The sequence below is a fragment of the Pelodiscus sinensis genome, chromosome 9 (genome assembly GCF_049634645.1).
Source record: "Pelodiscus sinensis isolate JC-2024 chromosome 9, ASM4963464v1, whole genome shotgun sequence".
Classification (NCBI taxonomy): Eukaryota; Metazoa; Chordata; order Testudines; family Trionychidae; genus Pelodiscus; species Pelodiscus sinensis.
Window position 1 is genome coordinate 26,682,122 of NC_134719.1, and position 72,089 is coordinate 26,754,210.

The window sequence follows — 72,089 nt, forward strand, 5'->3', positions numbered from 1 at the left end:
TTTATGTCCCAGAAGATTAAAATCAGACAAACCTTATGACAGTATATTTCAGTGCATAAAAAACTTGGTACCTCTCATTACTACCATTATGTACATTGACAGCTTATTTTCGTATTGCTGCCTGTATGTAAAAATGAAGATTGTTTCATTGTCCTTAACACACTTCAAATTATCAATCAATAAAGGTTTTCATTTTTATTTATCCTCTCAGAAAAAGTCATAAGAACATAAGAATGGCTATACAGGGTCAGACCAACAGTCTGTATCCTGTCTGTCGACAGTGTCCAATACCAGATGCCCAGAGGGAGGGAACACAACAGATAATCCTCATGTGATCCCTCCTCTGTCACCCACCTCCAGAGCAACAGAGGCTAGGGACACCATTCCTACCCATCCTGGCTAATAGTCATTGATGGACCTAACCTCCATGAATCTATCTAGCTCTTTTTTGACCACTGTTAAAGTCCTAGCCTACACCACATCGTCTGGCAAGGAATTCCAGAGATTGTGCATTGAGTGAAGAAAAACTTGCTTTTGTTTGTTTTAAACCTTCTGCCTATTAATTTCATTTAGTGACCCCTAGTTCTTATATTGTGGGAATAAGTAAATAACTTTTCCCTTATTCACTTTTTCCACACTAGTAATGATTTTATAGATCTCTATCCTATCCTTCCTTAGTCTCCTGTTTTTGTCTAAGCTGAAAAGTCCAAGTCTTCTTAATCTCTCTTCTTATGGGACCCATTCCAAACCCCTAATAAATTTTGTTGCCCTTTTCTGAACCTTTTCCAGATGAGGCGACCACATCTGTACGTAATATTCAAGATGTGTGCGTACCATGGTTTTATATAGAGGCAATAAGATATTTTCTCTTTTATTCTCTATCCCTTTTTTAATGACCGCTAACATTCTATTTGCTTTTTTGACTGCTGCTGTGCACGGAGTAGATGTTTTCAGAGAACTATCCACAGTGACTCCAAGATCTTTCTCTTGAGTAGTTGTAGCTAAATTAGGGTATGTCTACACTACCCTCCTAGTTCGAACTAGGAGGGTAATGTATGCATACCGCACTTGCTAATGAAGCCCGGGATTTGAATTTCCCGGGCTTCATTAGCATAAGCAGGGAGACGCCATTTTTAAATCCCCACTGCTTCGAACCCCGTGCAGCGCGGCTACACGGGGCTCGAACTAGGTAGTTCGGACTAGGGTGCCTATTCCGAACTACCGGTACACCTCATTTCACAAGGAGTAACGGTAGTTCGGAGTAGGCACCTAGTCCGAACTACCTAATTCGAGCCCCGTGTAGCCGCGCTGCACGGGGTTCGAAGCAGCGGGGATTTAAAAATGGCGTCTCCCTGCTTATGCTAATGAAGCCCGGGAAATTCAAATCCCGGGCTTCATTAGCAAGTGCGGTATGCATACATTACCCCGCTAGTTCGAACTAGCGGGGTAGTGTAGACATACCCTCTGTTCCCATAATATTGTATATATAGGTGAGATTATTTTTCCAATGTGCATTACTTTACATTTATCAACATTAAATTTTATTTGCCATTTTGTTGCCCAATCACTTAGTTTGGTGAGATCTTTTTGAAGCTCTTCACAGTCTTCACCAGTAAAACAGTATATCTAGTCATTCAAGACATATTGAAGGATGAGCATATATCTGACATCAACCCAAAGTTCATTGGAAATGTTGCAAAACATATGCTCTCTTTAGATTAACAAACATATAATTTACAACAGAATCTGTATCATCAGATTTTCTTTCTGGCTGTGTTGTCTTTACTTTATTTCTAATCTTTGAGTTCAGGGATGAACAGACTTAACTGAGATTTAACTGAGACATTACTCATCTTGTCCATTTTTGAGCAGGGTGTTGGACTAGATTATCTCCTGAGATCTCTTCCAATCCTGATCTTCTATGACTCTATGAAAATAGAGCTGCAGCATTTAAAAATTAAAAAAAGACTTACTGCTGTGTATTTTCTTTGGATAAGAGACAGTTTTTTTCAAATAAGCTATAAAAATACCTCTATAGCAGGGGTGGATATTAAACAGTCCATGGGCCGGATACGATTTACCAGGGTTAGACCTTGGTGGGCTGCCCAACACTTTATTTACTTGCATGTCTACAGGTATGGCCTCTCATAGCTGCCATTGGCCCTGGATCACCATTCTCTGCAAATGGGAAATGCAGGAAGCATTGTCCCAGTCTGTTCTCAGTATGCTACTAGGCAAAGATATGGAACCCGCTGCTCTTGATTCTTAAGGCCTGGAGTCAGGTCAGGTCAGGAATGTTCACTGTGATAAATTGTAAAGTGAGTTATGTACAGATTGACTAGTCAAACAAGGATTTATTTATTTGTTGGGGGTATTCTAAATCTTTTTTCTTTAGTTTTTTTTCTTCAATATTTTAAACATAGCTAAACAAAGCCCCAAAGTGCCTGTTACTTTACTTTCTGTGAGGCAAGATGGGTGAGGTAATATCTTTTATTGGACCAACTTCTGAGAGTGAGCGAGAGCTGGGCTTTCAAATTTAAACAGAGTTCTTCACATATTCCTTTGTGTGCATAATTCTGATCAGAAATTCCTATCTGCTGATGCTAAGCAGAATCTCTTGAACTACATATACTCATGATTAGGGAGGGGAAACATAAATGCAGCTAAGCAGTTACTCTGTTGAACAAGTAATTAAAACATGCTCCCCTTCAAAATTCTTTTTAAAATAGTATCTAGAGATAGACTACAATAATTATAGCCCATTAGGGTTTTTTATTATTTAAATCTTTCCTAAATCTTTGGTATGATAGAAGGATAGAATCATTAAATGTAATTATGACATTTAGACAAAGACATTGTTTTAGAGATTCTCTGTTTTGGGGGACTGAAATAGTCACTTATTCATGTATTTTGTAAGTAACAGGAAACATTCATAATAATATTTAATAGTTTTTTAATTTCATGTCTCCTGTGTATGTCATACAGCCAGTGTTGACAGAGCATATTTTAAAAGGATGATGAGTTAAGAAAGCTAACTTCTAAAACATAAAGTTTCAATTCAAAATGTCTGGAGGCTTAAATTTTCCATTTTAGGGTGGCAGATGCAGTCAGTCAGAAATGGGATCTCCTTTTCTGAGCTGAACCATGGCCAACCTCCATATCATCCCAGCTACACAGGGTTGTGGGAAGTAACCAAAGCAGTTACCGTCCACTGGAAGGGGCGAGATCTGACACGGTAACTCTGTGCCCAGTACTTTGTTCCCAGAACCTCAGCTGGAGTAATGTGTCCAGTTCTGCCACATTTCAGGGAAGATTTGGACAAATTGGAGAAGGTCCAAAGAAAAGCAATGAAATTGACTAAAGGTCTAGAAAATATGACCTGTGAGGGAAGATTGAAAGACTTGGGTTTGTTTATTCTGGGTGAAAAAAAGAATGAGAAGGAACACAACAACAGCTTTGAAGTATCTAGAAGGTTGTTACAAGGTGGAGGGAGAAAATTATTCTCCTCAGCCTCTGATGATAGGACAAGAAGTAATGAGCTTAAAATGTGTCAAAGAAGGATAAGGTTGGACATGGAGCAGTCATAGCTCAGCATTTTGGTATGAATTGCAGTTCACACCCGTCCAGGGCTCAAGCTTAAAAACCATACAGAGAAGTCCTAAGTCAGCTTTGAAAATTAGACTAAGACTCCTAAGATTCTTAGGTACTTTTGAGAAATTATCTTAAACCTTTTATGAGTAACAAAAATGAAAAATATATAATTCATGGAGACTACGTTGAAAAACTTTGGAACGCACCTCGGGCTACATTTTTGTGCCCTTGAAGTTCATGGCAAAACTCCTATTGATTATTAAATGGTACCAGGGCTTTGATGAAAGTCTGGTGAATATCAAGCAAATCTATAAATTGCTAGTTTAGAAACTGTGTAGATGTTAGACAATAACAATAGGAAGTCATCCTCTTTTCCCCTTCTCATAATTTGTCTTTAAGAGTAAAGTAATTTTACTTGTAGTAAAACATATAAATACACATAAAATACAGCTATTTTGGAGAATTGGTTCCATCCATGAATGCCGTTATCAACACTTCTTGTGGAGTGCCAACAGTGGAATATTTTAAAAGATTGTTTTGAAAGGACAATATACACACATGACTTTCGCAAAACATTTATAACATTTTACACATTGCTATTACTAAAGATCCAAATGGAAAAAATATGACCCTAAAAATATTCCATTTCCTAGAGCTTTGATACTGTATGAGGCCTTTTCAAAATCAATACAGAGAACACCTTGTGAGTTTTGCACATTTTTTTTCCTAACCATTAAAATCATCTTGGATTTTCTTATACTCTGTTTTTCTCCCTTTTTGTTTCTTCCATCAAGTCTGCTTAAAGGGTGGGGTCTTTTTTTTAAATCTCTGCCCCATTCTCTTCATCTTTTTTACTATTTTTTTTCTTTTTTCCCTTTTTTTTAATTTTCTTGTGGACCCACTTGTTCAAAAATATGATGAACCAGAATTACCATAGAAGAAGCGTAAAGCTGCAATTGATCCTGATAAAGGCAAATGCAACTTCATTAAAGTCAACAGAGTTTTACTCACAATAGCTCTGCATTTGGCCTGTGTTTTACCACAATAACATCATCACTATCGCTATGTTTACTCTTGAGGCTTCTTGTGCAAGTACAGCCGTTCTTGCATAAGAATCTGCAGAGCGTCCACACTGCCCGCCCGCTCTTGCGCAAGGAAATTTACAATATGGCGTGGTAAGAGAGGGCTTCTTGAGCAAGAGCTATGCTCTTTTTTTGACAGGTGTAAGCCCTCTTGCGCAAGAGCTCTTGCGCAAGAGGGCAGTGTGGACGCTCAGCAGGGATTTCTTGCGCAAGAAAGCCCTATGGCTAAAATGGCCACCAGAGCTTTCTTGCACAAGAAAGCATCCACAGTGCCATGGGCGCTCTTGCGCAAAAGCACAGCTCGCACATGGCAGTGTGGATGTTTTCTTGCGCAAGGGTTCTTGAACAACAATACTTGCGCAAGATGTTCTTGCGCAGGAAGCCACGAGTGTAGACATAGTCTATAGGTGTCTCATTGTCAAGTAGATCAAAACCATCAGGGTGCACAAGAATAAATGAAAAGTGGTTTGGGAAAATGGTGTTTGCTGGTCATTCCAGAGATTATGGAAACGAGTCATTTCCAGATTTCAGACCAGGCCAAAAGTCCAGGTGTGTAGTGTACCTTTCAATGAACCGCAATGAAGCTGTGTGGGTTTGATTCATTTTCTATATTGTTTTTGGCTTAAGGTAGATCCTTCCAGTATATAGCAGGGTATGGTGAGATTTGCACAAGGAAAACTGATTCTGTCTGAGTTCTTCTTGACTCTCTCTCACTCACAACCATGGCCAGCTCTACACCCCTCTTGCCCCCACACCTTTAGGAAGAATAACAATTCTGGCTTCATACATTGCCTGAGCTTCCCTCCCTAACTGTGTCTGGCTTCTCTGCAGGGTCACAATACAGAATAAAAGGCTCCTACCATATTTTTCCCTCTTCTTTGTGCACATATGCAAGCTGAAAGAGAAAATGATAAATGCCACAGTTCTGATATATGTAGCACCTTCTCAGGCACATGACAACCTTTCTTATGGCACTGTATCTGTGTCATGCTTTAGTCAATGCAACACTTCCACTGGTTTTGAGAGGATATGTAATGTTGTAATCTCTACATGAGATATACCCCTCCAATCAAAATCAATCCTCAACCCATCTAATTACTATAAGCAAATGAGAAATTCCTTCTTTAGCTTCAATTTTACTTCATGGCTACATCTACACTGCAGGCTTCTTGTGCAAGAACTGTTTTGCGCAAGAGTTTCTGCGCAAAAATTATTGCGCAAGAGTACGTCCACACTACCATGTGCTTTTGTGCAAGAGCATCCATGGCAGTGTGGATGCTCTCTTGCGCAAGAAGGCTCTGATGACCATGTTAGCCCCGTCCACACTGCCTTCTTGCACAAGAGCAAGATCTCTTGTGCAAGAGGTCTTATTCCTCATGGAGAGAGGAATAACTCTTGTGAAAGAAGCTCTCTTTTCCAATGCTTTGCTGTACATTTATTTTCACAAGAACGCACGTACAGTGTAGACGCTTTGGAAGTTTTTGTGCAAAAGCCTGCAGTGTAGACGTAGCCCATTAGCATTATCCATAAGCTTAAAAGTAAAGCAAGGTTTTACTGGATCAAAGCTTCAACAAACACTGCTCTTAGTGAGCACCAAGCACACCATAAGTGCATATACCAGATCCTGCTTCCTCTCAAACTCCTGTAAATCAGGAGTAAATAAGCTTAAATCAATGAAATAATACTGGTATAAAAGCTAGAGATCAGACCCATTGCTTTCATATCTTACTGGCCAAGTTAGTACAAGGACTAAATCCTACTTCCCATATTAAAAGGGATATTTTCTCTGAAATCATAGAAATCACTTGCGTGTGTATGGCAAGCAATAGTAACCTTTAGGTGTAGACACCAACTTTGGAATCTCTCAGTGAGACTGTGTTGGCTTTCTTGAAATGCTGCTTTGATTATGAGTATGATTGCTTCATTAAAAATCAGTGTTTTTTAAGTCAGTAGCATTTACATGATTATTTAAATTATCCCTATTTTTGCAGTTAATAAAAATGTATTGTGGCAAGGGTCCCTCTTTCCCTGGCCAGTGTTTGGGCTGGCAGCCTTCCCCCCTTTGCCAGGAGCTGGGCTTGCAGCTGGTTTCTGGGATCGAGAGCCCAGCCACTCCTTCTAGACCTCCCTCTCCTGTTACCTCTCATTCTATAACTGTGGGGTACTCCCCCTCTACCTACCACCTCCTAACTGTGTAAGCTTTTAAAGGCCTCCAGCAGGCCTGAAGTGGAGTCAGCTGGCCCCAGTCTGCCTGGGCCAGCTCCCTGCCAGCTGCTCCTAATTGCCCTGCAGTCCTCCACCCCTAATTTGTAGGCATTTTACCCATTTTGGGCTGCCTTTTCCACATTCTGTAGCAGCTCTTTGGCCTGACTTTATCACAGTGTATGCTTCATATTGTTTGAACATTGTGCTCGTTCAAATGGTGAGTCTCTTAGCATCTTTGTAATTACAGGATCCTTCTCCCGTGACTGGTTCAGTTTGTCTTACTCAGACACTACAGAAATAAATATATGTTGAAGGGATTGGTGGTAATTTTGCTGAAAATGTGTTTCCTGGGTATCCCGCAGACTATGGAAACCAGGCATTTCCAGAGCTCAGGCCAGGCCAATAAGCCCAGATGTGGACTGTACCTTCCAACTAAACACAATGAAGCTATATGGGTTTGATTCATTTTCTCATTCATTTCATAATCCTGATGCAAGGGCTTGTGCCAAATTGACTTAGTTTCAGGACTAGATGAAAGTGCCCATATAATGATATAAAAATGTGAGTGTAAATATTATGATGGTGGTAGTTTCATTACTATAGTCACCATATTAAGCACAGTTTAACTTACCCTGCTGAGCAAAAATGAAACTAGAATAAGATAAGATGAACCCACTGTAGTTAGGTTGTTAAAGTATATTACAGCCTTGAATCTGATAAAATACTTTCATTGATCACCAGAGATGTAGAAAAGCACACATAGGAATACAGTTGGTATACTCTAAATTATTAGATTTTTTTCTTTAAATATATTAGATTTCAGAGGTTAAGTGGTAGATGGAAAAAATGCAGTGAATTTTCACCTTTGAGAGTTGATAGCAAATTTGGTTCTTAATATAATCATGACCAGCAATCAGCCTGTTTTCACAGCTGTGCTGAGGCATGCTACTGCACACCATTTCAAAACTATGCCATTTTTGGCACAAGGAAGAAGCTGGAGATCAGCATGTGTGAAACAGAATCTCACTCCCCTCCTTGCCAGCACTGGAGTTGACAGCTTTACAATGGGGCTTTGCTAAACCCTATATCATGACTGACTGTGTACCCAAAGAAGGGGGTAAAAGGAAGTAGTCTCTCCTTACCTTCAGATGTAGGCTATGTGGACTTTGGGTCCAGGTCCACATGAGTAAGAGAAACCAATGCCTGCTTGCTTACTTCCCAGAGCAAATTGATGGTGTAGCATGAGTAATTGGGAGAGAATGGACAAAACATTAGTTTATTCCTGCTATTTGCTGGCCAGAGCATCCAAACCAGCACAGGGAGACAAATAGTAATTTCCTGTTGGTGTATTCTAGCAGTAAGTTATTATATCCCATAAGCAAAGAGGAAGTAGAGGTGACTTAGTCCAAGTCTAAACTAGGGGCAAAGTCAAACTAAGATATTCAGCTCCAGCTACATGAATAGCATAGTTAGTGTTGATGTACCTTAGTTCAATTTACTGCAGCATGCTCAGTGCAGGGAGTTGATGGGAGAAATTCTCCCACTGACTTCCCTTACTGCTTGCAACTTGACAGAGTACTGGAGTTGATGGGAGCACAATCAGCAGTCCATTTAATGGGTCCTTACTAGATTCGCTAAATTGATCCCTGGGAGATCAATCTCCACAACATTGATCTCCCAGTAAGTGGAAACAGGGCCTCAGAGGCATGACTCTTATCCGCAATGCCGTCAGGACTACTCCAGCTATGATGCAGCTTAGCCATCTCCCTATACTCAGGGCTGTGCTGAAAGTCATAATCTAACCACAGAGCATTATCAATAAAGTAAAGCAGGGAGTGTTTCCCAGACCAGATACTGTGCTTTAGAAGGACTTCTCATGCCTTTACAAAAGATTAGAGTACAAATCTGTCACAGAAATCAGTTTATTTTCCACTGTTCAACAGTCCAGCTGACAAAACACTCAATTCTTTTCAATTTAACTTCCAACAATATTTTCTGAGTCAACTTGACCATTTCCTTTTTTGATGTGAGAGTAATTTTGTGAAGGAAAATTATTGATCCGGAAAACATATATTGTCTTAGCATTCAAGACCTGATCTAAGCCCACAGGAACCAAAGGCTCCCATTGATTCAAGGGGTGTTAGAGCAAGTCCTTGTTTCCTATGTTTTACAATGTAGCTTGTGTTGAGTAGTGCCTTCCAGTGCTCTGTGGACATATCAAGTTCTGGTTGCCAGGGATATCTATATAAAAAATGACAAGTATTTTTGCAAACTTTTCTCAAAAATGATGACTTTGATAAATGGAAAGCCCAGCTTTTTTTGTATCAGAATGAAGGAAATTAACTCATGTTATAAATAGTATGCAACGTGTTCTTCACAATGAGCAGCAGCTCTACTTTTTCCATAAATTGTGTTTTGAAACAAAGATCTCCTGTGTAAAACATTTGTCTTTGGTAGATATTACATCTGTTTGAGGTACTGTTTCACATAACTGCATAACAGATTGCTAACACTGACATATGGGGAAACTGATTTGCTCAGAATGCATGGCACTTTAAGGAATCAATTTTCCTCTCTGAGTGACAGAGATCTTTTCAAAGCAAGTCTGATCTCCCTCCATGCACATGACCAGTTTAAAGCTAAATTCAGTGGTTTCAAGGGAGTTGGACAGATCTGTGAAGGGAAGAACTGGCCATTCAGATTGATTTTTCTTTTTGCATGCACAGATGTCTGTCTGGGCTGCTTGTGGAGAGAGAGCAGAATACTTTTGAAGAAAACAATAATAATGATGTGAGCCAGAGAGGACACACTAGCTCTGAAAGTTTCAGGCATTTAAAATAAATTAACTTTGTGACCCACTAAAGGTGCAGTGGCAAATTACTGTCCCTAATTCTGACTCTGCAGGGTCTGGTTTGGTGCTGTACATAGAGGCTATGTCTACACTGGAATGATTTTCCAGAAATGCTTTTAATGGAAAAGTTTTCCGTTAAAAGCATTTTCGGAAAAGCGCGTCTAGATTGGCAGGATGCTTTTCCGGAAAATCACTTTTCCCGGAAAAGCGTCCATGGCCAATCTAGACGTGCTTTTCTGCAAAAAAGCCCTGATCATCATTTTCGCGATCGGGGCTTTTTTGCGGAAAACACTACTGTGCTGTCTATACTGGCCCTTTTCCAGAACAGTTTTCCGGAAAAAGACTTTTGCCCAAATGGGAGCAGCATAGTTTTTCCGGAAAAGCACTGATGATTTTACATTAGATCGTCAGTGCTTTTCCGGAAATTCAAACGACCAGTGTAGACAGCTGGCAAGTTTTTCCAGAAAAGCGGTTGATTTTCCGGAATAACTTGCCAGTGTAGACGCAGCCAGAGAGTTTCCCTCTGCTATAGTCTCTCCCACTCCTGACCTCTCCACCACCGACAATTCAAGAAAGCTTTCATATTAGGAGCCTGTGGGAACTTTGATGCAGAACTTGCAGAAACACTTCTCCACTTGGAATAGACACACCTGTGCCAGGGTACTCACTGGAGTACCAGTGGCAAGGGCCATGTGCCATTTAGGAATCTGTCCTGAAGCGTCGACTAAATAAATGTTTATTCAAGAGATCTTTGCATCAGAATGGTGATTTATAGTCAAAGTAACAGAGATGTCTATGGTGATGATCACGAGGAACATATTTCAGATCAGTCATGATCTTATTTATGCCTTGTTTTTGACTGAGATTTACAGGTTCATGTCCGTCATTTGGATTATTTTGTTGTTTTTCTACTGGTTTTGTTGTGAGTTATGTAGCTGTTTAGGTAATTGTGCCTATCATATGATTTTTTGCTTTTCTTCACGTTTTTCTAGCAATTACAGAATACCCATAATGTGTTTATTAGAAACCAAGACACTGGAACATATTTTAGGGAGTTGGCAGTAATGATAGTGGTAAGCCACAAAATAAAATATTGAAACAAATCTGAATTAGAGCTGTGAGAACTTGGAAACCCAGCCTCACAAGCTAACACTTAACTTTCCAAGCTTATGAATTCAACCCAAGCTTAATTAAAATACCAACCTTGGGTTTTTGTAATTTTACTTTTATTCTTTATTTTTGATACAGTCTCTAAAAGATTAAGCATGCTTGGCCCACCATTAGGACGTCAATAGAATTACATGAATATAAACCACCTGAGGATCTGACTCACTCTACTAACTGTAGGAACAGTATTAGTGAATTAAGTACCAAATAAAACAGGAGAATAGTAGGGCAAGTCAGTTTAGTGTGTGTCTTTCTAAGAGGCAAAACTTTTGCACTTTCAATCATAAAGTCTGAGTGTGGAAAAGAAACTTTTAAGAACAGGAGGGAAGTCAGCTGACAATGATTAGGGAAAATGCTGCAAGCAGGATTCATTAACATAGAACTGTGAGCAGCACATCCACCTCAGAATGCATGGGACAGCATCTTCTGCCTCATGGTCTTGAGTTCTAAAACTGAAAATTTCTTTACTAGGCCCCATTCTATTCTCTCTAATCACAGTGATTGTCCTCGATAACTGAAGAGCAAGAGTTCAGAGGTGCATCAGTGTAAGTTCACCTCCCACACAGGGCAGAAGACACTTTGGTTTGACTGTCCATCCTGTCAGCCACTGTTCTGCTCCAGTGGCTTTGTCGCCTGTCATTGATTACTAGGCTGGCTGTCCTGCCAGCCTCTGGGTGTACACAGTCACCTTGCACTACCACCTGCTACTCTACCGTGACCTTTGCAGGACACTCTCTTCAGATTCCCCCCAAGCTCTTAGTGATTTTCAGCTGTCAGTGATTGTCAGCTAAAGCAAGCAGGGCAGAAAGCTTGTCCTACAACCAGTGATTTTGTTCAAGTGAGAATTTAACAAAACAAATTACTCCTAATCGAGCCTACTTAGATCTGTTTTTGAATAGTGGGGCGGGGCAGTTTAATCCAGGCCTGGGGTTCCAGAACAGCACCCCTACTTCCTAGCAGGGACATCTGTCTCTACCTCTTCTTAATTTCACTGTGGTCTACCTCTAAGCCCCTGGTTTAACAAGTTCATTTCAGTAGAGGGTGACCCCCTAAATCAGGACATGCTAAGCACAGTTCAGCTCCCCTTAACCCATGCATTACAAATAACTATACTGACAACAAGAGTTTACTACCCTTGGATTCAGCTCCCTCTGGGGAGGGGGAGCGACAGGGCTTCCGCGGGCTGGATCAACCTGCTTGACTGGCTGGATCCAGCCTGCAGAGGCCATTTTGCTCACCCCTGGTCAAAGGTGTCATTAATTTTTGAGAGTATAACCTGAATAAGAATGAAGAACACAAAGCTGGAATTAGTGAGTTCTCCAAGCTTTGTTCCTGTGGAATTTCCAAATCAAACAAGTTAAGGATCGTGAAAAAAAATCTCAGACCCATTTCAGGTCCAATATTGCCAAGTAGACTTACACATGCATAGTTTAATTCCAGATGGCTGCCTCTCATAATCATCTATTTGCCATGCTGGAACCTCTACTGTTTTCCAAACATCCTTTCCTGCTTTGGCACTGTAATGTTCTTATATTTCAACAATACTGCACTGCTGTTCACAGGAAAATAAGATTCTATAGGCTAATGAGTAAACATTGCTTACTAAGACCTTTTGTGTGGGCAACCAGTCAAGGTTCACATTCATTACAGGAAGAACTGAGACAGGAAACCTTTCAAGAAAGCAAGAATAAAAATGTGAATCGTAAAAATGTAACCGAATTTAGAACAAAATCATGGGGCAGATCTTCCTGTTACATCCTAGACCAATCTAAAGTTAACTCTGCACTGCCACTTTATGGCACTGCAACCTTTTGACTCAGGGGAGTGCAAAATCATCCTCTACCCCAACTGCAACAAGTTATAGCACTGTAAAGTGCCAGTGTAAATGAACTCCCAGAACAGGTTAGTACTTCCCTTATGGAGATGGTTTACATGGTGCACTGGGAGAGCTCTCGCTCCATATTTGGCCACACTTTCATTTTAAAGCACTGCCGCAGTTGCAGTTCAATGTTATAAGTGTAGACAAAGCCTAATTCACATTGCAGTACAAAAGGTGGGTGTGTGGGAAATGCAGCTGACTTTGGACATCTTGATCATATGCTCTTCCCTCTCAGTGCCCCCTTTTCTTGTTATATTAACAGCAGGAATTGGTGTAGACTCCCCAACAAAAGTTCTGTGCCACCAGAAAAAAAATAGAAGTGCTCTTTCCTGGGCTGGTTAAGCTAGGTTTAATATCTAAGGGTATGTCTACAGTGCCATCTTTGCAGGAGGAATAATGGTAATTCGAATTAGGAGTTTTAATTCGAACTACCTAGTCCATGCCGCGTGTAGCCACGGGCAGGTAGTTCAAACTATGGGCATTTAAAAATGGCGCCCGCCCGGGAACATGCAAATGAAGCCCAGGATATTTAAATCCCTAGTTCAAACTAGGGTGGCAGTATAGACATACACTGGGTCTGCCAGAGGCATAGCAGAAAGGAAAGCACTTTATTGAAGGAGATACTGAGCTAGACGAGCCATTGTTCTGACCCGGTATGGCTGTTCTTAGGTCCAGGTGCAGTATTTGTTAGGGTTTGATTACTTTTTTAAAATTTTCCCTTGAGTTTAATGTTTCTAAACCAGCAATTCCTGACTGGTTTATTAAAGCAAAATTAATTAATGCTTCTCTTCAATATTTCAGATCATTTAAAAACCTGTTGCATGAAGGAGTACTAAGTACTCAGATTCTTCTTATTCTCTTTTTCTTTCAGAAGCTATAATTTTGCATACTCGTTAGTAGTGTTGCCAGATTTATTGGTTGGTCATTGGTCGCATTGGCTATATTGATTATTTAAATCCTCAATTAGCAACATAACCTGAGGTCTGAAAGGTTTTAGCCGCAGAAACAGGCAGGACAGAATCACACTTACTATCTGGTGGGGAATCTCAGTGCACGCAGCAGTGACCATGCTGGAGGCAAAGCTGAGTTTGTAATATTTGCATTAATGCTGTTAGTAGAAACCCAAATGTTCCAGACCAGAAGAGAAGGTAACTATCTAGTACAATATCAGTTTGATGTCTTGAGTCATCCCATGTATATACTCACAAAATTCTCGAAGGTTATGTCTATACTGGCGGGTTATTGTGAAAGAACGGCTGTTCTTTCGCAGAGCATCCACACTGCCCACCCACTCTTGTGCAAGAAGATTTACAGTAAACTGTGATAAGAGAGGGCTTCTTGTGCAAGAGCTATGCTCTTTTTTAACAGGTGTAAGCTCTCTTGCGCAAGAGCTCCTGCGAAAGAGGGCAGCGTGGACACGCGGTAGGGGTTTCTTGCACAAGATAGCCCTATGGCTAAAATGGCCATCACAGGTTTCTTGTGCAAGAGAGAATCCACACTGCCATGGATACTCTTGCGCAAAAGCACATCTCACACATGGCAGTGTGGATGTGTTCTTGCGCAAGAGTTCTTGCACAAGAACCCTTGCGCAAGGTGATCTTGAGCAAGAAGCCGTCAGTGTAGACATAGCCATAGAGACCTGAGTATTCAAAGGGAGGTGGTGGCCCACAGGGGGTCCTATTCTGTTTCCTTGGTATGCCAAGCAAGTCCAATGGTTAAGATCTGCCTACACCATAGCTGGGCCTATTATGAGTTCTGGTGGCTGACATGAGCATTCTACTTTATTTTCTATATCTAATTTTCTCATCATAAGAATGTTGGTGTATTGTTATTCTGTAGGGTATATTAATTATCCCACATTCACATCATCTATGTCTCTTAGTCAGTATAACAATCTTGCAGTTGTACATATGTTAATGTTCCCATTTCAAAATAACCCTAACTATTATCAGCTGACTTGTTGTGGTTACCAGTCAGCATTTAATGGACAATCTAGCCAAAACTACATGTTGCATATGATGCTGGTCAGCTTATTTATGCTAAGGCTCAAAGACCTAGCTGCCTTAAGATAACTGCTTAAGCTTATGTTTTACAGGTTGGGGCCCATAAGTTTCTTTGTTACTGCTGGTTATAATATTCCTAAAATTTAGCAATGCACTCTATAGGCTAAAGTAGTTATTTTATTATAATATCATGTCAATCATCATCTGAATGGCGTCAGGAAAAATCTTCCCCCATGGGCAGTTATTTGGTATTGCCTACTATTGCAAGTATGACACAAGGGAAGATGGATGCTTGTTCTGATCTGATATAGCATTTCCTCTGACTCTAATTGACTCCCATTGACATCAATGGGAGTTTTCATACTGATTAAGTGCTATATTCCTAAGTGGATATATGGCTTATCTTACTCTACTAGCTAAGGTTCATCCTCTCTTCTTCCTCCAAAAGTTGCTCTTATTTCAGTGAAAAGAGGGATACCTCTTTGTCCTTTAATTGCTGAGCCATTATTGTTTGCTTTAAGATAAAACCTTATTTTAACAATGAGCTGCCAATTATATTAAGAAAATATCTACAAAGCTTTCTTTTCTTTTTAAACATATTGTATAAAAATCTACCTATCGCTTTCCTAGCAAATTTGAAAACAAGAAGAAAGAGTGAAGTTCTGTCAAAAGGTATGTTTGCCAAACATTCAATTTTATTTGACTCTTCTAGTATCCCCACAAAGATTTTATAATGATAGCCCATAAAACCTATTCTGGTAGTGCATATACAATAAAAAATAACAGCTAAAGCATGAAAACTACACTCTTTGGTAGCTGCAATGAGTGCAGAAGTTCCTGAAAGCATTCAAAGTCAGTAGATGAAATATGATAACCTTCACTTCACCTTTGTAGAACTCCCACATTGCAGTGTGTTTTATTTGCAACTTTCCACAATAGAGAGAAATGAAACTAATTTAACAGGCATGTTTAATTCTCTCTGGCACTCTAATACAAAAGTGTCATGGTGGTGAAATCACAAAATATTTGCTTTTTGCTGTATAAGTTTATGATACTATAAGATTTTGTTTCTAAAATTAATGAGATAAATATTTCCAAGTGATAACCTTCTAGACTTTTATCTCATCATCTAATGATGTCTCTGTGGCCTACATGTGATCTTTTTTAGTTAGTCAGACTTTATTCAGTAAGATAAGCATGATGAGACATCATGATGAGACATCAGTGGATCACACATCTAAAGCTTGAATACACTGTGGGACAGTTGTTTGTAACTGCTGGCTGTAAATATGAATTCTTTGCACTTGAATTGGCCAATTAGCCATATAAGTAAACTGTTCTGTAGTAACTGGATAAAATTGCCTCTTTCAGTAGACTGAACATTTACTAAAATGAGATACAGGGAAAAAAACTTTTGCATCTTCAATAATTTTGTTCCTCTGACAGATTTCCTTTAGGACAACTCAATTGTTTTATGATTTTGAGAGCTGGTTGACACAGAAAATGCATTTATTTTAGAAGCATATTTCTTTTAGTAGATCAATTTTCTAATATTGTATACATTTCACTATATACTGTGCTGTAAATACTCAACACAAATATTTCTTTGGCAAGTCTTCTTTGAAAAGAGTTTGATTGGATTTCAATATGCATTTAAGTTTGATTTCTTAAAATTAGATTCTTTCAGCTGTTCTATTCCTATTACAAGTTGTACTGTAAGTGGTTACCTGTGTATAGGTTTCACATAGAGTAGTACTAGATTATCTTTATAATAATCAATAGTAAAATCATATGCTGCTTGTTAAATATACAATGCTGCCTGTGAAATAATGCAATATAAAATGGCAAAACCTCATGGAATTTTGCAGCAATATAAGCACCTTAACACAACAAAATACCAATAATGAAAACCACATATATTGTACTTTAGATTTGATCACCAGTGTTTACAATATGCTGGTCCCAGAGGAAGATTGCAGTCAGAAAATAATGTACTAATATAGGGATGTTTTTGAGATATCTATGATATTGTCTGGCAACAGTATACCATCTACCAAATTACTTTTATGTAATTTGGAATATATCTAGTATTTGCAATGTGAACTCTTTCCTGAAATTATATTCACATTTTGATTGAGTTATACTGGGCTTTTTATTTTGTGATCTTTATTATCTGGTTCCTTCATAAAAAACAAAAACAAAAACACACAGTGACCTGACTGAGCATCTTTCCTTTTCTTTCTGGATCAAAAGAATTGTGTGAACTTAGCGTACGTCTAGACTACAGGCTTTTGTTGACAGAAGTTTTGTCGGCAGATACTGTCGACAAAGCTTCTGTCGACAAAGAGCATCTAGACTACATCCAGTTCTGTCGACAAAGCAAGCCGCTCTGTCAACATGGCAGAGTAGACACAAAGGACAGTTTAGATTCAATAACGCTTTCTGTCGACAGAACTCTGTCAACAGAAGGCGTTATTCCTCATAAAATGAGGTTTACAGCCGTCGACAAAACTGCTGAGTTCTGTCGACGTTATGTCGACAGAACTCGGAGGTAGTGTAGACGCAGGTATAGTTTTGTCGACAAAAGTCCACTTTTGTCAACAAAACCCTGTAGTCTAGACACACCCTTAGTCTAGAAAAGAGTTTTTGTCCTTCCTGAGCATTTCTTTAACTTCTTGCCAGTCTGCAAATATAAAAGCTACTGCCTTCTTAGAAAAAAGTTTATTTTATGGAAGACATAGTTTATTCTCTAATTGCCATATTGTCTCCTGACCTGCACACAGGCCAATCAGTTAGACTGTTTCCAGAGGAGTTGTTTATGGGGATTAAACTCCCAGCCTCAGTGCAGAAGGAGATCAACTACACCAGTTTTAAGCCAGTGCATATGTAAAGATACAGCTGTATGAAAATGCAGACTTGCAGAAGAAAGTGTTTGTCTAGTAGAGTTCTCACCTTGGCTGGAAGACATCTGCCTTAACTGTTAAAAAGTATGAAGTTCCTCTCCTGAGTTCCTTAGACTTGCCACAACTATGGTGTCTCTAGGTACAATTATGTGAGGGGGCCTCAGGAGCTGGGCAAGATCTAGTGTATACTATAAGATATTCCTCTCATCCAAACATTTGACCATTCAACTGTCTTACCTAAACATTTGTGCTATTGAATATCTTAACTATTGTGCAGTAGAAAATATGAACAGCTCTAAAGTTCACAAAAGATGTAAAGAGGACAAGATTTTGGGTTGTTATGTACAATATTTGACACATTCTTTAAAAATGCTATACAGTAGAATACCTGGGTGGGGGGAGGAAGTTTTCTTTGTTTTTCTTCCATTACCTTCAAAGAGATATCAGGGAATTGAATGATAAAGTTGTACCACTATGTCCCGCTCTGTAATTAAATGAATAACGTATCAACTAAGCTTCCTTATCTCTGTGTTTGTAAGTCAGTCACAATATATGAAAAAGTGTTTTTTTTTAATGAATTTTCAGAATTGCACAGAATTATTATATCATCCCTAAAACTGCTGAAGTGCATAAAAATAGGCAATTGCAGTATCAATACATGGTAGTTTGTGAAGTAAACACATGCTCCTCACAGCCTTATCTAAATTCCTCAGATCAATAAGTGATTTGTGGCTCTTCAAATACTCTATTATCTCAGGTTTTGAAGCTCTTGCCTGAAGATAGCAGAAATGGTATTGATTTGTTTTTAATATAATACTTTTTGAAAGAGGTGATTGAAAAAAGTCTACTTTAAATGTCATGTTTTCCCATAATTATTTTGATCAAATAAGTATGGCACTTGATCATTATGGGAATGGGTAATTTTGCCAATTTTGACAGAAAACATTGCAGGATCCTTGAAGTAAATACTTGTTTAATCTCTTTCATTTTCTAACTTTCCAACAGAAAAAGACTAGTGACAGTTTCAGTACTGTGACCTAACATACTGAAACACTGTTGCTTTTCAATTATATGTTTTAACTGTGGTAGAGATTTGCGAGATGGAACAGTACAGATCAGATATTAAATGAGAGGTATTAAAAACTAGATGTTCATCACCTACAGTAGCTAAATGTATGGTAACATTTGATATTTTCCCTATATGGGAATTTGAAATACCACAATAAAGGGAAACATACATGGTTCAGTAAATATCCATTTTTAGTGTCACTCACTCTACTACAACTGTTGAAAAGACTTTTAAGAGAGTTGCATCCAAGTGTGGGTTGACCTGGTTTAAAAGGAAAAATAGAACTTAGTTATTACTTCTAATAGTAATCCGTACAATTTTCATTTCTCTTTAAATGATCACACTTTAAGAATGAACATGTTTGTAATCACTGCTGTTCCTTCATAAAACAATTTCTATCTTCCAACCTTCTTCATGCTATGCATTGCAAAAAGGGAAAACTGACTCCAAATTTGTCTGGAAGAAAACTAATCTTCCCTTTTTAGAGTGAAGATATTTTTTTTAACCTCCTTATTCTGTTCCAGGTTTTGTGTGTCACTGACCCACTTTTCCAGCCTAATTCCAGTACTTGGGAGCCAATCAATCTCAGTCAGGAAATGGGAAAAGCAGGACAGCTTACTGGGAAAAGCAGGAAATGGGAAAAGCAGGACAGCATGTCTACGCTGTAGGCTTTTTGCACAAGAACAGCTGTTCTTGCGCAAAAACTTGCAGAGCATCTATACTGTATGCGGTTTCTTGCGCAAGTAAATGTACTGTAAAGCATCAGAAAACAGGGCTTCTTGCACAAGAGTTATTCCTCTTCACATGAGGAATAAGCCCTCTTGCACAAGAACTCTTTCACAAGAAGGCAGTGTGGACAGGCAACAGGGGTTTCTTGCGCAAGAAAGCCCTATGGCTAAAATGGCCATCAGAGCTTTCTTGAGCAAGAGAACATCCACACTGCCATGGGTGCTCTTGTGCAAAAGCACTTCTCTTATGCAAAAGCACATGGCAGTGTGAATGTGCTCTTGCACAAGACTTTTTGCACAAGAACTCTTGCACAAAACAGTTTTTGCGCAAGAAACCTGCAGTGTAGACATAGCCTAAACATGTTGCTACTGACCCTCACAGACACCCATTTTTGTAGTATTTTGATCTCTCCTAGGCTATGTCTACACTGGCAGGTTCTTGTGCAAGAATGGCCGTTCTTCCGCAGAGCAGCTACACTGTCCACCCGCTCTTGCACAAGAGGATTTAAAGTAAGAGGGCTTCTTGCACAAGAGCTACACTGTTTTCTAACAAGTGTAAGCTCTCTTGTGCAAGAGCTCTTCTGCAAGAGGGCAGTGTGGATGCGCAGCAAGGATTTCTTGCCGGGCGCCGCCATTTTTAAATCCCCGGTATTTCGGACTCTGTGCCCACGGCTACACGCGGCACGGAGTAGGTAGTTCGAATTAGGCTTTCTACGAATTAGGCGTTCCATGAGGAGTAACGGTAGTTCGAATTAGCCTAATTTGAACTACCTACTCTGTGCCACGTGTAGCCACGGGCACGGAGTCCGAACTACCGGGGATTTAAAAATGGCGGCGCCCGGCAAGATGCAAATGAAGCCCAGGATATTTAAATCCCGGGCTTCATTTGCAACTTCGATTGACTACATTAACCACCCTAGTTCGAACTAGGGTGGTAGTGTAGACATACTCTTAGAGTGGTTCTCTCTAGTATGTGTTTTGGCTGGGTTTTTGGTCAAGCTCCCCTCTTTAGTGTTTCAGAGGAAAGTAATTAGAACTGGTAGCATTCAATTTAACTAAGTGGGAAAGGCACCTGAAACAATATACTACAATAAGAAGCTTCATACATATTTTCACTTAGGTGCTAACTATACAGAGAAACTACTTTAACAATTGACTTGAAAAGGCAGCCTTATCTAAGGAGCAGGAAAAGGAAAATATTTCACCTATACACTATCAAGTTTTTGGGCTCAATTCAGGAAAGCACTTAAGCACTTGCTTACATCAATCCCCCTTGAGCACACACATTTAGCATGTGTTTAAGTCCCATTAGAACTTCAAGTTGTCTTTCAGTGAATAAGGATGCTTTCTTGAATCCGGGCTGCTGAGAAACAGACATGCCTCTCTCCTCACTCCATCAGCACAGCTGCAATGATAGAGTTCATCTAAACATGAATTACTTGCACCTGAGGATCACCAAAGCAGTCAACAACCCCAAACTATCTTTCCCACAGTTTTGCTTAAGAGCTCTGCAGTCTGCTCAGGGCTTAATGAGGTAAAAAAGAAAAGCCACTGGGAGCTTCTGAGTATTTTAAATCAACAATTAACTTCCATGGTGCTTGATCAATGGGAAAAGGTTGAATCTTACTGGCTTAAAGGTGTCCTCATTTGGCAGTAATGATTGAAATTTCACGGATGCTATTAGATTATTTTCACGCTGAACAGAGGTTATTTGCAAACACACTCCCTTCCATTCTGCTTGCCTTGTACCAAGAGCCTGAACTGAATGCATATTGAGCTAGGATGATGTATTCCACATTGCACACAATGAGGCTGAGAAAGTTTGATAATTATATGAGGCGAGGAAAGCTGCATGGGTAATAGTGAGAAATTATGGCTTGAAAGGCTTGTTGCATTGGAGGAGTTAAAATGATTTAACTACTATACTCACAGTTCATACAAGGGTGTCTAATGGTCAAAAATGTGTATAAATGAGAGGGACTGGAAAATAGGGTGTGTAGGTTGGGAGGGAGAGAAATAGAGTTGATGTGCAGTGTACTTAGTGACTGTCTTTCTCTATACAAGTCTATTTCCATCTTTTTTTTCCTGGAGGCCACAATGGCATAGAAAAATTATAAAATCATAGAAATAAGATTATAGGAGGAAGTTTACAATCAAAATACAATGCCTTTTCTTCATAATAATATCTTTAATACAAGATTTAAAAATAGCAAGCTTTAAACACACTGCTAACAATAATCACTAAGTATAGTACTGTATTAAGTATATATCATAAAAGCAATAATGGGTCAGAGACCTATATCATTTACACCATGAGTATGCTTTATACAGTCAATACAAAAGGTACCCATAGGCCCATTAAATGGAACATAGTAAGGAATAGCGACTAAAATATAATTGAAAGCGGTTTAAACTAATAGTGTTGTTTGTATAAGAAGCAAGACTTGTTAAGATTTTCCTCCTGAAAGTGAATTTTTCTATGGCATATTTACTACTGTTTACTTGAGACTACATTCTGTTTCTTAAGCCTCATCTCAAATAAGGAGCTACACCACCTCAGCGTGGGTGTTGAGGGCATTCTGTCTCAGATAAAAAGAATGTTTCAAGGAGCATCTTAACTGCATGAAAGGAGAGGGCGGGGCAATATGTGATACCCCTTCAGGGCTGTGACATTCTTCCTTCTGGACATTTGGAAAAAAATCTGATGGGCATGCAGAGGACAGAGACATGATTCCAACTACTCCCCATTGCTCCATTCCTGCACTGAATTCATCACATAGGAGGAAATAATTAAGCAGCAACATCTGAACGCCCCATAGCAAAGCAGCTTCATTTCTGCATGTCCTTATGCAGGTCGATCAACAGGGAAAGTATCCTTTATCTTTCCCAACTGTGCAGTGATATGAAGGCTGGCCATTAACTTGTCCATAGCAAAGTAAGTACTGGAATGAATTGTAGGGATACCTTTTTGCATAGCAACCAGGGTTGCATATTTCAGATGATACCCATTCAAACCAATGAAAAATAATCCTATTTAGTGATCCAGAATGATTCAGAAAGAGGGGGAGGAAACTAATAAACACATGCTGCCGTATACACAAAAATGGCTAATCTATTTCAGTGGATGGTTGGTCTCCAATTACATGAGCCACTATTGAAGTTTACCAATTTTAGCTGCTCTGTGCACATGCCCCAGTGCCTGAAGGAAGAAGCGCATGGTGGCGGCTCCAGAACCTAGGCATTGGGTTAGAGTCGGGGGGAGAGGAGCTGGGCGTGCCTGGCTCTAGAAGAGGTGAGGGGGTTGGGGGTTCTAGGTTCTTGGGGAGGGGACGGAGATTGGGTTAGAACGGGAGTGGGGGGGGATGGGAGTGGCTGGCTCTAGGGGAGTGGGGGCATTGGGTTAGAGCAGGGGGGCTATGGGTGCCTGGTTCTGGCGGAGGGAAAGGGGATTGGGTTAGAGCGAGGTCGGGAGGGTGAAGCACCTCAAAGTCTTCATGGATGCAGACTAAGGCAGTCAACACAGATGTCATATTTAAATTCCAGGGCAAAAAAAATAATCAACATGTACCTGATTTACACTGTGTTTCTTTAAAGAAAATTCAAATGCTATTATTTGCCAGGCTAAAGCAAGTATTCTGAGATATAAGTCTCTCCTTTATAGTTTGTGAACCTCTCATATTTGTAGTCTGGGACAGACCTGAATTTTTAGAACTATAAAAAAGCCATAATCTTCATTAAAAAAAAATGAAGAAACTATACCAGACATCAATAAGCTGGAGTGAAACAGGCACTTCAAATTGTGCTAATTTGCTTCTTAGTTCAGTTTAATTTTTAAAAACTCACAGAACATAGTAGGCCAGTAGTGTTAAATTTAAAATACATGGGGGAGGAGGGAAATGTTTTTTTTAGTGTGAGAATATTACTGTATTTTTAAAGATTTTTTTTTTTATTTGATGTTTGATCCTTCTCAAGTTCTCTGAAAATTTATGGACCGGCTATGAATTTAAGTGACTAGAGATTTTTTTATTGGTTTTTGTCCAAAATGTCCTGTAATATTGTTTTTATCACTACATTTTGTGTAATCTATCTATCAATCTAAAAATAAATATATAATACGTGGCTCTTCGCACTCTATCCACAGCTATCTTGGCTCTTCGTCTCTAACTAGTTGGCCACCCCGGTATAGGGAATAGGCATGGAAGCATTATGCCATATATTTCCTGTGTGATGTTAAGCAAATGAGCTAAATTCTCTGTAACAGAGGTTGCTCATCTGAAAAATGAGAATATTAATGTCTATTCCCCAGGTAATCTGAGAGGCTTTATTAATATTTGAAAATTGTATTGAGATCCTTGTACATGTCTGGAGGTGCTAGGTGCAAACAAATTGTTATATGATCATTACGCTCCTATGTTTCCACATCTCACAACCTATTATTGCTCAATCTTACATATTCTATTACTGTCAATTAATAATTTGTGTAAAAGATTTTCATAGAATTCACCAACCTGATTAGAATTGTATCAATTTTTAAAACTTAAAGTCTTTGCAAAATTCCATACATTTTATACATTGTGTCAGTTTTGTAGTAAAAAATGGCATAAATCAGTGCAAAATTATTCTTTAATAGAAAACCTACTGCAGTATTCTAAAGTGGTTGTCCAAAACCTGAAGTTAATAGAAAGATACAGTAATGCAGGCTGTACCTATCTGGTCTGGCACCCTCAGGACCTGAGCAGTCCCAAACCAGGGAATTTGCTGAACCAGGGAGGTCAATTGACCTTCTGTCCAATGGGCCCCCAATTTTCAAAAATGACACCAATAATATATTCAAATCCTATGTTAGTGTGGTCAAACCAGTCTACAGATTAATAAAATATTCATATATGAAATCTAGATGATGTGTTAAGGATCCTTTTTTTAGTGTGTAACGTCTAGGAAATGAAGGCTCATTTTAAATGCACTGCAGAGACTTGCATTTTCTTTTCAGAACTATATAACACATTTAAAAGAAGAAAATAGAAAAATCCTGGCAGATAAGATAATATTTTAGGGCACAGTTGTAACCCCCAATGAAATATGGTTTATAATACAAGTGTGTGTCACTGTTATAAGTGAAGGACCTTGAAATATAATCACAAACTGTAGAATTACATCATCTGGAACAGTTCAAAATAGCAAATACAGATCCAAAAGTTTAGGTTCCTTGTACTAATAACTTAAATATGATACATGTATTACTGCAGAGGAAAGTATAATAATAGTGTTTGTGATTTGCTAGGAATTTGAGATGAAAGGCTTCCTGCATTATTTTTACATTTATGAACTGATTAACAACAATGCTCATAATGTTGTTTCATTGAACTCTGACTAAGAGCTGACCCAATGATCTTTGTGCCTACACAAATAAGTGCCTAATGTAAACTAATGATGACTCTGTTCAACTAGTGGTCTTAGGGTATGTCTACACTAGCTCATTAATTTGAACTAGGTAGACAAATCAGGCAACCGGAGTTGCAGATGAAGCCAGGGATTTAAATATCCCAGACTTTATTTGCATGTTCCCATCCAGCCGCCATTTTTAAATCCTCCTTAGTTTGAACTAACTGCCCGGGGCAGTTTAAAGTTAATCCAAACTAAGTCCTTAGTACGGATTAACTGTTACACCTCATTCCACGAGGAGTAACAGTTAAACCGAACTAAGGACTTAGTTCGGATTAACTTTAAACTGCCACGTGTAGCCGCAGGCAGTTCATTCGAACTAAGGGGGATTTAAAAATGGCGGTCAGACAGGAACATGCAAATAAAGCCCGTGATATTTAAATCCCAGGCTTCATTTGCAACTCTGGTTGCCTGATTTGCTTACCTAGCTCAAATTAACGAGCTAGTGTAGGCATATCCTTACAGACTTCTGTATAGCAAAGGCTCCTACCAAACTTGTAATATGTGCAGCAAAGCCGCCTGTAGCAGAGGGGAGAAAGATGAGAAGAAAGTTAACTGCAAAAGAGGTAAATTCTCCTCTGTGCAAAAGGGTGGCTCTCAAGTAGAGTTGAAGGGTCTTATTCATGGTGAAAGACAAGTGCTCTGCATTAATCAGATCTGATACAGGGATGCCTAACAAACAGATAATCTGGAATAGTGACAGCAGAGTGTGTTCCAGAAACAAATGGGAGGCAGGCTGATCTTTGGCCTATTTCTTGACAGTGGATTACGCTTAGGACAGAATTGCTCTTCTGAAGAAAAGGGCTGTGTCCCTGGAAAAAATAATGAGAGTTCACACAGTACAAACCTTTCGATGTCAGCAAGAATGAGATATAGATTTTAACAGTAGATATAGCAGCTGCTGCACTGAGATCTGGTGCCTATGTCAGAGGCCAGGTGCAGAACCTTTTTTTAGAAAAAAGAAGAAGAATTAAACAATAAATACAGACCATAATCCTTAGTTCCTCAGTTATCTTAGAAAGATTGGACTTGTCTCTTTACCTAGACTCACTTTCCCTCACATAATTTTTTTATGGCATATTTAACATGCATGGTTTTAAAAATCCAGATTTTAAGAGCCCACACTTCAATGTAAACTTGAATGGGAAGGCATAAATAGAGATTTTAAAAATCACAGAGCAGTAAAAATTATTTCCATTCTGAAATACACAGTACTTTTTGCCATCACATTTTTTTCATATCCCCAAACTTCTTCTCTACCATTCTCTGACAGACATCATAGACCGCACTCAAAAAGAATAAAGTTTTCAACAAATATTAAATTCCTGTGTTAACACTTCAACCAACATTTGAGAAGGAAAAAAATACTTCCTCAGACATTAAATGAGAGCCATGACAGTGCTTTCTCTTGAAAAATATCAGAGCTGCTAGCTAATAGAGCTATCTCTATACAGTAAATATAATGGTATTAGAAGGGCTCAAAAGTTTCAAAACAAATGTTTCGCAAATACTTTTCAAATACCAGCCTAAGTAGAGATTGAAATTTTTTTTAAAAGCTCAGAGAAAAAGTTTTCAGCCATCTCAAACCTCCACCTATAGCTCTAAAGACATATTTTTAGTGATAGAAAATAATAGTGTCAAAACATTCCTTCATTGCAGTCAAAGTACAATATTCCTCTAAGGCATCATTTCTCTGCTGTTGAATCTATTAGACCTTACAATTTTGAGTAGTGTAGACCCTCATAGAGACTGAGGGGAAAGATATGCATTTCACCAATGACATGTGGAAAAGCAATCAGACACTGAATTACATGGCTGTCACTGTCCATTTACCTTCTTTATCGCTACTCACTGTAAGCTCTCACAAGGCACCACTGAAAATGACACTGCTATACAGAGTGGGACAAATATTTGAAAAATAATTTATTAAGTTTATTGAGACCCCTTTTCTATTTGCAATTTATCTGCATGGAGGTTGCAATTTTTTCTTACAGATAATGCTCATTGTTTGTAGGGTTTTGTTGTTGTTCTTTTTTTGTGTGGGGGGGAGGAGAGGGGAGGGAAGGTGAGGAGCAGGAATATTTTCCAGCCTGAGGACAGCCCTCAAATAATTTAAGAGTATTTGGTATTCATGATTCACTATTTGTTCTGTGATTGGTCACCTCTGTCACATGGTATTTTGTTGGCTCCCTAATCAAATTATCGAAGATTTATAGAAGTCTTTGTGGTTTTTGAATCCCTCTGGAGGAGTTTGAGTAGGGAAGGCAATACACTTTAGAGAAACAAAACAGAGATTTAGAGAATTTTAGTTCATTTAAAATGTTTCATGACCTCATTTGCACAAGAAAACAGCATTATGTTTGGATATATATGTGGCTATTCAATTTAACAATACCTGCTGTACTGAAAGAGAGGAAAAGATATTAGCCATATTTATTGTCTTTCTAATATACTTCACATTCACTTATCCTTTTCACAGTCACATCAACTAATCATTTATGTGTGCATGTGCACCTGTGTGTAGTTCTAGTTGTGATTGCTGCAGACATATTATCTGAATTTCATTGCTTCTGTGACAAAGTTCTGACAGGGGGATCGAGCAAGTCCATTTCTGTAGAAAAGCAGTAGCAGGTGCCATTTTCCCTGAAGCTCTCAAAACATTCAGTATTCTTTCTTCTTTACAAATTCATATATATGTATATTATCTTTAAGGAGCCCCATTTTACTCTCTAAAAAGGCTGATGTTTATCCTTATCACTTTAATCATGAGTAGGTTTCATTTTTATCCAAGGCAAATCCGAAATACATTAAAATTAATGTAAAATCACCCCTGGGACAACAAATGAGTTACTTTGTTGTATATAAAGACACTAATGCACACTCCTGAGGAACCTTCAGTGGTTAAAAAAAGAAAGAAAGACCAGTCAGAAAATGTTATGAAAAGAATTAAAAGCTTGAAATGGAACCTTGGCTGTTTTAAAGAAGAAACTAACAATGGATCTATAATTTCCATTCAGTATGTTTCCCTTATTGGTCCCATAAAATGTCTCACTTTAACAACATGTATTTAAAATAACATTTACAGACATGTAAGTTATCTTCACAAGTAAGGTAATTACAGAAATCACTAGCAGTGTTTATCAATCTTTTATTTAGAAAATAGCATGTGTTATAAATACAGCATGAGCAAATATTAAAGCTATAGAGTGAAATAAGTGACCATAAGTCATGTTCAAAAATGAGCAAAGGACAATCACTTTCTGTAGACATAAGCACTTAGTGTCCTCTGCAGCTGATGAGCTACCCCCAAAACTATATGGTACTCTAGAGACTGTAAAAAGAGACAGGATTACCTGTTTCATCCTCTTTCCTTGTCCTTTTTTACTGACCCTTAACCACGAAGGACCTTTGATTGCAAAATAGAAAGTAGCTTGGCAATGTATCTTGCAGAACCAAATCTGCTGCTCTGATTATTTTTATTTTCCACTTCACAAGTTCAAGGTAATGGTTTCTCCCAAAGAACCCAAATCTAACAACCCATTTGAGGGATGGGCATTATTTTTTAAATCTATTGAAGAAAAACATCCTGTAATTAAAAATCTGATTTCTTTCAATTGTTTCTTTAAAACATAGTGCACTTCTAAAACTGTCCAGTGAAAAGTTGCTTACCAAAGAAAAGTAACAAAGAAATACTGGTGAAAATGAGGTTGTACGGATTGTTAACAAGAGAGTGGTATATTGTCTATCATATTAACTTTGTTGATTCTGCTTCTATGCATGTTTTCAAGAATGGATCATATAAGTCAAAGAAGGAAAGGATCTATAAAACAATCAATCCTCTCAGCACCATAAAGTTTTTAATGCTCATTTAATCTACTGTTCAGTATCTTAAGTGAGTGTTTTTTTGCATTTCCCTGGGAAGATTCTTTCACAGTGTAATTAATCGCTCAACTCAGAAGATATTGTCTCTTCTATTTACTTAGTTTACATTGTTTTAATTTCATCACATTGTTTATAGTCATAGTCCCAATCTAGCTCCCATTGAAATTATTGGAAAGCCTCCTATTGATTGCAATAAAAGATGGATCAGATCCGTATTCGCTATACCTTATTACATAATTAATATCTCTCTTTGGTATATGTGTCCTCCTCACCCTCATGGGTCCCTTCCTTAGTCATCCTTTGGCCAAGCAAACACCTTTATGTGAAAGCATCAGCTTTCATTATAAACATAGAAGACGTTTGTGTCAACAAATTAAATACCAAGAAATTAGTTTTGGCCACATACACTTTTGGTCTCATCTAAGTAACTCATTCTGTAGTGCACATAATTAGAAGACTTGTTTAAAAATAAATATAATTGTCTTCTGTAATTACATAGAAGTACATGAACTCAGGAAAATTTCAAACTAGTTTCTGATACCAACATTAGCAACACAGTGATGAAAGAGAAATCTTTCATAACCACATATTACCCCATCAGTCACCTTGCATTCAGGAGAAAAACTGACTTTGTCATGATATGGTTCTTAAAGCAAAAGTAATATATTCTATACAAACAGCAAGGCTGCAGCATGGCTAATTTATTCATTATCCACCCCTGAAAAATAATTAAGTCATGCTTTCTTTCCTGGTGCTTCATTACAGTTTAGCCTTTCTCTGCAGCAGTCAGTGACTGAATGCTTATTAAAATAAATTAGCTGCAAAACTTTTAACTCTGTCTTAAAGAAAAACTAATCCATTTTTCTAGTGGGAACAACATTGATTAAATAAACCAAGTTTCATGCAGAGCAGGCTAATTCCTTTAGCCACTGTTTCCAATCTTAAATCATGTTGTATCTGTATTAGTTTGGGCAGTATATAATGAGCTGTGAGTTTATAACTAGCCTTTCTGCATGCATTTCGTTCTTTGTAGCCTGGGTGAGTTCAGTGAAACACCCAAATTACTCCAAAGCACATGTTTCAAAACTGCATTGTATATGTATTATAAACAACTATACTTTTTCATATATATTACTGGATTGTAACTCTAATTCTTATTTTATGCAGTCTGACCTGACATGAACTTGTTTTCTGTTATATGCATATACCCTCTTGTGTCCTTAATTACAAAGAGAACTTTTGGAAACTCAGACCCATGCAAACATGGTGTTGTACCATATTAGATATGTTCAGTGATGGTTGTAAAAAATGCTACCAGAACCTGATTCATAGGCCTGTGAAGTTAATGAAAAAAATTCCCAGTTGAATTCAGTGGTCTTTGGATCCAGCCTTTTATGCTGTATCAGACCAAAGCCTGCATAATGACTGAATTAGCAATGCAAGATTGAGCCCTATATGATTAATGCCATTATTATTTTATTTTAACCTACTGGTTTATATTTTGGTATTAAAAAAATAAGACATTTAATGTCACCATCTAAAAAACAGTCAGCCAACAAATTTGTAATTGAGGCAATCTACTGACAGGTCAATCACATTACACACTTGTCTTTGCCCACAGCAAAAACATAGTAGACTATATCTCATGTTCTTATAAAAATTAAGTAATTTCATAATGAATTTCGAAAGAAATCCATAGCGATCCCTCCTTCAAAACCAAACCTCACTATCCAAGTTTGGTGCCAAGCCACCACTTAGCACCTACTGCAGCCTTAGGGCTTCACATTCTCTGCTTTATGTTCCCCTTGTGTGGTGGTGCATGGACAGTTGCTTTGTAGGCTTCTAGATTCTCTGGTCTTAGTCCCAAAGCTCCCTTCTCAGTCATTCACTTCCTTGCTCCCTAACCCACAATGCACAAGTAGGGGAAGCATTATAGCAGAAGGTCTGGAGAAGGATTAGAAGGGAATATAATTAATGCATCTTAGTCCCTTTATCTCTTTGTTACCAGCTGCTACAGCTTCAGAGGAAAGTGTAAGAATATTTGTTATACAGGCAGTCCCCGGGTTACATGGATCCGACTTACATCGGATCCCTACTTACAAACGGGGTGAGACAACCCGCACTAGCTGCTTCCCGCCAGCAGACCAGGGAGACGCGAAGCTAGCGCCCCCCACAGCAGACCAGGGAGACGCGGAGCGGCTTTTCTCAGCAGACACCTCAGCTTGAGAATAAAGGACTGAGGGAAGTGAGGTGTGGGAGAATAAAACTGAGCTCTGGAGAAATGTTTGGCTAGAGTTTCCCCTACAATATGTACCAGTTCCGACTTGCATACAAAATCAACTTAAGAACAAACCTACAGTCCCTATCTTGTACGTAACCCGGGGACTGCCTGTATACAGTTACAACCTTCTGTTCGTGGCTGGCTTATGTCCTAAAGCTTATAGGCAATTTTGGTGAAGCTGAAGTGAATCTCATCTGCTCTGAAGTAGTTGATCCAATCACATTAGGAGGAGGGAAATCCTGGAAATACTGACTTTCTCAGAATATGAACTGTATTCATCATCTAGGGCAACCTTCCTAGTGGGTATCCTGAGGTGTGTTACCTGGCCTTTCTGCCAGCCTCTCACTTTGTGGGAAAGTTTCCTCCTCTGGGTTCTCTGAGACCCATGGCAACAGGAGACAGGAAATGTAGGACTGTTCATGGCAAAGCTTAGCATGAGATTTTTTGGTTTTGCCCTGTTTGTTTTCAGGCACCATTTGTCTGGCCTCTGAATTGCCCAGTGGCCTTTCTAAGTGCCATAGAAACTTCAGTCGACAACATTCCATCTGACAACCCCTCAAACATCAGCTGTCTTTTCAGAAATCCTCAGGTGCTGTTAAACTGGCAGGATAGAGGAAAACAATATTATCCATATTGTCAGTCTTTTTTTCCTTCTTTCAGTCACTTCCCCTCTCTTTGTCTCTCTTACTCATTTGATTTTGGGCTGCATAGGGGAGGGAGTGTGAATATGTCTATTTTGACAGAAAATTCCTCACCTGTAGACAGGAGCCCACATAGGGGCTATAGCTAAGAGAATGTGTTACCTCTTATATTGATAATGCTTTTGTTTTCTTCTTTTCACTGTATCTGTACCAAATAAATAACATACATCTGTATACCTATCTTTACACTTAAAAAATAACAAGTAAAGGATAAAATCAGCAGTCAATATTTCATTGATGGGAGTCTTTCCAACAAGTTACTTACTATTAGCCTGAATAAAATTTTAGAGTGTTTAATATCTTTGATTTAAGAGTTTCTCCCTCTAGGCAATGCATATGAATTAGGAATGAAGAATTATAGATTTTAGAAAAAGTTTGATTATGTCATTTATCTTGTTAATCACTCTGTCCTAGTATAAATGGGCTAAAGGTCAGTAAAATACCATATGTCATAAAGAGAGCCCAGCTTCCTTATTATTGGGGAGGAGGGGAGAAGATTATGAAAAAGATGAAAGATAAATAACAATTGCTTCAAACGTTATTTTGTGATGGGGGGATATATATTTTGGATAAGAAAGTATCTGGGAAAAACTCATTATTACTAGAAATATGTGATAAATTCAGCATAAATCATTTGTTCAAAAAATTTTGCTTCTTTTTATATAGTTGAATTGCATAAGGGACATTTTAAAATTTCCAGTGAACAATTCTTAGTCTGCAGATTTCATGCCAACATTTCCATAGAAGTATTCACCATTTGTGGGTAGGTCATATCCACCTCTATTAGATACCTGAAGTCTGTCTCTTTTTTACACTTTGACAATAGCTTCTAATGCTAATAAAGTTTAATTGAATTTATTACTTTTGATTGGATATATGAGTTACTTAGTATGTTTCTTTTTCCAGATTAGATGAATGTCAATTTTAAAAACAGGTCATTATATATCTTCATTTTCACTATTTTAGTAATTAAAATGCTAAAGTAAAAGTGACTGGAGATATGAAAGGCATTTGGTTTATGTGAAGCATCCCATCTTTCAAGAAGTATAATTTAAAAACAGCTAGATTTCCCCCATGGCATTACCTTGCCAAGGATATCTCTGATAATCTCTTTCAGGCATATTTCAATCCAAATTTTGGAATATTCATGTTATTTTCCTTGCATTAATACATTATCCAAATGAGAATCATTTTTTAAAAAGCTATTATATATTTTGAAGAGTTTGTTTGTGGATTTGTTTGTACAAAATAAAGTCATAATTTGGGATTACCTACAGAGACCAAATTTTGCATAAAGAATCCTGCCACTTAAATTAGTGAATGCACTACTTTTTACACTGGAATATTCTGGGTAAGAGCTTTAAATAATAATTTTTTATTTTTCATTGTTAAAAAATCATGACTTTTATGATTAGAATTAATAAATATTTCCTAACAAAATTAAAATCAAGTCACTAATACACTGCACAGCTATTTTGGGATACCAAGATATCCTGAAATAGTTCACCCTCATCGAAGGAACATGCCCATTATTTCAAAATATTTTTTGAAATAACGGACATGCTTTTTTGCCATCCCTGTAAATATCCCCGAGAGATAAGGGATGGCTTGAAATAGCACTTTATTTCAAAATTTGGAGGCCAAATAGCCTATTTCAAAATCAAATCCAAATAAGTGTAGCCCTTCTGCCAGGCAGAGTAAATAGCAGCAAGGGCCGGGATCAGTATCTAGGGGTCTCCTCCCAACAAGGTAATACAACACCGGCTTGAGCCCCCACCCAGCGACCTGGGAAATCTTACATACCCCTCTGGGTGCCTCAAAAGAGGCAATTCTTCCCCTCTCGCAAGCACAGAGCCTCAGTATAGTAGCAAACCTTTAATAACATGAGGTAACCAACATCAGCATTAAATTGGGGAAACACCACAACTCGGATTTACAGACCAAACATGAGCAAAGGCCCTCCCCCCAGTCACAAATCCCCCCGAAGTCCCAAAAGTCCAACACCCCAAAGTCTCTGCCCCGGGTTCGTGCCGCCCCAGGGTTCAAAAGTTCACCCAGCAGGGTTTCACCATCCCAACCTGGAGGGGCGGGGATCGATACACCTTACGTGGTCTGCTGCTGGCTCCACTGATGGCTCCGCCTCTCCGTGGGGTTCTGCCGCCCCGTCGACGTGAGTCACTCCTCCACACTCCACCTGCCGTCCAGTGAGCCACCTCCACCACACTCTATCTGCCGTCCAGTGAGCCGCCTCCACTGTCCGGCTCTGCCAGCCGTCTCAGTCCACGCCCCCTGGCTGCCAGCTGGTTGCTCCTGCCGCTGCTCCACTGGCTGTCTGCTGCTGCTCCTACCAGCCGCAGGTCATCCCCATCAGCCACTCTGCTGTCTGCTCACACCCACAGGTCGCCCCCGCCAGCTGCATCTGCTGTCCGCCTGCACTCACCAGTTGTCCCAGCAAACCGCTCTGCTGTCCTCCTGCACTTGCTGGTTTGCCCCTTGCAAGCTGCTCTGCTAGTAGCCCAGTAGCTTAGCACCAGGCTCCCCTCAGCAACAGTGATTTCAGCTCTCGTCTGCCACACAGCACCAGCCTCCCCACAGCGATTTCAGCTCTCGTCCACAGCACAGCACACAGTGATTTCAGCTCATAACAGAGGAGCCTTAGCACTAGTGCTCCACTGGTCCACAGTGAAGTTAACTCCACAGCTCACAACTAGACTCCTAATAGAATCCAAATTAACTCTGATATTCCACAGTGGACAGAGCAGGGGGGTGCAATCAGTGTTGTTTAGGTCCTCAGACAGTGCCTCACCACCAGGTACAAAGACCTGTCCCCAGCCTCTCTCAATTTGACTTGGTTTGGAACCCATGCCCCTTGTCTAGCGAGTGCTACTTAGTTTATGGCAAATCCCTCTTTCATAAACAGTTCCACCATTCCATTGTCCTTGATTCGCATAATCAGGGTAACAACACTTTTATCTCCCCTGCCTCAATAACAGAGAGACTGGGGGTCCCACAGTGGCCAAAGTGACCATTTGGGCTACTGTGAGCACATACTAGACAGGGTGGGTATATCTATGCAAATTGGGCTCAGCCTCTGAAGTCTCTTTGCATCACTTGCCACAGTTCACCACCAGATGTCAGGATAGAGTTTACCCTGACCCCTCTTACATAAGATAGTACTATTTGCGTAGAACAAATTGTGTATCTCATTTTGAGTTTAGAATGCAGTGTAGACACACCCTAGCTATTAAACTATTTTAGTGCAAAGAATAGTCTTACTGTTAAAAATCACAAAATAATTCACATTTGTTATGGAAAGAGTAATGGGAGCTTTACGAGTTTCTGATGCAAATTTACTATGGTAATTATTCAATAAAATGAGTAATATTTGAAGCTGAAATCCTACACAATTAAAACTGTTCTTTTACTTCCCTTTTGCAAGTACAATAACAAAAAATTCTATTACATATGTTTAATTTCTTGAACTTTCCTATAAATTATAATCTAAGCAAAATGACTTTCCCTGTTCTGTGATGGGCCTCACCTGCTAGTTTACAATAATTGCTAAATTAAAGTTAAAAATAAAGTTGAGGCAGAAAAAGCAATCTATATTTAGCCCTTACCCATGCCCAATATTTCTTAGGCTTCAGTACATCAGGTATTACTAAAATAATGCAGAACAAAGAAAGGGTCTAATAAAGTGTGTTTAATTTGCAGTTTTATACTGGTACTCCATTATTAATCTCTAAGTACCATGAAGCTCTTTATGTTTTTGAAAAGAAAGTCACTGATTTTAAGAGTTATGCTAAAAAAATATTTAATTAATAATATATTTGAGTGTGTCTTCATGGGGTTATGTATGTTCATAAACATAGACACACACTTAACTTGAGTACTCCTCATTAAACATTATGGCTGAAATGTTCACACCAGGAAATTCAATCTTATGATTTCCAAAACCAGGGTAATGGCCACATTCCATATAGATTTTTAACCAACAGTCAAGGTTTATAGTAGAGACCAGTGATATGGGGTGCTTCAGTTTTGGAGTGTCTAATTCAATATGCCCTAAATGTCCTGATTTTCAGTGACTGATGTGTTACTGATTGGATGCACACTTTTTTCTCCCTTGAGTACCCTTTTATTTGTGTTCACACTTTCCTCTGATCTAAGTTGCCCTACTTGGCCAGGGAAACTGAAGGAAGGGGTGAGGGAAATCAAAATCAGAAGTCTCCCTTTTTGGTCCCAAAGGTGTGTACTACCCAGCCACCTTGGTACTAAGATATTATCTTAAAATTATAACTCTTAGCCTCATTCAGTAGAACATGAGTCATCGGTTTTATGACTCAGTAAGTTGGATAATCAAAATACTTGTGCAGTTAGTTAAAATTCTAAATACTTCCACAATTAAGTTGTACAGTATAATTTAGTGAATTAATTTTCAATATGTAAAAAAATGAAATTTCACATGAACATTATATTGCAGTGATCTATATCCAATTAGCCTCAATGAATGCTATATGGCTATAGATTGTGAATTATTTTAATTAAAGTTGGAAATAACATGCAATTATTGACCAAGTTTGTCAGAGACATTTTATGTTATTTACTGTTGTTACATAATGTTATCTGCTTTAGTCTGTGTGGGTGAAAATGAATAGCAAATCAAATAGGCGGTTTGAAAAGTAGACTATATGTTGACCATCTTGAACTACAATTCGGGCAAAAATCTCTAAAATAAAAGTCTCTTCTTAAAAGAAAAGAAACCACAACTATTATCATATAGATATGTGTTTGAACCATTAGTTAATCAAAATAGATTAGTTAAGAGTCCAGATATTAAGAAGTAGTAGTTGCTGTTTCTAATTTTGAAAATGTTTGCTACTAATCTCTTGAGTCTACTTAAAATTCTTCAGTCACACAAAGCCTTAAGCTTTCCTACAGCTAGGCAGCAAAGAACATCTGAAGTATTTGTGGTATTTATTGGGGTAACAGGATAGGGTGCAAAGAAGTCCTTACAACCATATTCTCAGTGCATTCATGCAGGGAAATGTTAGAGTACAATGGCTTGCACACTTATAAAGAAATGTTTCATATTTTTTGCCACTTAAACATTCAAACTTGCTATCAATGTAGTCCTGAGTGGGGATATGTGGGATATAATAATAATAATTATATTAAATGAGAGAATGGTGTTGACATTTAAACTAAAAGAAATCAACATAACTGTCATTTTCTACAGAGAGAATAATTTTCTTCTCTGTTTTTATAAAATACTGTGTATTCATTTCCTGTTTAATCTATGTCTATTGCACTTTTGTTATCAACAGTTATTGACATTGTGTTTGGAGTAGTAAACCAGATTCTGGAGCCCCCACAAAGATTTGGGTAGGCATTATACAAACATATAGAAGACGGCCCTCGCCTCAGATGGATTACAGTCTAAATGAGAAAGTCAGACAAAGAGTAGGAGAGAGGAATTATTCCCATTTTACCAAAGGAGAGCTGAAGCACAGGGAGCTGAACAGTTCAGGGTCACATGGGCCGATGGCACTCATTATAATAACAATCTACAAACAGCAAAAATACTTACACTGATTTTATATTACCTACAACTCTCATAACACTGTGCAAGGTCTGATGATATGTATGATGTATTCTGTTGTGAATCAGATTTCCTAAAACACAAAAGGCTCAACAGCTCTCTAAAGCAAAGAAACCTAATATAATTTTATCTTAGTTTATACATCAGTTATATAGGCATTGCTTTTATATGAGACACAGCTAAATAAGAAACAGCACAAAAAGCTCAAAAGCCAGGAGGCAATTGTTTGGGCAATAGATACTATTTATTTATTTGTTCATAATCCTCTAGTACCCAGAGGCCACCAATTAAGTTTTAGGACCATATTATGGTTGGCACCACACACATACACCATCGAGTGACAACATGGTCTCTTGCCCCAAAAATTTTACAAGCTAAATAAACCCTTGGAGTAACCTTTAGAAAAACTGAATGTTAAAATACTCTAGACAGAGAATGGATCTTTATCTGTAAAGGCTTTGCTAGGATGGAAAAATTAAACAAAAATTGTGCCCTAATGAACAGAAACATATTCAGATTACTGAGCTTTATACATTCAATATACCTAGTAATCTCTTCTCATACTTATAGAAAGAGGAAACAACATTTAAAAGTGTCAGTTTATCAATTACAGCTTATGCCCTAAGTTATTGAAAGTGTTAGAGGGGTGTCTGAAGTACACTTATAGTTTCTATAAATCTGTGCTGAAACCATGCAGGAGAAGATGGGGAAAATCCTAGGCAGAAGTTTTTCAATGGAACAGAGAATGACAGAGCATCATTAGGGATATTACTCATTCCCTCATTCTAATAGAGTTCTTTGCTGCTATGATTCTTTACTATTGTCACAAAAGTGTGATTAGTTTCCAGTATTGCATGACACTTTCCTGATGTCTCTATACTGTAGCCATTCAGTGCTCTCCTATATGAAGCTCTAAGGAACTCTTGTGATTTGGCCAATTTGTCTCTATAAAATGTATGCATTGTGATTGATTTTATGAAATGCTGATTCACTGAGTGCTTTAGTGTGTACTGAATCAGATATTTGCAAACAGTTCTTTACAGGCCAAAACACAGGAGGAGCAACAGACACAATTAAAGGTTCTCACTTGAAGACCTTGTTCACATGAATGCACCCTAGTACAATGAGATGGCTGCCGTCAACTGTACACCAGTTCCCCAAGTTGTCTTCAGGTGGTAAGGATGGAGTAATGGAAAATCTCCAACAGAAAACAAGAAACAAAGACAAAGATTGTTAGCAGATGCTGTTAAAGAGGGATACACTTTCCCTACAGGACAACCTATGGACTATAAGACCTAAACAAGCCAAGGGTAGCTTATTGAAGGAAGACAAACGCTAACCAGTACCTGAAAGCTGAATAAGCAGAGTGGGATGCAATAAGGGGAGGGGTTAGGTTGGCGGGGGCTGGGAGTGCCTGGGTCTGGGGGAAGGGGAAGGCATTGGGTTGGGGGGGCCTGGCTCTGGGGAAGGGAGGAGGCATTATGTTGGTGTTGCCTGGCTCTGGGGGACTGGAGAGGGATTGGATTAGAAAGGGGGTATGGGAATGCCTGGTTCTGGGGAAGAGGAGGGGGGTTATTTTGTTAATATTTTGTTTTTTATTTATTTATTCCCAAATAAAATCATAAAACGTATATTAATTTTATATTAATAAATGTCATTGTTTTGCAATTGCATTAATAATTATATGTTTATGCAAAATCTCAAATGTACAAAGTATCTGAAATTTTCACAGAAGCGTGTTCTATTTGATTAACCCCCGTCCATACTTGGTTTTATTTCAACAAAATAAGTTATCATATAAAACATTAAAAAGTACCTTAAATTTATATTTAAATTAAAAATTATTTTCTATGAGCAAATAACAATTTTACACAAGACCTGAAAAAATATTATAAAATATACCTAAAACATAATCTATAATAATAAATACTTACAACTTTCTGATAAAGTACATTTTCTTTGGTGTCCCTGAAAGCTATCAGTTTTCATTTGTGCGGCCCTCAGTAGGCTTCGAGTTTTATCTATAGCCCCTTCTTGTTGGCACATCCCATTGTGAGTAGTAGAACTTTTTTTATGCGGTTTTTCACATTCCTTATTTTACAGTAGATTACATCCTGGGTAACTAAAGACTTTTTCATCACGTATATTCACCTTTTCCATCCCTGATGTGGCTGAACTAGCTTGCATCATTTGCTAATATTCCCCTTAGAGGGTAGAATTTAGAACCTTATTTGAGTTTGACAGATCAGCTAACATTTTACTTTGGTGCAAAAAATATGAACTGTATGAATATTATAATAAAGTAACCTTGAAGAGACAACTTAATTAGTATTTAAGTGATTCTGAATTACAATGAATTTCCTATGGAAATATGAACACCCACCTGCATATCAAATAAAGTCACCAAGTTCATTGCTTTTACTGTAAATATCACTTGAGTTCATAATAAATGGATTTCTTAAAAGAATATCTCATCAAAAATAATACATAATTTCAAAGGGTTATTCACATAGGAGTGCATACGTGATGTGCAGACTGGTGGGAAGGACTGGGAACTTGGTGATTCTCAGGTGAGCTGAGAACACACATAATGACCTTGCACAAGTCATTTTGACCTGCTTGTGCCTCAGTACGCCCAGGTGGAAAAAATGCATAAAAAGCAAAAGCTCATTACTAACCAGATGCTACATCTACACTGTGTTTACTTGGCCAATAAAGGACATATTCAAATATCTGTTCGGTTAATTTCACACTTAGCACAAAAAAGGTCTTTCTGCCATGGTGAAAATGTGGTCTAGGGTGCATTTTTATCTCTTTTCTGCTTTCTGAAAAGTACATACACTAAATAGCTTATTCTATGTGTTCAATCACTGTGAAAGGGGCATTAGCATACAGTGATCTGTTTCAATGTCTCTGTCTCCTTAATACACTGCTTTGCTAACAAGAGTGGAACAGACCTTTCTCACCATCAGTCCGAGATTAAACCATAATTCTTGCCAAACACAAAGCTAATGATTCATGTTTTAGCTGAAGCTTTGCAGCCCAAGGGAAGCTGACTCCTTTTCCTAAGGTACCTCAGTGATTATAGTGCAATGAAGTCTGACGTGCAACTTTGTGACAAGAAATGCCCTCAACCACACACCCCAAAAGCTGGCAGAGACACAAAACTCCAACCATTTGCTTTTTAGGCTGTTGCTATGCCGCTCTGCAGCTGAGCTGAAGGACGTCTCTGCCTCACAGTCTGTGCATGTCTCACTGCTTCTCTGCTCCTGTACTTCCGTAACTGTAGAGTGAAGAGAATCTTAATGTGTTGGACTGAAACTGCAAGGCACACACAAGAAGGAAAGCATGTATTTTGATTTTCTAACATTTTGGTCAGACTTATGCTATCATCTGAAATCCTTCACTTCTCTTGGGAGAGTACTAGTTAAGGGCCTACTGCAACAACAGGCTGGAGTTAGTGAAAGCAGTACAGAACTTTGGCCATCCAGACTGGAAGAAAGACAGGAGACAATGATTGAGATGTAGCCGTGTTAGTCTGGGGTAGCTGAAGCAAAATGCAGGACAATGTAGCACTTTAAAGACTAACAAGATGGTTTATTAGATGATGAGCTTTCGTGGGTCAGACCCACTTTTTGATCTGAGGAAGTGGGTCTGGCCCACGAAAGCTCATCATCTAATAAACCATCTTGTTAGTCTTTAAAGTGCTACATTGTCCTGCATTTTGCAGGAGACAATGAGTAGTTTTAATTACGCCTCAACTTCATTTACTTAAAATATCTGAGAATACTGGCAATAAATTGTGCAGTTCAGATCATCATCATTTCCTTCATCATTTCCACATCATCAACCTAGTCCTAGCCATCCTGAAGCTTCAATCTCATCTCATATGAAGCAAAAGGGAGGGCTATAAAAGGATGGAGGGTCAGCTTCCCACTGTATCAGACTGAGGAGTGGATTTTCCCCCTCCCCCGCCCGCCTCCTCTGCTTCCTTGGTAGATGCTTTCTTCAGATCCTTTTCCAATCTATTTTCTCTGATAAGTGTATCCTCTCCGTATTGATCACCTGCACTGGAAATCTGTCACAAGGAGATGCCAATAATTGTGGTTGGCTGCCTCCCCCCCCCCCCCCAGGTTAGTGGGGCTCCTAGGTACTCACCTAATATTGAACAAAAATATATCCACTCCTGTCGATCCTCCCTGAATAACTCAGGTGCCCAGTAAGATACGTGCTGATGACAAATTACCAAACTCTTCATTAGGTACGGATTTAGCCACCACATTATTTTTATAGCTCCCAGTCATACCAATGGTGAGGATTTGTATATTTATATCAGGAATAGGGAACTCTTTCTGGGTCGGGGGCTGCTGAGCCACAGAAAAATACGTTGGGGGCCACACAGGTGAGAAGCAAAAAAAAAAAAAAGTCTTCATGGACATGCCTCCAACTGAAAAGGAGAAAGACACTCCCCACATTCCCTTGCACACCAGAGCCTAGTGCAAGCCCAGGCTAGTAGATTTTGTTAGCTCAGCTGTGCGGAGATAGGGGAGAAGGAAGTAGCAGGGGACTGGAGTAGGAGTGTGAACTCACCAATGCTGGGGGGCCCTGAGTCTTGGTGGCCGGATCAGGCAAGCCAAAGGCTGCTTGTGGCCCCTGGCCCTTAGACATAAAGCAGGGGTGGGAAACCTTTCTCCTCCCTACAATGTCCTGCACTGTATGTCAGAACAAATAATATGACCCCAGGGAACAATTCCTGGACTCAGCTCAAATCCTTTTTTTCTCTGATCATTAATTAGAGCCACTTTTGGCTTCCCAAATCATTTTCACTGAAGTGAACAATACTACTGCATGCTCCTGGGCCGTTACCATGTGCACACGGGGTGTCACTTCATCCTATGATATGCTCCTACTTTCATGCCAGATCAGGAACGCTTCACCACGTACGCCCAGCTGTGAACTGCTAATGACCCAGAAACCCACTTGTGCAGCGAGTATATAATAGTGTGCTCACAAATCCACTCTACACTGTGCTTTGTCTGTTTGCATGCTTCTGAAACTGGAAACACATGATCATTAGCTCTGATTCTCTACCAGATGTCTCTCATATGCCTGCAGACTTTTGAATGTCATTGCCCAAGTGCCTAAACCACCGCTGCTTTTAGCTCTAGGTTAGGACCCAATTGCTGCAGCTCTGAGCAAGAATGAGTGGAAACCAAATTTCTGTGCCAATAGCCTCAGCTCCTTAAGACCCATTGCGAAAACATTAAAAATATGGTATTTGTGAGAGGTTGTCTATTGCTGTGAGTACAGAGGAGATTCTTTCCAACTTATTGCTATTTAATTAATTGATTGATTGATTAATAAATATTAAGTATTAATGTTCCTAGTGAGAAAATTCATACGTCATTCCTCCTGCTATAGCGCTATGTGCTCACTTCCAATTGTTGGGGTTTTTTTAGATTATCAGAGTTCATATAGCTCCTCTCATTATGCATATCTCCACACCAAAGTCCTTCCATATTTTCCCTTGCTGACTCAGGAACTAGTTCACTGTCTCTAAAAGTGCCAAAACATGTTAGCAAGAAAGAAGCCTTGAACAAGGCTGCCTCATATCTGCTTCTCTGTGTTTGGCTGAGAACTTTCCCTAAATCCCTTAGTGTGCGCCTACATAGCAGTGTTATTTTGGAATAATGGCCGTTATTCCAAAATAACAATGTGAGTGTCTATACAGTGTTTCTCAATTTTATTTGGCCAAGGAATCCTTTTCAGCTTTCCGGAATTTCAAGGAACCCCTTAGTTTGTCAAACAAAAAAAAGGGGGGGGGGGAGAGAGGGACCCACCAATTCATGAAAATCACATTCCTTCCCCAAGACCCCCCCCCCCCCATCTCCCTTCTGTGAGGCCTCATCCGCTCTGTTCCCTCCTCTCCATCACTTGCTATCCCCAGCCCTTATACCTGTCTCAACCTAGTGAGAGTGAGGTCTGGAGTGGGAATGAGGGATTTGGGTGTGGGAAGGGGTGAGAAGTACAAGCTCTGGGAGGGAATTTGGATGCAGGAGAAGGGGCTGTTGACTCAGGGAGGGGGCTCTAGGCTGGGGAGTGTTGGGTTCAGGTGGAAGGTTGGGGTGCTAAGCAAGCCAGGGCTTGTGGATGTGAGGGTGCAGGAGTTTGGGCTGGATATGTGAGGGACTCAGGGCAAGAAGGTTGTGAGTATGATGGGCTCAGGACACAGATTTGTGATGTGTGGATGGTGGAGGAATGTTGTGGCAGAAGACTGAGGATGTGGGGATGCAGGAATTTGGGGATATAAGAGGCTCAGGACAGGGGGTTCCAGTGTAGGATAGACTCAGATTTGGGGTCAGGTGGTTCAGGAGTGTTATGATGCTGCAGTGAAATGGGGGTTTGGTCTCAATTGGGGGCTTGTTGGCCTGGCTTCATTTTTAAATAAAATATTATGTCAAACTCAAAAGGTTTTAGCATTGTCTTTATATATGAGAGGGGTGAGGAACCTGTTTTGAGTCAAAGGTCACTGACCCACAGAAAAGTCAGTTGGGGCCACACAAGTGAGATGCAAAACAACAAACAAACAAAAAAGCTCCTCCAAAAAACCCCAAGCCTCACTAATGTGGTCCCAAATGAGCTGGTGGGAGTAGGGGACAGAGTGCTAGTGGGTCCTGGGGCTGGGGAGAGGGTGCTGCTGGGTGGAAGGATGCTGGCTCTGGTGGTAGAGTGCTAGGGCAAGGTGCTGGGACAGGCAGGTGGCAAGGTGCTAGGGTCAGGGACATGGTCCTGCTGGGCACTAGGGTGACTGGCAGGGTGCTGGGACAAGGAACAGGGTGCTGCTGGGTGCTAGCGTGGATGGCAGGGTGCTGGAGCCAGGGCCAGGTGGTGCTGAGTCCTGGGGTGTAAGGCAAGGTGCTGGGGCCAGGATGGCAGGGCTGCCAAGGAGCAGGATAGGGATAGGGTGCAGGATCTGGGAGGGAGCTGGGGGGCAGAAGGGGACAAGGTCTGGGTGGCAGGTAGGATGCAGAAGCAGGCTGGATGTAGGATGTCTGGCTACAAGGGAGGGTGCGAGGAGGGGACTTGGGTAGGAGTTGGACCTCCCTGATCTGGCACCCTCTAGACCTGACTGGTCCCAGATGAGGAATTTTTGGACCAGGGAAGGTCATTTCAGGGCCCCTGGTTCCCCCCCTCCCTTCCCCACTAGGCTTCTTTGCACCTCTATCCCCTGCAACCGAACTAAGCTGCCCACCCCTGCTGATTCCCTGCACTTCCCCCAAAACCATCCCTCACAATCCAAGGGAGTGCAGCACCAGTTCCCTGCAGCTCCTCACAGCCCCGCTGAGCTGCCTGTCTGTTCTGTATGCCCTCTCCCATCCACCTCAGCCCAGCTGAGCCCTGCACTGGTTACCTGCATGCCTCCCCCACAGCACAGCTGAGCCCTGTTTCCCTGCACCTCCTCCAAGCCCCACAAAACTGCTGAGCCAAGAGCCAATTCCCTGTCCCTCCCTCCCCTTGAGTCTAGCCCTGGTTCCCGGCACCTCTCTCCTCCTGCAGTCAAATTGAGCTCTGAGCTCCACACACACATACCCCCACACACCCCACAGCCCAGCCCAGCTCCCCAGACCTCCCCACCCTGCACCTTCCCCCAAACCATGTAGACATGCTGAGCCAGTGCTGATTCCCTGCCCCTGTCTTCCTCCCTCCCCTTGGCTATGGCACGATCTTGCGCCAAAGCGGCCGCTCTTGCGCAAAAATTTGATGCCAGTCTACACTGGCCGTGTGTTCTTGCGCAAGTACACTAACGTTCTCATGTATGAAATCAGGGCTTCTTCTGCAAGAACTATGATGTTCTCACTCAGGAATAAGCCCTTCTGAGTAACTATTCTTGTGCAAGAGGCCAGTGTAGATAGGCAACATGAATTTCTTGAGCAAGAAAGCCCTATTGCTAAAATGGCCATCGGCACTTTCTTGGGCAAGAGAGTGTCCAAACTGCCATAGATGCTCTTGTGCAAAAGCACAGCTCGCACATGGAAGAGTGGATGTGTTCTTGCACAAGCACACTTGCGCAAGATGTTCTTGTGCAAGAAACAACCAGTGTGGACATAGCTAAGAGTTTCCTCACATGAGCAAAATGAATTTTGTGTTGTGCACCGGTATTGAGTTTATGTGGCTTGTTTGGATTTGCCACCCAAGTTATTAATAAATATTTTTAAACCTCTATCTTTTCCCTCTGCTGCCATGTCAACTCCCCTGGTGCCTGCTGCCCCCCCCCCCACTCCTCACCTTCCTCTGCTGTCCTGACTCCTGCTCTTCTCACTGTCCTCAGCCCTCCTGCAACCTGCCCCCCTCCACCAGCCCTTCTCTCTTCCCTGTGCCCCACTCTGATCATGTGAGCTACCCCTCCTCATCCCCTCTTCTAACACCTCCCTCTACAAACCTGCCCTGCATCTCTCCTCTGGTGGTGGTCCCTCCACTGCAGGTGTCTGCCCTTCTGCTTCACCCCCAGAATCCCCTGGCACCTGCACCTTCCCTCACTTCTTCTGCCTCCTTTGCTCCATTTTTCCCTGATGCCCACCCCTCACCACCCTCTGCCCCCATTCCCCTCATGCCCCTGTGCCCTTTCACATGACTTGCTCTATCCCAGCCTTCCTCATGCCCACCCCTTCTTTCAAGCCTTCTCCCAGCACCTCCCCTCATCCCTCTAGCCCCCAATGCCCTTACCTTCTCCCCTCTCAGCATCACCCTGACCGCCTCCCACTGACACCTCTTCCCTCCTGCCCTTTTCCTCATTCTCTGTGCTTGGCCCCCAGCCATTTGTCTCTCCTCCACCCCTGTCCCTTTGGTGCCTTCCCCTTCCCCTCCGCCTCCGCACAAGCACCTTCCTCTCCCAGCCCTTCCCCTTTCCCTCTGCACAAGCCCCTTCCCTTGCTTCCCTCTCCCTCTCCCTCTTCCTCTCCCTCTACTGTACCTTCTGCCTTCCACTTTGTAGGGCCGGAGTCTGTGCTCTGTCCCCGGACTCTGAACCCGCAACTCAGCCATGTGGCGCATCACAGTGCCCAACAAGTTTAAAATCCCGGGCTGTAATGTTACGTCACATCCGGGCGTCTCCCCACCCACTGGTTTGAGCGTGCTGCGCAGGGCAGCAGCAGCCAGAGAGGGGGAGCTCAGGGAAGGTTGTGCACGGCAGGGACAGGGACAGGGACAGGGGAGAGACGCTCTGGGGCCGGGGTGGGAGGACGTGTGCAGGGGGGTCAGGACCCGCTCCAGCTCCAAATATTGCTGGAGCATGGGCACCACAAGCCCACACAACTCACCACCCAGGCCTCTGCTGGGTAAAAGTAAAAGGTTGAGAACCCCTGAGATGAACAATTCTGTTGGGAGTGTTTTATCAACATAAAATTTACCCTCAAAACAGAAACCCCAAAAGTTAAAATTGTCTGACAATAGTCAAAATCTCTCTCTGTGGGTTTTGCTCCAGGATAACATCCATCTAGATTAGAAAAGCAGATGCCCAATTTTCCCTGGTTCTAGCCACTATTGGTCATTTGGATTTCTTATTGCACTGCTTGTCCTGACTTGTCATACCATCTGTTAAAGCTTCTCTCTGGAGCAGTGATAATATGTCTATATATTTACTTCTCCATGTCTTGTCTTTAATAGTGCAAAGTAGGGATGTAATAGTATAGTCAGTTAACCAATTAACCGATAAGCTTTTAGACTGCACACATTTCTCCCCCACCCCACCACTATTGCCAGTAATTTTTAGCAGGCTGGCCAGCAGTGCAGCTCAGTTCTGGCTCATACCAGATCCAGAACCTACTCCTGCTGCAGCTCTGCATTTAAAGTGTATTAGGAGCCAGCCAGCCAGGCAACCTGGCTTAGTTCCAGCTCATGCCAAGTCTAGGAGCTCAGACCTACCTTAGACAGGGGCTGCTGCCATCCTGTTCTGCTGCCTCTATACAGAGGCAGCAGCACTGGGCAACAGGCAGCTGGTCCACAAAGAAAGCTGTTTTTTAAACTGGCTCCCCTCGTGGGCAAGCTCCCGCCTGACACTCTGCACAGCTGCCTCTGATTCAGCAGCTGGTGGCTTCACCCCTGAGGACTATAGAATAGTTGACTAACCAATAAGAATTCATGTGATTACTTGACTATTCAATTAACCGATATTAAACATCCCTAGTGCAAATATGAACTCCCGTTGAGTTTGACATCCATAACCATACTTCCAGCTATGCTACATGGATCCCTCAGCATCTTGAGGCTCCCTGGATACCAACTGGATGCTGATCATATCCTATGAGTTAACATTCCCTGTTGGAGGCAGATTGATTTTTTTCTTCCATCTCCTCTATACTAATTATTCCTACCCCATTGCATGGAGACTGCAATATCTGCTTATCTCCTGTTTCCTAAACCTGAGCCCATTCTGGGTGACCAGGATTAGCTCTGATAGACTCTTCATGGAGGAAAGGACCCAGATTAGGTAACAATGGAAAGTTAGCCTGCAACAGTGTTGTAAAACTGTTGGCCTCCATGGTAGGTGAATTTTCCTCAGTAATACTGGGACATTCCACCAAAAAAAGCCAATTCCCGTGACTAAATCCATTGCTCAAAGATAATTTATTCTCCGGTGGGAAGGTTTTAAAGGGCTGGCTGCTCCTCTCCATCCTGCTTGCTTCCACAATAGGGAGCAGTAGGCCATTCCCTCGGGCCATGCTTGTTCTCCTCTTCTGGTCCTGTTTGTCCTGTAGTGTTCTGTGACCCTTTAATTGCAGCAGAAACGATCTATGTGGCAACAGCATACAAAACTTAAATTTATTCTTGGCCTGCCTTCCCAAGTTCTAATGCTTTTTGTCTTGCCCCAGTGGGGTTTGCCTCACACCTGCTTGGACCCTCTATACCTGCACATCCTCCTCTCACTGAACCACCTTTCCAGGTAAAAGGGAGCCTCTTTGGGACCACATGAGCACAAATACTGCCTCATTCTTCAGGTTATCAGGAATCATAGAATCATAGAGCTGTAGGAGACCTCAGGAGGTCATCAAGTCCAGCCTCTTGCTCAAGGCAGAACCAATCCCCACACCTGGCCTAACTGCTTCCTGCCTTTCCCTACTACATTCCTATAATATTCCACCCTCCATCTCTTCTTCTTCTCATGGGGGGAGCCCACGGAGAGTACATCAGTTCTTCTTTCAGCCAGCTGGACAAGGACCCATCAAATTAAGCCGTGCTAAGCACATTCTTGTCTGCACTCTAGTTATCAGTGAGAGTGATTGAGAGAGAAATGCTATGAACACAAGCAGAGAGTGAATTTGGTAAGAGTGAAAATTGTGCATAATATTTTGGGGCCAGGAAGAGGAAGTAGTGACCAGAGAAAATGAGGATAAAGCCTTCTTCTCTGTTATAAGAACCCCCATTTTTCATGAACAAATGAGTTTGTATCAAAGGAATACATGCTATTTAATTGGATATTGTGGAAAGCTAAGACAGAAAATCAAATATGTCTAAACAGTTCCTGGCTCTAGCAAGGGAAACCAAAATGCCTATCCTAATGCTTTATGAAAGGAATAAAGAATGCACAAATGGACCATTAAACAAATAACTAAATAAAGCAAAGTAAGAAAGAGAATAAGAAAGGAAAGGGGGAATAGGCTGGCAGGAAGGAAAAAGAGACATCACAAATTCAAACCTACCATGACTAATTTAGCTAGATTAAGATAAATTACTAATGTGAATTGTAAATAAGAATGAAAACTTCACATGTTCATTTTATAGTGATAAGAAAAAAAACAACAAAAATCCAAGTGATTTTAAGTCATAGCTTTCTAAATATGTAAGCATCAAAATACTTGTTACTTATGGTTACTTATGCAAGTTTCCACATCCCAAAATACTGTATTTTTGGGCATTGCCATGCAAGTATTTCATTTCCACTGGAAATGTCTGGAATTAATACAGTATCAGTTCATAGCTCTTTTTTGGTGCTCTGATGTAAGAGCAACTAAACACAAGGGCAGCCGCTTTTGCAGAAAAACTTGACAGCTGTCTACATTGGCCGCTTGAATTTCTTCAAGAACACTGATGATCTCATGTAAGATTGTCAGTGTTCTTGCGGAAATACTATGCTGCTCCCGTTCGGGCAAAAGCCCTCTTGCGCAAATGCTTTTGCGCAAGAGGGCCAGTGTAGACAACGCCATACTGTTTTGTGCCCAAAAGCCCCTATCGCGAAAATGGCGATCGGGGCTTTCTTGTGCAAAACCGCGTCTAGATTGTCATGGACGCTTTTCTGCAAAAAGTGCTTTTGCGGAAAAGCGTCCATGCCAATCTAGACGCTCTTTTCCGCAAATGCTTTTAACGGAAAAACTTTTCCGTTAAAAGCATTTGCGGAAAATCATGCCAGTCTAGACATAGCCAAGTACAATAGCCAAAAATCACTTAGTAACCAGAACAGCTTTGCAACCTATGCCAATTAATTGCATCATTGTTATTAGCCTGCATGGCTTTGCCTGGCATATTTAAATTCTTGATGCTCAATACTGCTCCTAATTACAGTGGTGCAAATAAGGAAAAATTCTACTGATGTCATTACAAAAGTATACTTAACAGCAACATAATGTTCTCAATCTTGCAATATGCTAAGAACATCCCAGATAGATTTAAGTTAAAGAATGAATTTGAAAATTAAATCCCTTGGATTTATATGCTGTGCTGAATAAGGTTAGGATCACTCATTTCCTTAAGGTTCAGTGTGTGCTTAAATTTTTTGTTGAGTTCAGGTCATTATTTCTTTAAGCAATGTTGCCGATTGATCTGCCACTATGTTGCCTCAGTACAGAGTTGTTTCTCAACAAGACGGTCTTGCTCTCACACAGTTTTTACACACACACACACCATGGATTCTCTCATGTGGCCCTAGCCCAAACAAAAAGATGGCCTTTTGGGATGATTTTCCAGGAAGACTGGTTTTCAGGTAATAATGAAATAGGAACAGCAACAACTGTGTTTGAAATAAATTGGACATAGATTAAAGGGATATAGATGGTGAGAAGATTTTTTTCCTCTCTAGTCTTCCCCAAAAAAGTTCATGCCATGGTCACAGCTATCCGTATCAGTTCTGAACTTAACATTATAAATCAAATATACAGAAAAAATAAATAGTATTATCAAGTTTTTCAAGTTTTGTCTAAATAAAATAATAAATAAATACATAAATCGGATTATATCCTTAGCACTAGAAATCATTGGAGAATCTGTTGTCAGTTATACATTTTTTGCCTTGCAATCCCAATGCCTAGATTTGACCTTTAATCAATCTGGTTAAGAGGAGGATTTATTCAAACTGTTTTTTGGGTGTCTTATTAATTAAATAGTCAGCTCTGGGGTTTATATTCTGGTTATTTTGATTGTTTCTGTTGATTAGAATCAGAATATATAAACATATATTTTGAAATACTAACCAAATTATACTAATGTAACATTATTACAGTTAATGGTGTTACACAGTGGGTAGGGCAGAATTTGACCCCAAATACTTACCAGCTTGGTTTATACACTGGAAAGTTTGTGTATAAGCAGGAAAGTTGACCAGAAGAGAAAAAGTCTAGTAGGGTGAAAAATCTAGACTTACACACAGTTTGAGTAAACTAACCCCTTCTGTATCTGAGCTCAACATATAGCAGAACTACATCTTTTCCTTTGTGTTCTGGCCCTTCCAAACTCCTCTGTGAGCTATATAGTTCCTCTCATAATGTTGTTTGTCCTCATCTCCTATCACCATCTGTCTTCGCTTTGTGATTTTAAAAAACAAATAATTAATAATGTAGGGAGGGAAAGAATTTGAAGGTTTTTCAATGCACATACTCAAGTTTTCTTAGACTATGTTTTATTATTGCAGAGTCCTCAAGAACTAGTTTTTTTTCTTTCATGTATGTATGCATTTAAAGCTCATCATAGTAGAGCAGAACGCTTCTCATTTTGCAATATGGATGTTCTGTATTGTACAAACAGAGTCAAATTCTTCCCTACATTTCATAAGAGAAGCATCAATACTTTTTAGAATTCCTGTTTAAAATCTGGATGGTTTGAGTAATTACCCTTATTTTGTTATAACTGCAGTTCTTTTTAAACTTCTTTTTACTCTGTTCTCTCTTATTAAAATGTAATCATGATACTTAGGACTGCAGAATTTCAATAAATAATACTGATTTAGAATAATGCACCTTTATAGATTGCAACATTAGTCTTTTATTACCATTGAGATTGAAAATTGTTTTTGCAAAGATTATAAATATTGAGATGTAACAGTTATTTTTATCCTAGCAAACGAGATATGTATATTTGCTTAGAAACTGAAAAGTCTGTCATTCCTAAACATGCTGAATTACCCCATTGTTGTTATACTATTTAAAATATTATTTGTTACACATCGGAGAGAGGAACAATATTAGATTGAAACATTGTCTATTCAGAATTTCTCTTTATTTTAGGGGTGGGAAAGATTCATTGTCGAAACGCTACATAATAGCTGAGAGAGTATGCTTCAGAGAACACAGTGGGTTAGTAGACAGGTCTGCAATTCTCTGGTCACTGGTGTATAACTAAGCAGCCGAGAACTATAGCTTGCTTCACTTTTGCCTTGCAAACAAATGAAAAGCTGGGAATTGCAGCATATCCGGTACCTTTTGAAATTTTCAAAAAACCTCTTTTCCCATGTTTTAACTAACAATGGCTGATAAAGACTGTCATCTTAATGCCATGCTACATTGGAGAAAACTATTGTTCTACTTTCAGAGAGGACTGGCTAGTCCAGCTGTGGAGTTGCTTAATCCCTGTATGTCACAGCTTTCTTTTTCTCCATGACAAACACATTATGATGTACAGATCTTGGAATTCATCGACTATAATATCAGCATCTTACAGGCAACATTGTGTTTGACTTAGATACCTCTTAAAGCTACAGAAACGCCCTGTTCCGCAGAGTTACATTCAATAAGTTCAGAAAACGATGCTTTATATAATATAAGTATTTGTGGTAGATGTTAATTAGTGGTTAACTGTTGTAGATTTGTTAAGAATGAAGTAGCTGTGAAAGAGTATGAATATCTATTTTTAAATAGTTTTACCAAACTTCAAAACACATTAAAATCTGATTGATGCTAACTAATATTTCTGAACTAAAAGAACAAGTTTAATGTGCAATGTGTTTAGTAGTATTTGGAGTAATAAAGCCTGGCATCAGATGTTTCTCTTACTGGTTTCAGTTTTTTGTACACCTGTGAAATTCAGTCCAGGTTGATTGTAATTCAAGTCTGTTTCAATGCATGCTGGCTGATTTTCAAGTAAACAGGGCCCCAAACTCAAAATGAAACTGAAAAGAATAGATACTGATCCCCACTGAATCAATGCATGGTTACTCTACAGTTGCTTCATGGGTAGTCCCTAGAGTTACTCCAGTTTTACACTGCCCCAGAGGATTGAAACTCATGTGAACCAGTTTAAAAAAAGACCCTGTGAAAGTTCAGTGAGCTGAAATGACCAAGATTTGTAAACTCTAACTGCTGTCATTGAGGTTGATAATTATTTTAGACCTGATTTTGTGAAAAATGCAGAAATACAGGATACACTGGGATCTGATATTGAGCATACAAAATCACATCTGCTTCAAGAAATACACTAATTAAATAATATTCCACTAGGATGGGAAGCAAGGCAAAACCCTGTAAATATACTCAAAATAAAATTTGAAAAATGAAGCTCCTGAAAGGCTTAAAAATTGCATGATGATATTTCTTCTATTCTGTCTTATTTCAAACATCAGGGGAGCAGCGAACCATTTTCTATTCTTGAGATTTCCCCTATGTGACACATGGCAGAACTAGAAATATGTCAGTTGAAGGGGGTAGAAATTTTGTAAAGGAAATCAAGATTACGGCTCTTCCCACTGGGGCTCCACTACACGCTGTTGACTTCCTTGCTTGAAGTGCAAGCAATAACCTTCTTTGCATCTTTATAAAGTATTGATCCTTTAAACTTTGCATCAGTCTGTATGTCCTGAGAGCAGTGCAACACGTAACTTTTCAATATCCTTAGTGTAGATTCTACCATCACTTATATACTGTGATTATGGTTCTGTAAGGGTTCGAAAGAGAAGGATGGGCAAGAGAGCACAAGACACCTTCCTTTTTCTTATTCCCTGTGTAGGGACCAGTAATTACCATAATTCTTGGGTCTGCTGAGAATCTAGTCCTTCCTAGAGTTAGTTCTATTTCCCACTGACCAAGAGATTCACCAGACTTTCATGGAAATCAGTGGGGCTATGTCTACACTGTACTCTTATTTCAAAATAACTCACGTTATTTCAATATAACAGAGTGCACATCTACATAGCAAGTGCATTGCTTTGAAATAATTTCAAAATAATGGGCTTCTTATTCTAACTTCTGTAACCCTCATTTTATGAGGAGTAGAGAAAGTTGAAGGGAGAGTGTTCTTCCTTCAACTTCCTGCTGTGTAGACAGCACCAAAAATTGAGTTAGGCTATTTTGTCTTAAGCTATGTAATTAACGTAGCTGAAGTTGCATATCTTAACTCAACTTTAGCTTGCAGTGTACATGTACCCTGGGAGTTGTGTTAAGCTCAAACAGATCTGGTAGGATACTGCTTGCAGTTTATGTTGTACCCTATTAATGGGAGGTATCTGCATCATGCGCTCCTACCAGGCCATTGGTGGAATTCTGCCCGAGTCATCAAGGTTACAGGTGATTCCACAGCTGGCAATCCCTCAATACCTATTCACACAGATGTGGTATTTGGCTTAAAAGCCAACAAGCTACCTTTAATGCCAAACATCCATTTGATATTTTAATCAGGTGAGAAAACATCAAAATAAGCAAACAGGGAATGGCATGGATCTTTTAATAGCATTGAAACTAGAGGTTATCTCCCCTGGATTGATTCAATTGGATCATTAACTTCCTATTGTTGGGTTTAATAGAGAATGATTGAAAAATCAATGTATTCATGCTTGAGATCATGGAAATGATAACATGTCAAAATGTCATAGGGGTTGAGGGGGTAATAATAGACTGTAAAAGAAAATGGATCAAGTCTCTCTTTGACTGCTGTACTTTCAGACTGAAATCATGAAAGTTTCTCACTGAACACTGTCTTTTACTTTTTGAAAGCATTTGACATTCATTGTGACTCAATGTACATCTTATTTAAAAAAAAGAGAGAGAGAAAGCATTCCCTAAAGAAATTACAGCAATGATTCTCCCACACCAAAATGAAAGTGACAATATCTTAGTAGCTGTTCTAAGCATATTTCAACTTACGCATGAAATTACATATGATAGGCAGCTCTAATAAAATAAGTGATGAGGGGAAAAAAAGATACAGTTTATATTCAGTGTCCTATCTCATCCTACTTCCTCTTGATGGCAGATATTTTCTGCAATTTTAAAGAGAGGTGAGAGTTGTAAATTTTGTAACACATCTTAGATGTTAAGGTAGGTAAGAGAAATTACATCTGTTAATTGCAATTGCTGTAACAGAATTCTGGTTATGAAACTAGCCAGGTAATTCTGGGGAATGGATTTGGACATCTATAGGAATACTGAAAAAGTATTCAACAAACCATGTAGACTCATCAAGTTTCATTCATCTGGAGGGATAATCCTTTTAGATACATTTTAGGCAGTTTTTCAAGAAGCTAACCCTAAGAGATTTAAAATCTCCAATGAGAGATTTAAAATCTCAGTAATGAGAGATTTAAATGAGAGATTTTAAATCTCAGTAATAACTTTTAGAAATCTCCTTTTTTTTTTAACTGTGGCAATGTGAGAAACCTGGATCACATCTATGCTGGAGTCCATTTAAGATTTCCCCTTTTGTGCCATTATAGCAGCTCTCTACTGAGGATAGTGCCAGCACTACGGCAGGCATGGATTGCACCAGGTGGGAATCTTCAGCTTCCCTGTTAATGCAGCTTTCTAGCTACTTTGCACTGGCGGAGAGTAGCAAACAGGTCACTGACCAGAGAAAATTATTAGAGCATACATCCATGTTCTTCAAGCTGAGTTTTTACTGCTAAGTTAGTGGTGTGTCAGCTTCGGCAAGAGATGGAGCCATTCCCAGAACTGCTTTAGATGAAGCAGATGATTTTGCTAGATTTATACTTTTTGTTCTTTCACTCTTATGAGAATAACTTGTTAAATGATGTCACCCTGAAATTCAATTCCTCATCTAAACCTAACCTGGATTCAGGTCTGCATGCGAATGCTTCTTTCTCTATCAGCCAGGGTAAAGTGTAATCCATTCACTCTAATTGGGATTGAGTTAGCTTTCCAGATCTTTGTGATATGCCATGTGTTTTGTGGTTAAAGCCAGTCAGAGTTTGTGGGCATAGCTCTACCCTTTTGACAGTTTGCTTTTATTTATTTCTATTGGGATTGTGTTATTATGATGTTATCAGAAACCTAAATCCAGCCATAAATGTCCCTCAAACCTGCTTAATTCCTTTAAACCCACTCTGCTACAATTTTATGTATAGAAACCTGATATTGCCCAAAGTACCTCTGGTCTCTTGGTTCCTCCATATGTACGGGTATCCACATAAGGAATAGCTTCTCCACTCTAGTCTTGTATGTATTCTGACAGTTTTGCTGCCCTATTAGTACTTTAGTTGCCATTCTCTGATTTTTATAGAGTTATCCTATCTGATATTTAGGATATTTTGAGAGATTTTTAAAGGCATGGAATAAACACAGGGCTTATTCTTTTCAAGTCAAAGAAGCATTTACCATTGATTTCAGTGGCATCAGCATTAGAACCTGAGGGGCTCCAGTCTTGTTCCTAGACATTAAGATGTAAATCAGAATTTTATGGTAATTTCAATGAGATTCCTAGTATAGTTTGCTTTATATGACTGTAAGTTGAGACTGCTTTTAAAATGCAGATAAACTGGCTTACAAATAAAAAGGATGAATAATGAATTCTTTTGAAATCATGTCTGGTCAAAGGGTAAAATTTCGTTTTGTCTCTCTTAGCTGTGGTGTAGCTCTTCTAATAGGAGTTATAGAACTTTGTGGGTCATATTCTGTTCTCACCAAAGCAAAATGTAACCATTGGAGTATAAATCATGAGTAACAAAACCATAAAATATTAACTGGATTGTTTAAAATAGACTTTCCAGCCCTCCTTCAAGTGATAAAAGAAACTCATGAGGTCAGCAGGCTTTCTCACTAGAAAATTGCTTTAAAAACATTCTTAAATGGTCTCTGGGCTTGTATCCAAAAAACCTTTAAAAACACCTTCTATTTGTCCTCCCTTAGTAATCAATCAGGCCTGCGAGTTGTCATCATGTCTAAACATTTGCAACTTATCTCACATTTTGCACTCAGCAATAAGTCTTCACAAAAGACTTCAAGGGCTCTATATCTTGAACAAGCATATTTGTAAGCTATGAGGCTTGATTTGATTACAGTTGGTGACAAATAAAAAAGGTAAGATTTTAATGTGTACTGAGGTAAGCAGAGGTTCAAATTCAGACAACTGAATAGTAATATGGTTCAATTATCAGGGATTATAATGGCACCAGATCTCTTACAAAATCTTTTAAGGATGGGTTTTATTGAGCTGAAAAGCCAGAATGTCTAATGTGTGCTTGACCGTGAGCTAGCTTTTGGGCAACAAGCTACACAAGCTTCAAGTTGCCCAGAAACGCAGTGTTCATAACTACCCGCATCTAATTCATACTGCTGTATGCAGCCCTAAGGTGACAAATATTTCTGAATTCCACAACAAATGGAGGCCTGATCTGATGGCTAAAGCAGAATTGTTGTTTTTAGCTTGTTACAGCCTGTAGAAGGCCTCATGGCTAGTAACAATATGTCATCTCCAATCTTATTTCATATTCCTAGACTGCATTTTCATTAACCCACATTTTATTTTGCATCCCATAAAATGACACAGTACCAGGTTTGTGTCCAGGGTCTAAAGTGGTGGGACAGATGATGCTGCCTTTCTGCAAAAAGGAGAAATATTAGATTTATGGATGACTTTAGGGAATGGATTTCACTTAAATTACAATGCATTTTCTGAAAAATAAAGAAAAAGTACAGGCTACTTAGGAGGTCTTCTATGGAAACATTGACAGAAGTACCCTGGGGTGCTGGAAGAACTTGGATAGTGGGGGGGGGGGGGGGGAAGGAGAGAGAAGGGAGGATGCCGAGAGTCACTGAAACACATTGCAAACTCTGGATATAATAGAAACCACTTTAAGCTGTGGAGCAGGGGGAGGGGGAGCATACTGCTTCCAGCACACATGGAAGTATGCAAACAATGCAATGGAGAGACCTAGTTCATTCACACTGATAAGTGCACATTGAGCTTTCATAAAATTCCTATTCAAAGCTAAAATAAACATGAACATAAACTAAATGAATGTCAAATATAATGTATTAACAACATGCTTGTACATAGCAAAGCTGTTAAGAAAAACCGTACTATACAAGGGTTTATATAAAAGGTTTAAGGAAGGAGATCTAAAAAAAAAAAAACCCCTATTAGAGAGACTCAGTGGGTGAGGTAATATCTTTTATTGGACCAGCTTCTGGGGGTGAATAAGCCATAAATTACAATTTGTAACCCACTAACTCCCTTTTTTGTTCTATGAGTAGAAGGGGTGTTAGTGGGTCACTTTACCTTGAATGATCCCTTAAAATATACACTAACTACTTATGCTAAACTATTTGTTGCATCTTGTTTTTAGTGGTGACACCCTGAGTACCTTTCCCAGAGCTGAAGAAAAGCTCTGTGTAGCGTGTTTCTCTCACCAACAGAAGTTGATCCAATAAAAAATATTACCTCAGCCACCTTGTCTCTCTAATAGCATGTGACGGACACAATTGCAACATCACTGCATACAAAAACGCTATTGAAATTTGAGTAGTCAGCAAACAGGAGGTTTGAAGTTATATATTTTATTGTCTTTGAACATGCAAAACTCTAGTTTCCTTACCAGTTTGCAGTATGCCACTGCAGTGAATAGCTTGACAGAATATGATCCTTTATAATGCTCATGTAGAGGACATGAAAATTCATTTATGCTCATGAGTAGAACAGGCCAAGGTGGGACAGGCTTTAAATACCCAATTTTGCCTAGATAGTTTCATTATTATTTATTAAGCATTGGCAAAGTGCTCTGAAAAGCACAATATGGTAGCACTTACAATTTAAAAGATGAAAGGAAGAAAACAGGGAAGCCCAGAAAAAAGGATTACATCTGAATTTTTATAAAGCTTTACATATACAGATAAAGATAGAACACTCAAAATGGAATATATATATACTTTTGATTTAGGTGGACATTGCACGACTGGTTGACAGGAAACACAATGGCAGAAATCTCTAAAATCCTTGCTGCTAACATGGCAACATGAGCCATCTGGAAATAGGTAAGTATTACTGGTGTACAAATCTTTGTACAGTATCTAACCATACTGTTAAACTACATCCTCAGTGAATATAAATCAGCATAGCATTGAGTGATTACATCATCATAGGATCTGACCCATTAACAACAACAATGAAAAAAATGATAAAGAAGTTGAAAATATGCCCCCCAAAAAGTAAGAGAATCAGAATTGTTGCTCTGTGAAAGTTACAGGGTTCAATTTACACTGATATTTGAGAATTGAACCTAGATTCCAGTTCTCAAGGGGTGGGCTAGAAAGTACCCCTTTAATATTAATTTGGACGTGTGACTGCAGAGGGTTCTTGAGCTACCTCATTAGGCGTTCTTAGGAGGTTCCTCCCTTGACTTTGTGCATAATCAGCTACATTGTATGAGGAAGAAACTATCTCCAGTTTAATTTTTGCTTTGCAATTTGCCTTTAATCAAACAATGTTTGTAAAGTCCCAACTATTATGAAGAATAAAGAACACTAATTAGCAGGCTGTTTTAAAACACGGTTTCAGTATGTTTCTTACTAACTAGAGCAGGGAGAACATTTCAAAGAAACACTCTAATTTTAAAATACACTCAAGTTTTGTGTTTGTGAAGGTCTATATAATTGAATTTATGCTCACAAATGCCCATGCTTTTCAAACCAGCACATACAAATAATAATTTGACACATTTTAAAATTAGAGCAGTGTCTACCTGCACTCAAAGGCTTGGTCTACACAACAGTGGAAGGTTGAATTAAAATACACAATTACAGCTATGTTAATTATTTACCCGGAGTCAACGTATCTTAAATGGAGTTTCTGCACCGCCCACACAACAAGAGGTTGATGGGAGCAAATACTCCCGTCAGCTTCCCTTACTCCTTGTGAGGAACAAAAGTACCAGAACCAACAGGGGCATCCTCTGAGTTTGATTTAGAGGGTCTTTGTTAGACCCGCTAATTTGAACTCTGGAAGATCCACCATGGCAGCAACAATCTTCCGCGTAGAGTAGATGTGCGATGTGCCCGCGATGTGCCCTAAGTGCTTGCACGCTCATCCGGGGACAGGTTGGTGACTTGAACTATATTTACACACCTACAGAGGGATGTTAAGGGGAATAAAACTTTACAGCCATGTCTAAGCTACACAATTTTGGGACTGGAGACACTTAAAATAGCTAAGCAGTTAATTGCAGACAATAGGTGGAGATTTAGATCTGCTCACCAGTGTACAAGCCAGTGAAGATGATTGGCAGAAAATTATTATCTCCTGATCCACAGGAATCAGATGACATTTAATACATTTGAGGAGGAGATAGTAAGGAAAGAAGCAAGAAGGAAATTATGCTTCATAGAAGTGCCCCTGAGGTACACTGTCTTCTCAGGAACATTTGTGAGGGGCTATACTGTAAAACATCTCCTCTTGTTTAGGACTTTAGGTACAAGCATAATTAGCCTCTAAAAATTAACCAGTTAATCTGAACAATTACCCTTAACTCTCACAAGTTAAATACCAAACATTTAGGGAGGACATAACTAATCACAATCAATCCATGAGTTAATTCATGAGTTAAAGAACTTCTCAAAAATGTATTAAATGTCATCTGGTACATGCGTATTAGGAAATTACATTCTTCTCCTGGAAATGAATCTCTCTCATTGTAGCTTTTTAACAAGCTAGACAAACAATTGTCAGGGTTGGCCTAGTAACGCTTAGTCCTGCCTCAGGGTGGGGAAATGGACTAGATGGCCTATGGAGATCGTTCTTAGTCCTACATTTCCAAGGCCACAGAAAAGGAGGCCTAATTTGTCAAATGCATTACAGATTACAAAATACTCACTCATCTTTGCTGCTTACTTGGTTTACAACGCAGCACATTATAAATAAACCTGGAAGGAAAATAGGTTTCTCATTCTGTGAAACACCAAAGTAACAAAATATTTTCCTGGCAAATTTTTGAAAAATGTAACAAATTTAGAAAAATCTGTTTGGGAGAATGAAAACATTTTATTTCACTATTTTTATAGCAGCTAAGATAGTGACTTTAAAAAACTACAATTATCTTAGACTATGAAACAGAGTCATTCTGAACTAAAAAAGCAGTATTTTTTTCTGTTGGAAAATATCTAATGAAACACTTTGACAATTCCATAATTTTATTTGTCAAAATGCTTTTGAGCTCAAAAAATTATCAAAACCATCCCTTTCTGATGAACAAATTCAATTTTTACATATTGCTGTTTTCCAACAAAATCATTTAGTCAGAAAATTCCCAGCCAGACAGATACAACCAGGCAAATAGTTACACAGACTACAAAGGTGTATAATTACTACTCTTTGGACTTTCTTGTATTGAATTCCATTAATTAATCTATGTAGACTGATTTCTCCTCAATACAATACCAGCATGTCAATGTCCTCATTCTGCCTCTGCTGAAGGGAACTCTGAAATTCCCTATTTGACCATAAGCAGCACAGCCCCTCTAGTTACCAGTGGATTGTACTTCACTGAGTGGTTTTTATTCCTAAAGGCAGTTGAATAACTAAGCAATACCCTAGCCTGTATACTAGCTAGCATTCATTGTCTATCAAAGGAATTCATGGTAACATCTTACAGTAAGTGGGCATTATTTACTGCTAAATTACAATGGAATTCCTGTGGTATCACATATTATATTCACATTAAAACCAAATGAGCTCATCATGATTAATGTTACTACAATGAACGCTGAAGGAATTCAAAACAATTATCCACTCATTGTAAAGGGTTGCTGATAATTAGGGTTATTACACAAAAAGGTACATTTTAAGCAATCACTGTCGTTAATTCATTAAGCATTATGTTATGCTATGCTGATAACAATGAGTTTTCCTCGCACTCCTGTGTCTCTCACTTGTGTCCATCAATAATCCATTGTACTGTACTTTCACTATTTGAACATCAAGTCATGAACACTTCAGTAAAATGCTACCTGTTGTGAATCTTTATTATCTTTCTGTTAAATGTTCTTTTCAAATCATTAGTAAAATATAATTATACTGATGCTTTTTAAAGGTAGGACCATGACACAAAACTAATATTAATAGTTAGTTATTGCTTTTTTTAAACAGGGCAGGGAGGAGGAAAATGTACTTTTAAGCTGTGTAGATGACGTACTTATTAAAAGGCCCAATCAAACCCCCACTTATTTAAATAGAACTAAATTAGACATTAATCCAATAATCTTACATTATATCCCTCTATTTTTTCCTTTATTCCATCTCATTGTTTGTTGTTCTTGTTGTCTTATATTACAATTGTGAACTTTTTGAGCAGAGCACCTGTGTTGCTTGTTGGCTTGTGAACAGTTTTGTATGTTATTAGCCATTAAGTAATACAGGTTGGACATTACTATCTGGCACTCTCAGGACCTGACCGGTCCTGAACCAGGGAATTTACCAGACCAGAAAAGGTTCCCTGTCATGACACGCAGCTGCACTCTGACAGCTGGAAGTGTGTCAAGTGGGGGGACTACCTCCAGACCCTGCAGGGCTGCCTGCTAGCCCCACTGCCTCTGCCTTGGCCAGACTGTCTGCCAGGCTTCACCAGCCCTCACTGCCATGAGCTACCAGAGGCTCTGGCCCCGTGCTGCTGCAGGATAGCTCTGACCTTGGTTGGGCTGCTGTGGGCTGCCAAGGTCTTGGGCTCCGGTCCTAGCCCTGTGGCACCCAGCAGGCTCTGGACTCACTTCTGCAAGCTGTCCAGGGCTCTGGCCATGGTCTCATGCTGCCATGGGCTGTTGGGGCTGCCACCAGACCTAGACCTGTTCCCACTTCCGCAAGCTGCCTGAGGCTCTGTTCCCAGCCCAATCCGGTGCTGCCAAGAGCTGCCCTGACCTGGTTCCAGTGCCGCAGGCTTTTGTGGGCTGCTGGGGGCTGGAGCCCCACTGCTGGGGTGACTGCCAGCCCCAGCACCTGCCCCATCCCACAACCTGACCCCTCCTGATTTGGCCTCCTGCCACTAGGCTGCTGGGGTTCTCTGATCCTGGAACATTGTGGTCTTGTCGGACCACGGATGTTGCCAGACTAGAGAATTCCAGTTTGCAGAGCTGCAACCTGTACTACTAATAATAAATTGGAGCTAAAATGTAAAACATCTTTTTGCTCAACTTTTGAGTTATGCATGTCATGGAATTACATGACAATCAAAGAGCAAATTGAAATGCCTAATTACAATCTTTCCAATGGATCACAGTTGTGCTACAACATCTGAGCTAAATTCTATCTGACTGTTAAAAATCGTTACATTAGTTTTTGACATTAAATATTCTCACTTTGATGTAATGAAATTATAATTACTCTGATGGCAGTCACCCCATTCCAAATATATTAGCTATGATAGAGAGACATTATTTTAACCCAGATGGGACTATGCCATTGGTTGTAAGTTAGCCAAAGAGTTTTTGATGTTTCTCTATGTAAACTGCTCTCTGTTTAAAAATGTATGTCAAAATCATAGCAAATACTGGAAAGCGAGCTACCACACTGAGGTCTTGGTTCAAAAAGGTATTAAACCCGTGCTGCATTTTGGGGTGTAACTCAGACCAATAAGTGGTTGTATCACTGCCTGCCTGCCTGAGTGCCTTAAATGATCTGTGGCTGTGGCTTACATCCCAGACACAGATAGCCAGTAGACAGCTGTGCAGTCCCCTGAGTGTTTGTGCACTGTGCAGTTCTGGTTCAACACTCTGACCTGACCAGTCTGTATAACACAATAGCCCACCCTGATCTTCACCAGTCTTGGTTACTATTTGCAGGCTGAACTAATAGACCCTCTCCCCCAGTCCCTAATATCTCTGAAACAATCTACACTGAAGTGTCCAGACCTTTTGTGGACACTCGGGCAAATAATAATGTTTATTGCTCCTTTAAAGAAACAAAATTACAGTTGATTACTTTAGCTGGGGCTAGCAATCATTTTAATTCAAATACAACAGTGTGTTGGGTTAAATTAAAAGTAGATCAAGTGTATTAACAAAAGAACATAGATTGTCATAGCAAGTAGTGAATTGAATGTAGTACATTCAATTGAATGTATTACAAGAAATAAAACTCAAAAAACTCTTGCTCGTGGCTAAGTATTAACATAACAAGCTACAGACTTTGTTTCAGATAGTTTTCTCACCAATTATTTTCTTTCTAGACATGGCTGATGTTCTCTCGGTCAGTACCTTCCACAGAAATACAAGACACTCCTTGTCTTGCTAAGAGAAAGGTCTTCACCTATATTCAGTTCCCAGAGACTTTAACCCTATTGGCTGAATGACCCATCCTTCTCAGATTGCAAGAGTTCTGGTCCCTTGTGTCTATCCTGTGATGGATGCCAAGATGCCTTGATGTCTCCCCTCAGCACTTCCAAAACTAAGTATTTTGTCTGCATGTTCTTTCCTTCCTATGTACTTCCCATTCCCCTCCTGATTTATATGTAAAATATGGAGTTCCCATTGGTTTTGGTCATACCGTTCCTAATTTCATGGAAGATGTAATTCTAGCACATATACGTAACTCTGTGTACTCACACTGTGATATATTGCTTGGCACCTTTTGGGTATATCTATTGATGATAGCATGCTAGATGTGGTAAGCCTGTCAGATCTGTCAAGAGTTGCTGACCCACCGCAGTGAACAACTAAAGGGACACTGCGTCACAGTGTTTGCTTAATTTCTTCAATGAATCTATTACTATGCTTAAAGTTAGATGCATGCTTAAGTTTTCTGCTGAATCAGGGCTTCAGCAGTTCATGAGGCTTCCTCTCCCCCCCCCCTCCCCCCCCAAGGACTGCAGGCTTTGCCCTTTTGGTAGAACACCTTTGTGATATAGCAGCAGTATAAATCATTTTTACAAATACCCCTTCCCTTACATAACTGTCATACATTTCTCTTCTCCTTTGTGGTTTTGACAGTTTTAACATGCATAAAACATCTAAAAAACATGTTTTCAACAAAAGTATTCACTTGTAAATGATAAGATGAGAGACTGGAGGCTAATAGTACTGAATTATAGGGTGATGTTTAAAAGCTAAAGAAAGATAAAGTTTCAAGGTTTGCAGAGTGCAATATCCATTAAAATGTCTCTTTGCAAGAAAGCTAACGGAATGTGGAATGCAGCTATTCCACTCTGCTCTTGTCCAGAATGCTGTTGATGAAAGTAACACCTTGCTGATACTGACCATGTTGCACCTAGTTATGCTCTCTAGCACTTACATAGTGAGGTCTGATATTATTCTTTCCAAGTAACATAACCTCCACTGCATCAACTCACAGGCATTAATGTATTTTTAGTGGTGACTACTCTGTTCTAAAGAGTATTGCTTTGTGATGAAATGATATATTTATTCTCATTTCAAATGATGTATCTGTTGTCCCTCAGCAAAAGAAAAAAGATTAACAGTTTTTTTCAGTGCTTGAAGTCTTCCTATGATTATAAAACAAAAGACGGAAAAATCCTATGTAAATATTGTAGAGGCAGTCCTCAGCTGGTGTAAATCAGCATGACTCCATCCAAGATTGGAGATGCGCCAGTTTGTACCAGCTGAGGGTCTGGTACTATGCTCTCTTTATCTAGGCAGTCTGCTTGGAATTCAAGCTGAGCCAACATGCTGAAATTTCTTTTTTGCTTACAATTCAGATTTAAAAATAGATTCTCAACTTAAGTCACCAATCAACTCTTGCTTTCCTTATTCAATCAAAACTCCTACTGAAGTCACTAGGGCTGTGTCTACACTGGCACATTCTTGCACGAAAATGCCCTTTCTTGCACAAAAACATGCTGCCTGTCTACACTGACCATGTGTTCTTGCGCAAGTAAACTCTCATTGTACTGTAGAAAATCAGGACTTCTTGCATGAGAACTCTGATGCTCCCTCTCAGGAAGAAGTCCTCTTGCGCAAGAACTCTTCCAGAAGAGCCCAGTACAGACAGGCAACATGAATTTCTTGCACAAGAAGCCCCTGTGGTTAAAATGTCCAGCAGAGCTTTCTTGCTAAAGAGAGCATCTACATTGCCATGGATGCTCTTGCGCAAAAGCACATCTTGTGTGCAAAAGCACATGCCAGTGTAGATGCATTTTTGTGAAAGACTTTTTGCACGAGAACTCTTCCACAAAAGAGCCTTCGAGTTGTGCATGAAGAATGACTGAGATAATGAGCTCAGGGATTGTTAGGAAGGACAATTTATTTCATGATCTTTTCAAAGCCCATCTGAATAACAAAGAGCCTTCAGAAATACTCTCATCTGTCAAACTGCCCCGCAAACGATGTAGCTTTAAAAAACATCACAAGAGGAATGGGAGTACCTGGCAACCTTGCATTCATGACGAGCAATGTCCTACTACCCAAGCTGACTGTATCAAATTTTACTCTTAGGGTATCTTTATATTTGGAGCAAGGGGTGCACTTCACACCTGGAACAGTCATTTGAATACAAACCTGTCTGGAAACCCATGACTATATATTTGGGATAGCTTATCTATGGTGCTTCTATCCATGTTACAAGTGCACCTGTACTTTTCTTCTATGAGAGCTAGCATGAGTGTGTCTGCTCCAGGTAGGAATCGCATTCCCGGCACCAAGTATCGACATAGTCTCAGTGGCTGATCTAAAGCTTATTGAAGTCACTGACACCAGTGGATTTTGAGTGGCACTAAAGACTGAACTAAATATGGGATGGCAGAGCTTTCCTATGCACCATATTTTAACTGGATCTAAGATATAATTAATACAGATTTGAAGAGAACCCAAATGTTGTTAAGGTGGACTATAAGGAAGGATCTCAATCAAGTTCCTGACTAAGAAGATACATTATATAAGCTTGATTCTCAATTATGCTATGGCCTATTTACCCCCACTCTACCAAGGTTTACAGGAAATAAAAAAATTCTAAACTAATTAAATAGTTATCATATTCTTGTGTAGAAAAAGTCTAGAAATAAGGCCTATACATGTTTGCAAATCAAAACATGGGTTGGCCTATATATGTGAATGAAATTAAGTTCTACATTACATGTGTTGTTATTATGTTAAAGTGTTCATAACCTCATTGTTCTCAACACATTTGCAAGCTAAATTTGTGCCAAACTTGTAGATTTAAAATGAAGATATTTCAGGAGGTATCTGAATGCTAATAAAGTATCTGAAAAGTGACCCAAGGATGAGAAATACTTAATCAAGCTTTGATACATTAAACTTTGCAAATTAAATTTTCCCAGAATTTTTACACTCATACTTTTCAGGCTTAGCATTTACATGAGCAATTTCAACCTCAAAGGTAATTTAATTTGGGAAATGAAAAATACTGAAAAAGAGGGGCTAGGAATGAAAGTGCTTCCCTCTTACCCCATAACAGCTCTATCATGGAAACACTTAGGGTATGTCTACACTAGCCACCCTAGTTCGAACTAGGAGTAATGGTAGTTCGAATTAGGAGCTTTAATTCCAACTACCTAACCCGTGCCGTGTGTAGCCGCGGGCAGGTAGTTCGAACTACCGGGCATTTAAAAATGGCGGCGCCCGGGAACATGAAAATGAAGCCTGGGATATTTAAATCCCGGGCTTCATTTGCAAGTTTGAATGCCTACATTAGCTACCCTAGTTTGAACTAGGGTGGCTAGTGCGGCTAGTGTAGACATACCCTTACTCACTGTGGGCATGTCTACACTAGGAACTTATTTCAAAATAAGTTATTTCAAAATAATAACTTGTAAAACAACAATTTCTAAATCGCATGTCCACACTATGGGGAAGCCTTGAAATTAGTCCGAGGCAGGCTCCCTTAATATGTATGTACTACCTCAGTTTAGAGCCCGAAGAAGCACTGGGGAGTAACTAATTTGAATGACTCTGAGGAGTAGTTATTTCAAACTAGCAGCAGTGGAGTATCCAACCTACTGCTATTTTGAAATAACTATTTTGAAATAAGCATTATTCCTTGTGGGAAAGAGGAATTATTTCAAAATAATCAAAGTAACTTATTTTGAAATAATAGGCTTGGTAGTATGGACACTCTGCTTGTTATTTCAGACTAAGGGGAGCTATTTTAAAATAACTCCCTAGTGTAGACTAGGAATGTAATAGTATAGTCAACTAACCGATTAACCGATAAGCAAAAGCTTATAGGTTAATGCTATAGGCTACAATCATTCCTCTCCCCCACCCCTTCTTCCCAGTCAATTTTTTATCAGGCTTTCCAGCAGCCTGGTTCAGTCCTGGCTTGTGCAGGGTCCAGCAGCCTCCTCTGCTGCAGCTCTGCATTTAAAGTGTATTAGGAGTCAAGCAGACAGGTAGCAGGTAGCTCAGTTCCAGTTTGTGCTAGTTCTGGGAGATCAGCCCCTCTTTCCCCCAGATAGGAGCTGCTGCCACCCCACACTGCTGCTTCAGTATCAGAGGCAGCAACGCAGGGCAACAGGCAGCTGGTTCATGAGGAGAGCTGGTTTTTAAACTTCCTCCCTTCATGGACCAGCTCCCACTTGGCACCCCGCACTACTGCCTCTATATCAGTGGCAGCAGTGCAGAGTGATAGAGGGTTTCTCAGGAGTGGGGCCAAAGTGGGCTGGCTGCCAGCCCCACCCCCAGGGACTATAGAATAGTCGAGTAATTAATAAGAATTTATGAGCTTAATCAATTATCCAGTTAACCGATATTTAACATCCCTAGTGTAGACCAGGGCGATGATTTGGCTTGAGTCCAACCTTCTTACTTGTGTAAAGGATTGCAAGAATGAACAGTAAAAGTGCGCACTGCTGTAATATTCTGATGTTCTGTGTACACTTTGAATAGAATCCCTCACTTTATGGAAAACTGAAAAATAGGTAACTTTGGGAAAAAACTCTTTGCATATATTGTTTTTCTTCTTTAGTCAAGATATTTGCATGAGAACAAGATCTTTGTTTTCAGAATCCATCTACTCCCACTGCTTATTCACCTCTTCAAGTCATAATCACCTGTTTGTGACATCATGGTTGGTTACAGTGAAAATGACTGTTATTGAGAAAACAGGAGGATTAGCTGCAGCCTTGCTGATTTTGGCAGGTGGGAGGAAAGAAGATGCAACACCTACTACAGTTGCTGTTTCATTTGCTAAAATGTTTCTGCCTTTGTTATTGCTTTTGGCAGGATTGCATCATCAGTCACTTCTAACTACAAAGGACTTTTAAAAAAACAAATAGATGGGAAGGGAGCTTTTAGATTTTAGTGCCAGCATGCCTAAATATTCTTAATCCCTACCTCATTATTTGTCTCACTTCAAACAAATAAGAGAATAGTGTTAACTTCTCATCCAATTTATTTGAGAAAATGAAGGGTTAAACATTGATGAAGCATTTTCCCTTAAGTCTGGATGAGTGATAGCGGTGTGAGAGCCTCTAAAATTAGAGGCTAATCAATATTTTCAGGGCAGATATGTTATCTGATTAATTTAGAGCTCCCTTTTTTTCTGTTCACAAATCCATCAGACAGTCTTTTAACATAATTTTCACTACTCTATGACCATTTATGCAAACAAGTGTCATGCATTGGGTTGATTACCAATCATTTACTTTAATTAATGGGGTGTGATTGGTCATGTGAGTCACAATGTGTTTTTACTTCGTGATTTTTTTAAAACAAGACGATAAAGGATAACCAATGAAGATTCTTGCTTGTGTACAAATATCCTTATTCAAATAAAAATGCAAGTATAAATACAAAGAACAGCCAGTTGTGTGCATAAAAGTTCATTCATGTAAATATAAGCAAATAAGGGAAAAATCATCTGCATTTTAAAAACTTCCTGACAGGCCTATATATCCGCAATGTACTTGACACAGACTTTGTGCTTGTCCTCTGCATGAGGTGAATTCCTGCTTGTTACAGACACCATGGTATGCAGTGTGACCTAGCTGTCAGAACACGAACCTAGACTATTGGTCAGAGTAGAAACAGAGGCATGGTTGGGGAAAAGCCAATGGTGTCAGACCTAAAAGCCAGGAACCAGAACAAAACCAAATGGCAGAACCAGAGTCATGGCCAAAACACAAGCCAGTAGAGCCAAAAATTTGGAGGAAGGTAGGGATGTGGGCTGGAACAGAAATTGGAATAGAGGCTGCAGCAAGGGCCAATACAGGAAGATGGTCTGAAGGCAACTTCAGGCATGAAACGCATTGAGGTCACTATGATGGCTCTTGTTAAATGGTGATCTGGAGAGGCAATCAGTCATCAGACTTTCTAAGTATACTATTACGTTATTTGCAGTTTTAACATATGCTTTCCCCAAGGAAGAATATGACTCTGTGATTATAAATTAGTAACTTACAAGATGCTTTACTTTAAGAATGAAACATTCAGTTGTGGACATACAGTGCCTTCATGAAAGCCAAGATTTTAATACACAGTCTTCAGTGCAGATAAAATTTTTCCATATCTAATTTGGGAAGCCAAAGAATCCCATGTGGAAGCAGAATCTCTAAGGGTATGTCTACACTACAGCGTTAATTTGAGTTAATTCAAAATAGTTAATTCAAATTAAGCTAATTCGAATTAATGCATCTACACAGAAAATGCATTTTGAAATAGCATTTTGCTATTTCGAAATAGCGCGTCCACACTGAGTGGACTCTGAATCAGAGTTAAGGCTGGCCGGAACCAGTGCTGGCAGGGCACCAGGTCAGGACCTCCTGTGCTCAGGAGCTGCTGCCTGCAGCCATTTGAAGTCCATGCTTAAAGGGACCCTATCCCCGTATCCCAGACAGCCAGTTCTCAGGTGTCTCTGCTTGCTTGTTTACCTCAATGAGGGACAGAAAAGCATTTGTGTCTCATAGTGCTCTGGTTGCCCTCACTCGGGACATCCTACCACTCTGTAACATGGAGACAGAGCAGCCCCTGGGCACTCTGGTGAGTCTTGTGGACGCGTTGCCATCAGCCTGGCTGCACTTTCTGCAGGCTGCCATCTCGGAGATCCATCGGGGGGCTGTCAGTATTCAGGGGGCCCTGTGGGAGAGCTGCTGCCCTGAGGAGCACTAACAATCTCCGTGGTCTATCCTGTGCCTCATTCCTCCCTCACATCCTTCCACTTACTCCTCCCTAACCCCTCTTCCTTATGTCAGATAAAATACATGTATTTTCATGAACACAAACTCTCTTTATTTAACAAAATGGAGGGGGGGATGAACCTCTGGGGAGACTGAGGAAAGGAGGTGGGAGAGGGCAGGAGAGAGGGTGGGGGAGTGGAGGGGGAAAACTGGGGGAAGGGAGCTGGAAGGGAGAAGCAAGGGGAAGAAAGGGGAGGGGAAGCTCAGGGCTCAAGGGTGGGAGTCTCGCCGGGCCACATGTCTCCCAGCACGGTGGGTGCGGGGGCCTCGGCAACCCCGGGGGATGGGGAGGAGGGTGTGGTGAGGGGTATGGAGATTGAGGAGGAGGGTGTGGAGGTTGAGGAGAGAAAGGTAGGAGGGGAAGAAGGAGTGGGAGGAGGAACAGTAGCTGGGGGGCAACAGGCACGGGAGTGGCACGAGGCAGCATGCTCTGCACCAGGGTCTGCAAATGGGCACAGATGGCACAACCCTGAGCAAGGAGCTCCTGCCAGAACTCCCATTCTTCCTGTGCCTTCTGCTCCATGATGCAGGTCTGGGCTCCCAGGTGCTGCTTGTGGTACCCCTGCAGTGTTGCAGTGGTCCTGCGGAGCCCTCGGGTGCTGACGCATGTCTAGGGTGGGGTAGTGTGCTCTGCACGTGCACCTGGTGCAGCTGTGGAGAAAGAAGAGAAGTGGTCAGTTCTCCCTGAGGACACAGTGGGTGAAGCCCAGCCCCACCACTGCGAGGTGAGGATGACCATGCCCTGCACCATCAGAGCCGTTGTGCTTGCACAGAGGCCATGTTTGGAATGTCCCGTTATCTCCGGGAGTGGGAGGTGCCCCGAGACTGCACCTATGCCCCTATGCCATGTTTAGTGTGGCTGAGGTGGGGGGAGATGTCCCCTGCCTCTGTGTAGAGGGGGTGTGTGAAGGGACGGCGTCATGCTGTGTCTCTCCCCGGGTCAGGAGCATGTCAGGTCTCTTCACACACGCATGTGCCTATCAAGCTACGGCCCCTGGGTATCACACAGCTGGAGCCACCTGCCCAGGGGTGTCATGGCACGTGCTCTCACGTACACAGGTTGCTGCGGGATGTGTGGTAGGCAAGGCCCATGCGCGTGGTCCCTGGTCTCTCTCCCTACCCCCCCCTCCCGGGTAGGGGTCGGTGATGG

At 40.0% G+C, this 72,089-nt stretch overlaps 1 long non-coding RNA gene across 1 annotated transcript; it reads right to left on the reverse strand.

Annotated features, from left to right (window-relative positions):
• Positions 1-18,919: 18,919 nt before the first annotated feature.
• LOC142830660 (uncharacterized) lies at positions 18,920-46,435 on the reverse strand. The gene is made up of 3 exons (XR_012906101.1): positions 46,358-46,435; positions 25,768-25,865; positions 18,920-19,011 (listed from the first exon to the last, which is right to left on the reverse strand). It is a non-coding gene; the product is annotated as an uncharacterized LOC142830660 (long non-coding RNA).
• Between the last annotated feature and the right edge of the window lie 25,654 nt (positions 46,436-72,089).